Below are 59,755 nucleotides of genomic sequence, written 5' to 3' on the forward strand. Positions count from 1 at the left end.
AGACTTCTTCCATAAGTGTCTGGAAATTACTGACCAAGATGGCAGCCATGTAGAAGGGCTTTGTGTTAGCTAGTTAGCATTACAGCCAATATAGCAGTAGATAATGTACTGGGATCTCTACAATTAGCTAGTTTACACATGTATCATATGCCTGGTTATTAGTACACCAGTGGTTTCTTTCTTTTTCAGGACATTCCAGATTGTTGTATTGGCTATGCCCAGTGCTTATGTGATGGCTTTGATTTATTTTCCCTCTTTTCTCAGCTGTAAAATGGTTTGCTTTTGTCCTGTAGACAGCTCTCTGGTCATGGTGTTGGTTTATCCTTTTTAACAACCAATGGAGTCTTCACAGGTGAAACCCAGGGCTTAAGCCAAGAGGAGACATTCAAAGCTATTAATTATTTAAATAGTCAATCAAATAAGCATCATATCGTCTTATTGGTCTTAACCCGTTTTTTACTAGAAGGTCATCTTTATGGCATAACAAACTACTGAAAGTGGGTAAAAAAAAACTCTTTACTGGAAATCATGGGCTGAAGCAGGGATTACTTTTATTGGAAATGTTTTCGAGGGTGATAATTTTATGGGTTTTGAACAAATGGTAACTAAATATAAAATCCCTAGACGAGACTTTTGGAAATATTTGCAATTAAGAAGCTGTATAATGTCTGCTCAAAGGAAACTCCCCCTATTGCCTCAAACAGACCTACAAAGACTAGTACAGGGAGAGCAGGGGACGAGAGGTGGGGCATATAGATATTATAGTCTTATGAGGCAATCTCACCCACCTAAACTAGAGGGTCTCAAGAGAGCATGGGAGGCAGATTTACAGGGCGAGATAATTCTGGAGAAATGGAAGGAAATAATCGGATCCTGGTATAAGACATCTAGAGAGGTGCAGACCCACTTGATTACGTATAAAATCATACATAGGATGTATTGGACTCCTTGTAAAATGGCAAGATTAAAGCTCTGTGAATCCGAGATATGCTGGAGATGTGAGAGGAGTAGAGGAACACTTTTACACATGCTGTACGGTATGAATGTGAAATGACACAAAACCTATGGGAAAGAATAATATTATTCATCAACAAAGTACTCAGGACAGATTTATCTCAGAGCCCCGCTTTATGTATTCTGGGCATAATAACAGAGGGAGTAGAGTTATTATCCCAGCAAACTCAGTGGTGTAGGGTGGCCCTTACTACAGGATGTAGGATTGTTCTCAGACACTGGAAGTCAAAAAGTGTTATCCCATGTAATGAACGGATGGGAGAAATGACCAAAATAGCCAGCTATGAACAATTGATTTTTAGGCTGAACAGGAATTTCATTTAGGAATGAGGTATTTATGAAAATATGGGGTCCATACATGAATTTCATACTAGGTAGTTGATTGGAGTAGCTATACTGATGGATTTTCATGTAAACAATAAGCCATGTCTGGATTGTGACATAAGTCTGATATATGGTGGGGTGGAGTCTGTGAGAATAAAGGAGGTGAGAGAGATGTTGGTAATGTGAATGTGATGTGAATCTTGTGCATGTAGATATATGTAATTATTTCTATTTATTTTTATATCCATATTAGTTTAATTTGTGCAAGTGTCTCTGTATGAGTAATATTTTCCTTTTTTTTTTCCTTCTTCCTCCTTTGGGGGGGGTTTCCACATGTCAGGAATTATGTTATTCTGTTCTTGTTGTTGTTCAGGTTCGTGTATGTTGATTCTTATGTTGCGTTGTTGAAAAGCAATAAAAAGTGAGTTACAAATAATCAATCAAACATGTCACACCTGGGCAACTAGAATAATTCTGTCAGTCACAAAGAAAAGGTGTACACGTGTGTGATTTTACATTGCTGTCATTGATTTTATACTTTGTACATTACATGGACAGTGTTTCTACAGGCATAGTGTTGTGTTCATATTTATTTTCATCAATAGATCGATCAATCAATAATTAAAAAAACATGTTATTTATGAATGAAAAGACTATATTTATCGATTTGTTGATGTTGTTCTTTAAGTAGATGTTTATTTAACATTCAGGGAAGGGAAGGAGTCTCCAGTGTCAGCGCTAGTAAAACAATCCACTTTGTTCTTTATTATTTTAAATAATAGTGTTTTATTCCTTATTTATCATATCTGCTCATGGTTTATCTACACAGTGCTTGCTTTACCAATTAATGTATGTCACGGTGAATCAAATGTTACCGCGTTATGATAAAAAGTGCTTTGAAAATGTTTAAAGTACATCATGTTTTGTTGAAGTAGTCATTCGCAAGGTTCATTACCATTGGGAAATAGATACAGCTACGTCATGGTTAAAGACGTCCAGCCTTCTTGCCTACTTGGTTATTATTATTATGATTACAGCAAAAGAAAGAAAACAATCCAAACAAAAATTGGTTAATATTTAAATTTTGTTTCTTTTCATTTTTACATTTTCAGAACACAATGAAGAAAATATCAATAAAATTAAATATGTTTATTGAAACTTATTCCATATGTATATAGAGAATAAAGAATAAAGGCATTTAATGTTATAAAGCACAACAGTATCAATAAATATGTTGTATCTGCCTGAAGTATCTACTGGACTGTGCCTTAAATGACTGTCTCTCTCTTGTCAAACATCAAGAATTGCTAGTTCCTTCCTCTTTCATGCAGATAAACCTGTTTGAGCACATAGCATCCTTTAGGCATGATATAAATTCTCTTGTTTAACGAGTCAAGTTTTCATTTGAGACACAGTGAGAGAAAAAGAAGGAGACCTCACGTTCAGAGACTTGTCTGTCCAACGTATCAGCCACCATGTCCTATACGGCCGGGTCGTACGCGACCAAGTCGTACGCAGGCAAATTGTACGCTGACCAATCCTATGCCGACCGCTCGTATGGCGACAAGTCGTACGGGGAGAGTGCTTACACGGGCTTGGATGAAGCAGCCAAAGCAGCATATGAAAAACAGCTTCTGAAGGAAAAGAAGAAACGTAAAGAGGCGATGCACTGTGAAGTCGTTGCTCTTGTTATCGGATTCATCGGGCTGATTGGTGTCTCAGCTGTCACCGGTCTCCCCATGTGGAAGGTGACGGCATTCATCCAAGAGAACATCATCGTCATGGAGACACGCTGGGAGGGCCTGTGGATGAACTGCTACCGCCAGGCCAACATCCGCATGCAGTGCAAAGTGTACGACTCACTGCTGTACCTGCCTCCCGAGCTCCAGGCTGCCCGAGGCCTCATGTGCAGCTCTGTGGCTTTGACAACACTTGCCTGTCTCATCTCAGTCATCGGGATGAGGTGCACTCGGCTTGTGGACTCACGGCCACGTGTCAAGCACGTCGTCCTTGTGTGTGGTGGATGTCTGTTCTTGGGAGGATGTTTAACCACCATCATTCCCGTTTCCTGGACAGCTCACGTCATCATCCGGGATTTTTACAACCCCCTGCTGATTGACGCACAACGTCGGGAGCTTGGCGAGGCACTCTATATCGGCTGGGTAAGCGCCGCCGTATGTTTTGTAGCTGGGATTATACTGCTGTGCCGCCACGCGCCGAGAGTAGACGATAAAGATGACGTTGACTCTGTGTTGTACCGAGCCCAGTACACGCCGTATAATAACACCTATAATCCTGCATATTCCTATCAGCCAGCCTACACCTACCAACCTGCCTACGGATACCAACCTGCATCTGCTACCTACGTACCATCTGCATATTAAAGAACTCCTGAAGTAGGCCTGAAATTTCTACAGCTGTTATGAGCTCTTGTATTCAATATAGCAGTGTCCAGATGTTGTCCTGGACTCATCAGTGTATATAATGAACATGGATTATAGATTAAATGTTTCAACATTAAAAAAATTCTATAAACAGTAATCAGTCAGCCATAATTAATGAAACAAGGTCAATATTTGGTGTGAGATGACCCTTTGCTTAAAAATAAAAATACTAGTCTCAGGTCCAGTGAATGCAGTTTTATGTGGGAATGAGCTGTAGGTTTTACTGAGCATCTTACAGAACCAGCCGCAGTTCTTCTGGACACTTTGACTGTCACACTCGCTTCTTCATTTTGCACCAAAACCCAGCAGCCTTCATTATGTTTTCTTTTTTAATACGAAAAGTGCTCTCTTATGTAATATGCTGCTCAGATACAAACTTTTTTTTTTCTGTAACATTTAATTTTGTGCTGGAAAATGAACGTTTGGACTCTAAAACGTTTTGTACTGACTTAATAATGTAGAAGTCATAAAATAAAAATCTATAACAAAGTTGGTTTGAAAAAAATATAGGGTGCCTAAGGGTACTTTTGCACATACAGTAATGTGCAAAAGTACCCTTAGGTACTGACAAAAACTTTTTACTTGAAAAAATTTATATATATATATATATATATATATATATATATATATATATATATATATAAATAATTTTCAATCAAAACATTTTTGTCAGTGGACTTGACTTTGTCTTATGGACCCAACTGTAGCAGTAAGCACTCAGTGATTGTTTTACTCAAGAATATTTCGCATGTAGAATTGATGTTCTGTAAAAATTCAACAATTGCTGTTTAGGCATACTAGTCATGTGACATACTATGGACATTGAACACACACACACACACACAGCTCTTTTAAGCTCTTGTCAATGTGCTATAATACATTTTGGTCTTTATGTTTTATGTTAGAGATAATGAGATGAGATGAGATGAGATGAGATGTTTTATGTTAATGTTTATACTATGTGTTGAAAATAAAATTAGATGTATTTACATCAAGAACAATGTATGTAGAGTATGCAGGGGGTTTGTTTGTTTGTTTGTTTGTTTTTACATCACAAACACTAAATCCAGAGACAAAATTAATCATAAGGCTTTCTGAGTCATACAGAATAACTTCAGGTGTTTGAGCTGACTTGATACTGATACGATGCCGGAAGAATAATTTCAGCAAGAACTCATCACTTCTGGCTGAACCTGTTGGTATGGTTTTGCTGAAAAGGCATGTGATTATTTGCAGCCATCTCAGACCTGTAGGCACACCCGTCACATAAATTTACCTGTGGAAATCTAACCATGGTATCAGATGACATCTGAAACCCATAAACAATAAGCACAATGGCAACTGGGACAAACTGGCATCAGCGGATTCTCTTTATTAGTGGTTGGAGTGCAAACAAGGGAGGGATTGTATTAAATGTGATGAGGGACGTTTGGGTTAAACAAGAGGAACTAAAATTATAGCAATATAACTACACTTGGAAAAAAACCCAGACCTAATTAGCTAGCTAGCCAAGCTATTAGGGATGTAGCTGGATATGAATACAGATGTGAATAGTTAGATACTGTCAGAACATACAGAATCACATCACAGCTCAACGCCATTCAATGGGGAAACACAGCGGGTCTTCCAGTGAAGCTGGGATTAACGAGTAACCAGAATTTCAGTGTTTAAGGGTGTAGTTGGCTACACATCAACTACCACTGGTCGTATGTTTTTTTTTTTTTTATTAAACGTCATCAAAGACAATTAATTTCTCATTGGTCACTAGTACAAGTCCTGCGTACAGTATAATGCTGTTATGTAATAGTTGGAATGACAGTGCATTGACAAATATTCAGCCAATAGTGTAAAAATGGGATGTTCGAGTGCATTTTAATGTTGTATGATGATTCCTCAATGTTTTGTTTTAATAAAACAGATCTACAGACTTCTCGAGTCCAACCTTTGGACAAACATTGTAGATATCTGCCTTTTGGTTAATTTGTGTAAAATATTACTGAAGCGAGTAATCCTTGTGTTAATATTTAACTCCAGCTTTAGATTGCAAGGAGTAACAGAAACAAGGAACTGCATGTGGCTCTCTGAGCCTTTATGTGTTTGTTTTCAGGATCCCCAGGCACCAGTGCTGGTTTTGGTTTGCTACTTCCTGCCCCTCCTTCTCCAGCAGGTGCAAATGAGCTCAGTACAGAAGGATAGAATTTCATAGCAACCACCTGGACATCACGCCCATCCTTTACTTCCTTATGGAGGTGGGTGGGGGTAAGGATGGGGGGGCAGGGAGTAAGTGCACACATCTCATCTACTGGGACTGCTTCACTACCTGAATACGGATCCCAGTAAGTGAGAAAGAGAGAGCAAGAGGGAGAAGAATCGACTGTTTTGTTTCTTTTCCGTTTCCAAGAATGATCTATTGTTTGTTCCATTCGGACTGAAAGTTGTGTCAAGAATCCATCCACTGGAGCACAAGCAGATCAAGCTGAGATGGCAGGCCAGCCGATAGAACTGGCAGGACTAGTCCTGAGTCTGGTGGGCCTAATAGGTGTCGCAGCCAGCACAGGGATGCCCATGTGGCGCGTGACGGCATTCATTGGCGAAAACATCATCGTGATGGAGACGCGCTACGAGGGACTGTGGATGAACTGTTATCGACAGGCCAACATTCGCATGCAGTGCAAGGTTTATGATTCTCTGCTGGCACTCACACCTGACCTCCAGGCTGCCCGAGGCCTCATGTGCTGCTCGGTGGCACTGGCTGCCATTGGCCTGTTCATTGCCATCACAGGGATGAAATGTACTGCATGCATACAAGGGAATGAGCGTGCCAAACGTATGATACTCATTATAGCTGGCTCCCTCATTATCCTGGCCTGCATCGCCTGCCTTATTCCTGTCTCCTGGACCGGCCATGTGATTATACGAGATTTCTACAACCCCCTCCTGATCGATGCCCAGCGAAGGGAGCTTGGCGAGGCGCTCTACATCGGATGGGTTTCCTCGGCACTGCTTTTCGCTGGCGGATGCATTTTTGTGTGTTGTAGTGGGTCTAAAGATGACCAAGACTACCAGTCTCATTACGCTTACAAAAAGAATGTGCCATATGTCGCATACCAACCTCAACCACAACCAGTGGCATATCAGCCCAGACCTGCAGCTGCCTACAGTTTCGCCTCCAGAGAGCCATCCTTTATCCAGACGTCCAGTCAACCATCTATCGCTCAGACATCTAGGCAGCAGAGCTTCATCCAGCCGTCCAGGCAGCAGAGCTTCATCCAGCCGTCCAGGCAGCAGAGCTTCATCCAGCCATACCCACAGCAGAGCTTTATGCAGCCGTCCAGACACCCATCAGCTCGTAGTGCTGTTGCCTATCTGTGAAAAGGACAGCATAAGCACAAACTAACAGTTAAATCAGGACCGAACAGGGGATATGGTAACCGGATCCAGTCAGTGGCTATGTATATACTGTATGTATGTATATCCTTGTTTACTGAAGCTTAATTGTACTAGCCTCACTGATGAACTCAGCTTTCTGTGACTTTACTGTGTAAATCTTTTATATACAGTCCTGTGCAAAAGTCTTAGGCATATGTAAAGAAATGCTGTCGACCAAAAATGGCTTAAAAATAGTGAAATGAAATGTTTCAACATTAAATGATACTATAAACAGTAAGTGCTAAGCCATAATAAATAAAACAAAGTCAATATTTGGTGTGAGACAAAATTCCCTTTGCTTTAAAAAAAAATAGTAGTCTGAGGTCCAGTGAGTGCAGTTTTATACAGAAATGAGCTGTAGGTTTTACTGAGCATCTTACAGAACCAGCCACAGTTCTTCTGGACACTTTGACTGTCACACTTGCGTCTTAATTTTGCCCCAAAACCCAGCAGCCTTCATTATGTTTTCTTTTTTAATCTGAAACGTGGGTTCTTACGTAATATGCTGCTCAGATACAAACTTTTTTTTTCCTGTAACATTTAATTTTGTGCTGGAAAATTACAAACGTTTGGACTCTAAAATGTTTTTGTACTGACTTGATAATGTAGAAGTTATAAAATAGAAATCTATAACAAAGTTTGTATGGAAAAAAGAAAATAGGGTGCCTAAGGGTACTTTTTCACATTACTGTATATATATATAATCTCACAAAAAGCATGTGACCACATGAGATGAGATTCCTTTTATTATTACTTTTTTATTTTTTATTTTTTTAACATTGTATTAGCACTTGGATTGTTGCTTTGAACTCAAGAATACTAAAAAAAAAAAGTGCTTTGGACCAAAAAGCAAGCTCTTTTTTTTTTTTTTATTTATGAGAGCTGTGTTGCATGCAATGATGTTTACCAACCCCTTTGTCCCTTTGTGCACTCCAGTGTCTTGGTGATCAGTGTGCCTCAGGGCTCCTGTATGAAATGTAAGCCAATGAGAATGAGCGTACATTGTCCCAAATTCTTTAACCAGATCCGCCCTTTACTTCCGTAGAAACCTAACAACTGAACAAGGAGAACAAGGAGAACAAATATCCAATCAACTTGCATTAGTGCTGTACAAAGACACACTTTTTTGTTTCATGTTATAAGAGAACAGATTTGTTTTTTCAAAGTTCAAATTTAGTAATAAATTAAGAAATATCACATGCATTTTTTTTGTTTTGTTTTTAGATTTAAGGCAAGTAAATGTTAAATGTACACATGTATTCATGAACATGTCGGATGGCCAAGTCTATTAAGTCTTTGGTATGTGTATTTATACGCTTGTGTTTCAACACTTTATTATTTCTGTATTTCTGTGATGTTCACCGTCTATGCAAGGAAACACAATTTTGGAACGAGTCCCAGCTCAAGTGATCACACTTAACCTTCATATTCCTTCTGGGGTCCTGGAGACCATGTTTTTTTTTTTTTTTAATAATTCCAAAAATGTTGCTTTATTAGATGAAAACTGTGTATAAATATATTTCAGATCAGTTCTGTATGCACATATCGCTTCATAAATACACTATAACTGATAGGAACCATGTTATTATTTGGGGAAGTAACATTTTCCAGTCAGCGGATTATGGATTTCGTCACCCTCGCTGTATTTTGTAGCTCAAGGGTATGTTAGTGCTAAGGTTGTTTGCTAACTATGGAGTTATTCATTAAAGCAAAGGGAAAGAATTTCAGAGAAATGGTTCACTTATTATACTTGTTCATCCCAATAAGGACGTAAAGGCAAGTTTCACAGAACCCAAGGATTAAGACAAGACAAGCGAGCAGATAAGACTGGGAAAGTTCCAAAAAGGAAAATGTGAGGTTTGCATGGGTTTGCATATTTCTGAGGCGAGGCAAATGAGGAACTATCCGTCACGAAACAATGGCTGTTTATGCTCAGCGAATGCCATTTTATTAGGTACATCTACCGTATCGGTCACATTGTAGGCATACAATTACTAACTGTAGGCCTGTAGGACAAGGTATTGGCACCCTTTCATCCTGCCACCTCAATGGAAAACTACAACACTGAGTTACACTGCACCTGAGGCACTGATGTGCATGGATAAGTGACATTGACAGGTTTTGAAGGTGGTCTTACTAAAAGAATTACATATTCATTTACGTTTAGAGTTTACACAGAATGGTGCAAAAAAAAAGCACTGAGTGAGTGAGCGACAGTTCTGTGGGTGGAAACAAACGCCTTGTTGATAAGAGAGCTCAGAGGACAATGTCCAGATTGGTTTGAGCTGCCAGGAAGGATATAGTAACTCATATAATTCCTCTTTACAACCGTGGTGAGCAGAAAAGCATCTCAGCATGCAACAGCAGAACAACACATTGGGTTCCAGTCCTGCAACCAAGAACAGGGATCTTAGAATCAACAAGTTCCTATTAAAGTGGCTGGTGAGTGTATGTTCATCCCATTTGAGCATATCAAGTCAAGTCAAGTCAAGTCAAGTCAACTTTATTGTCAAATACTGTATGCTATACATGCTCGACATACAGCACAGATGAAATATCAGTCCTCTCTGACCCACGGTGCAAACAGGCAGTGCAATAAATAAAAATAGAATAATTGAAAAAAAACAAACAATATAAAAAGTATAAACACTCTAGATAGGAACTAGACATAAACTAAACACTCAAACAATATAAACACTAGATAAGACACAGACTAAACACTCAAACAGACAATATAAACAGTATAAACACTCTAGATATGAACTAGACGTAGACTAAACACTCATATATATATATATATATATATACATACATACACACACACACACACACATACATAAATTGGTTCAAATAACCAAACAGTCAAGAGCACTTGAGGTATAGCAGGTAAACTTGAAACATGAAATAAGCAGTGTATGAAATAAGCAGTGTCTTTTCATATCTTTTATGAAAACAGAGAACCTGCCTGTAGAATAATATACTTATACTTCTAGATAATAATAATAATAATAATAATAATAATAATAATAATAATAAATGTTTTAAAAGAACAATAAGAGGAAAAAAGGTATTTTAATTTCTTATTTTAGTGTGTGCTTTTAAAACTGAAAAGGAATGAATGCAATAACCCAGGACCATCGAGTTTGACTCAGTGTTTATATTAAAACAGCTCCCAGCATAATTCTGTTTGACACTACTGTATCAAGCCCCAGAACACTATCACTATACACAAAAGTGTGTATATACCATATACACACACACAAATATATCAGTACATATTTGTTTAAGGAGCACTTGTAACGTAAATATCCTAATATTAGGCACATCGGGGTGGCACGGTGATGCAGTGGTTAGCACTGTCGCCTCACAGCAAGAAGGTTCCGGGTTCGAGCCCTGTGGCCGACGGAGGCCTTTCTATGTGGAGTTTGCATGTTCTCCCCGTGTCTGCATAAGTTTCCCCCACAGTCCAAAGACATGCAGGTTAGGCTAATTGGTAGCTCCTAAATTGACCGTGAGTGTGAATGGTTGTTTGTCTCGATGTGTCAGCGCTGTGATGATTTAGAGACTTGTCCAGGGTGTACCCCGCCTCTCACCCATAGTCAGCTGGGATAGGATCCAGCTTGCCCGTGACCCTGCACAGGGTAAGCGGTTACAGATAATGGATGGATAGGCATATCAGATACTCGCTGGCTGTTTATTGAATGTGGATCACACAGGTTTTTTTCGAGGTTCGCCTTGAAAGCTGTGAATATTAATCGAAATAATAATTTATATCCTTTCATATAAACACTAGTCGGCCCTACTTAGAAATACAAAGGCCTACAGAGCACAAAGAGGAGATTAGAAATAATCTTTTATTACTTTTTTATTCTGATAGAGAATGGTAGATCTGAATGACATTTAATGCTTACTGATGCATATTTAATAATTAACAGTGATTTCTCCTTCTCTGTGATGTATAAATGAGAGTTAAGATCAGCTTTATATTGCACAAATAAAGCCATTTGGTGAAACTTTGAAGAAGAGAGTGTACCGATTTAATGGTTTCACCTCATCTCATCTCATTTTCTCTAGCCGCTTTATCCTGTTCTACAGGGTCGCGGGCAAGCTGAAGCCTATCCCAGCTGACTACGGGCGAAAGGCGGGGTACACCCTGGACAAGTCGCCAGGTCATCACAGGGCTGACTCATAGACACAGACAACCATTCACACTCACATTCACACCTACGGTCAATTTAGAGTCACCAGTTAACCTAACCTGCATGTCTTTGGACTGTGGGGGAAACCGGAGCACCCGGAGGAAACCCACGCGGACACGGGGAGAACATGCAAACTCCACGGTTTCACCTAATTAGCAAAATTAATACAAATTAAAAACTAATTTGCAGAATTAGTTTTTACTAATTTTCCAAATTGTGTATTCAGTATCCAACCTTCTATGTTCCTGCCAATTTCCATGTAAATATCTTGAAAAATAAAAAAGTTATTAAGAAAAAACATTTGATCTCATTGGTTAATGAGGCCCATTTTGGACCATGTGATCCTCAGACAGAACATTCAGTTCTGAATTCAGTGAGAGCTTAGTGAGAGCTGAATTCAGTGAGAGCTTAGGTAATTCCAACATAACCATCACCATGGTTATGTTTGAATTACACTAAAATGACGTCTCTAAGCTTACATTTGACTTATGCTAAAGTTATATTGCCAATAAAATGATTTGCTTTAGTTACATTTGACTTATGCTAAAATAATATCACTGTGGTTACCTTTGACTTACAGTAAATTGATATTGCTATGGTTACACTTGACCTACATTAGAATAATGTTGCCATGTGTGACACCCATGTGACAAAAACTTCCTCTGTATGCTTGACTGCACGAAGCGAGCGATTTCATGCACATTATTTGCTTGGGAATACCCTCAAATTAAATAACTGCCCAGCCATAGAATGGCCTGATATTTTTCGAGATATTACAGAAATAAACATACAGTTGTGGTCAGAAGTTTACATACAGTGACAAGAATGTCATCTTGCATATGAATGTCATGGCAATATTTGGGCATTCAGTCATTTCTCTGAACTGTTCTTTTTCTGTGGCAGAATGATTGTACAGAATACAGCTTTAATTAAAAAAAAACACTAGAATTTGGTGCACAAGTTTTAATTTTCTTTGGGTTTTCTGAAGTCAACACAGGGTCAAAATTATACATATAGGGTCAAAAATTTACATATGCTCACTTAGATTATTAATTCAGAGGTGCAGAAACTTCCAAAATGTCTCTTATCTTGCCAAGGCCGAGGTCTCTTAACTTTCTGTTAGTGATCATGATTGACTACAGCTGGTAGCTTCTCTGTGCCTTCATAAAAAGGGTTTGTTTACAGCACTCATTGGATTGACCAACACACAGTAAAATGGGAAAGTCCAAGGAGCTCAGTGCAGATCTGAGAAAGAGGATCGCAGATATACACAACTCCGGAATGTCTCTTGGAGCCATTTCTAAACAACTGCAAATTCCAAGATCAGTTCAAACAATTTGCATGCAAGTTATTGTGAAGTGTAGTCACTTTGCCAAGCCACTTTGCTTCAAGAAAACCCAAACTGTCACCCTCAGCTGAAAGGGAATTGGTTTGGATGGTCAGGAACAACCTGGGAACCACCATGGCACAGCTCTGCTATGAACTGGAAGCTGATGGATCACTGTCTACAGTTCAGATCACCATGGGCTAAGAGGCTGCTATCCAAGAAATAACCCCCTGTTCCAAAATTGACACCTTCAAGCTTAACTACAGTTTGAAGCTGACCACACAGGCAAAGAAAAAGCCTTCTGGAGGAAAGCTGTATGGTCAGATGAGACAAAGATTGAATTGTTTGGCCACAATGACCACCATGTACAGAGGGACACTGTACCAGCTGGTGGTGGTGATAGGATCATCATGCTTTGGGGCTATTTTGCTGCCAGTGGAACTGGTTCATTGCACAAAGTGGATGGAATAATGAAGAAGGAGGACTACCTCAGAATTCTTCAGCATAAACCATCAGAAACTTGAACACGACTTGGGACTTGGGAGTTACAACAGGACAATGAACCCAAACACACATCAGAGCTGGTTGTGGAGGATAAAGCAGGAGAACATTAAGCTTAAAACAAGTCCTGACTTCAACCCTATTGAAAATATGGACCGTGCTTATAAGTCGAGTCCATGCCAAGAAAAAAAAAAAAATTAATTGAACTCTACCAGTTCTACCATGAAAAGTTGTGAAATATCCAACCAGAATTCTGCCAGAAGCTTGTTCATGGTAAACAAAAATGTTTGGTCAAGGTGAATCTTGCAAAGACACATTTTACCCAAATATTAGGTGTGCTGTATGTATATTTTTGACCCCGTGTTGATTTCAGAAAACCCAAATAAAATTAAAACTTGTGCACCAAATTCTAGTGGGTTTTTTTAATTAAAGCTGTATGTTGTACAATCATTCTGCCACAGAAAAAGAACAGTTCAGAGAAATTACTGAAAGCCCAAATATTGCCATGACATTCACATCCAAGATGACATTCATGTCATTGTATGTAAACTTCTGACCACAACTGTATATCACAATGGTCAATTTAAATTGTGAGGCCATCTCCAATAGGCATAGTAGCGTGTCTTAGATGCACTACTTTTGATTCTAATTTTCGGTTATGTGAATGGTATTTTCACTTTCTGTAAGTGTGTTTCCGCCAGTATTTCCAGAAGGTCGTGTTGTAATTAAACTGGTGATATCCTGCTCACTAAAGCTAGCTTAATTTCTTTTTGCACACTCTCCACAGACAGATAGGAGTGCCCAGCTGGACTGTTGCAGTCTCTTCTATCAGGCACTCATTTGTTATTTTTTGTAGAATCTTGGTGGTGGGGAGTGTATCCTGGGGGAAACTAGGTTCTCTATGGGGGGTGTAGCTTTGCAGGTTTGGGTTTCGGTGGCCTACTCCTCTTGGGTCACTGTGGTTTAGCCTGTGAAGTTGCCTCGAACCCAGTAAACTCCGAAGATAGATTAGGTTAGTTTGGGTGGTAGGTCTGTGGGGAGTGTGTTCAGGCTGGGCTTTTTGTGTTTTTGTGGTGCATCAGTTGGCAATCTAGGGCTTACTTGGTTTAATTAAAATCTTTTTGAGTTTGCTTAGATGGAGATGTGCACTCTTAAGCTTATCGATCTGCAGCGTCTATAATTTATGAACATTGAATTAAATTGTTTGGGAGTGCGAATCTTCTCATCTCATCTCATTATCTCTAGCCGCTTTATCCTGTTCTACAGGGTTGCAGGCAAGCTGGAGCCTATCCCAGCTGACTATGGGGGAAAGGCAGGGTACACTCTGGACAAGTCGCCAGGTCATCACAGGGCTGACACATAGACACAGACAACCATTCACACTCACACTCACACCTACGGTCAATTTAGAGTCACCAGTTAACCTAACCTGCATGTCTTTGGACTGTGGGGGAAACCAGAGCACCTGGAGGAAACCCACGCGGACACAGGGAGAACATGCAAACTCCGCACAGAAAGGCCCTTGCCGGCCACGGGGCTCGAACCCAGACCTTCTTGCTGTGAGGCGACACCACTCACCACTACACCACCGTGCCGCCAGTGCGAATCTTAGTTAAGTAAAAATGACAGTAATTGATGATTTTGTGAGTGCTCCCTTGGTGGAGTCGTTTAATTCGTTTCTGAAAGTCTAGCTATTGTTATTTGCAGAGTGTTATGAAATTGCTTTGTCTAGCTCTGATAAACTGTCTAAAGAACATATGTAAGTTCTTATTAAGACGGCCCCATTGATCAAAAGGTGTTGCCAGAAGATCCAAAATCACCACCCGCTTCCCAATTAGGAGGCCTTACATATGAGCAACAAAAGGAGCTATTGCTCTTCCAATTGGATAAAAGCAAAATTGATCAGCAGACTGAAACTGAAAAGCGTAGACTTGAGCTTGAGACTGAACGCACAAGACAGGAATTAGAATATGAAAAACTGGAGATTGAGTGCAAGTGCTTGCAATTAATCAAATAGGGGAAAATACCCCCTTTTGCTCCTGGTGTCTCTGGAAGTTTCGATATAGCTAAGAACATAAGACTAATACCCAAATTTGAGGAGACTAATGTTGAAACGTTCTTTAATTTGTTTGAGTGTGTGGCCAACTCCCACAAGTGGCCTGACACAGAGCCCTCACTGATGCTCCAGTGTGTGCTGACTGGCAGAGCGCAGGAGGCTTACTCTGCCCTCAGTACTGCTGAGAGTAAAATCTACACAAATGTAAAATCGGCTGTACTGAAAGCATATGAGCTTGTGCCAAAGGTGTATTGCCAAAAGTTTCAGGGAATGCATAAATGCCTAGATCAAATGTATACTGAATTTGCCCAAGAGTTGTCTGTACAGTTAACTCGCTGGTGTTCAGCTTCGCAAGTAGAGACACAAGAAGACCTGTTTACTCTCGTTTTAGTCAAGCAATTTAAAAATGGCCTTCCTGAGTAAATTGCATCTTATATCAGTGAACGTAATGCCATAACCGTGTCTGAGGCAGCTTCCTTGGCTGATGATTATGCATTCATTCATAAAACCAAGTTCTTTGGAACATCGCCTTCTAGAAGTGACCATGGGACACGGGGTGGTCAGTCTTTCCGCATTAATAAATCTGAAGCATCAGTGAGCCGAGCCGAAGCTTGCACACAGATTAAGTTGGACCCAAATTGAGTTTGCAATTACTGTTTGGGCCAAGGGCACTGTAAATTCGAGTGCCCAGTGTTAAAAGGAAAAAAAATCCCGTGCTGCTGTTAAGCTTTAGCTGTCTCTGTCCCTAGTCAGCCTATCAGTGAAAACAAGCCCTGCACTGATTCAAGCTTTTCTCCCTTTTTTTTGATGGGTCTGTATTGCTGAGTGCTGATGGGGAAAAGATCCCAATAAAAATCCTCCGAGACACTGGGTCAATTGAATCGTTTATTTTGCAATCAGTTTTGCCCTTTTCTGCTTTGATGTTGGAAGAAGCATTTTTGTTCGTGGTATTAATCTTAACATTTTGGCCATTCCCCTGCACAGAGTGCACTTAACATTGGAATTAGTTAATGGGAGGTTTTGCTTGGAGTTTGCCCTGCACTCCCGATCCACAGTGCAGCTGTAACCTTGGGAAATGGGTTAGCTGGTAGGCGAGTATGGGCTGATGGGTCGTCTCCCACTGATAGCTTTCGAGTGGGTGAGCATAATGCCCAGTCTTGTTCCGAAGATTTAAAATCTCCTCCTTGGACATGCCCAATGTCTGCAGTGATGCAAGTGGCCAGCCATGCCCTATCCAAGTAAGCAAATGATGATAACAATGCATTTACACCATTGACATGGCTACCTCAGTCAATCCCGCGCAAGCAGTGGATTGAAACACAACTATCAGATTCTTCACTTCAGCCTTTGTTTAACAAAGCACATGACTTTGATGATGGTGACCCACTCCAGGGTTACCTGGTTAGAGATGGCATCCTAATGCGTAAATGTCCACCACATAGCAAGGTTTCCACAGGTGAACATATATTGCAGGTAGTGGTGCCATCTTCATTACGTTAGTTAGTTATGAAGACTGCCCATAATGACGCTGGACACATGGGAATTAAGAAAATATATGACAGGGTTATTCATTCCTGTTACTGGCCCCGAGTAAAAAGAGACATTGCCACTTATGTGAGAACCTGTCACATCTGCCAGTTAACAGGTAAACCTAATCGGCCAAAACCTGTCCCCCTTCATCCGATCACTGCTGCGCCTAAACCCTTTGAGCATCTTGTGATCGACTGTGTGGGTCCGCAGCCCCATTCGAAAACTGGGTGTATGTACTGTATTTGCTGACTGTAATTTGTCAGATGACCCATTACCCCACAGCATATCCCCTCCGTTCGATTACACCCAAGCCCATGGTCAAAGCATTATCCCAGTTCATTTCAATATTCGGTTGCCAAAAATCATACAAACTGATCATGGCACGAATTTCACATCTAAAAAGTTCGCACAGGTATTGCGCCTTTTAAAATCCAGCAATAATAAGGCTTCTGCGTATCACCCCCAAAGCCAATATGTCTTGGAGCGCTTCCATCAAACACTTAAGTCAATGTTGAGGGCATACTGTGTGGAACTGGATAGGGATTGGGAAGATGGCCTTCCCTGACTGATGTTAGCAGTCAGAGAAGTGACCCAGGAGAGTACTGGTTTTAGCCTGAATGCATTGGTATTCAGACATGCTGTGCAGGGTCAAATGGCCTCTTTGATAAATGTGTGTGTAGTAGGGGGAACCGCCTCAGACTTTGACTGATTATGTCAGTGGTTTTATATGAAGCTGGCAAACTGACTTGAGAGAAATTGCAAAATATGCAAATAAAAATGAAACGAGTGTATGATCGGAAAACTGTGCACCACACTTTTAAACCGGGGGATCAGGTGATGGTCCTTCTGCTAGTGTTGCTCTCTCCTTTTCAAGTGAAATCCACAGGTCTATACAGAGTGAGTAGCAAAGAGCCCAATGATAACTATGTGGTTGCAACGCCTGATAAGGAAAATGTCAACGCAACTTGGTCATGGCAATCTGATTAAACCGTATTTTGAGCGTGAAGGTGTAGCTGGCAAAAGCGAACCTGCCATTATAACTGTTAACACTGAATCAAGCCCTTTACTTAACCCGTTGGTGGCAGCATCAGGTAGGAAGAGCACTGAATGTCCCTCCAATCATGTTGACATGACCGCTTCTTCTCCTCCAACGGTGGCATTGCTGGATAAGGTGATTTTTGTTTCGAAATGTTCACTCTGCCAGGGGTGGCAACGCTGGAAGAGGTAGACATGTGAACCCGATGACATGGTTTTATTAGGAAGACTTAAAAACTCTGAAGGTTAACCTTCCATTACTTTTGAGTAATTTAAACCCAGACCAAATCTCTGAATTAGGCACTGATTAGAGTTTCCAATGTTGTTTTCCGATACGTCCACCCAGACTTCGGTCATTCGCCATGACATCAATGTTGGGGATGCCTCTCCCATCCACCAATGCTTTTACAGGGTCTCGGGTGAGAGGCAGAAAATTCTGGAGGTAGAGGTACAATATTTATTAGAACATGAGCTTGCCGAACAGTCCTTTTCTAGCTGGGCGTCACCGTGCCTACTAGTGAATAAATCTGACGGAATGTATTGGTTTTGTACTGATTATAGAAAACTCAATAACGTCACTAAAGCTGATTCATTTCCTTTGCCCCAAATTGAAGATTGTGTGGACCAGGTGGGGTCAGCAAAATTTGTGAGTAAGTTCGACCTAAAGAGTTACTGGCAGATTCCATTGAGCAACTGTGCATATGAAGTCTCTGCCTTTATGACACCGAGTGGCTTATATACCTATAAAGTTATGAGCTTTGGGTTGCATAACACACCAGCTACATTTCAATGTCTTATGAACCAGGTAATCGTGCACTTGAAGGGGTGTGCTGTTTACCTGGACGATGTGGTCTTATATAGTGACACTTGGGAACAGCATCTCGACCATATTCGTCATCTGTTCACCCGCTTGGCCCAAGCAAATCTCATCGTCAACAGTGATTTACCTGGGAAAAGTAGTTGGCCAAGGGTTCATGCGACCTGCTCATGCAAAGGTCCTTGCCATCAATAAATATCCACGGTCTATAAACAAAAAAGAATTGCTAAGATTTTTGGGAATGATTGGGTACTACAGAGGTTTCTGCCGAAATTTTTCATCAGTGGTAGTACCGCTTACTGACTTGCTTAAGCAGAGCAAACCTTTTGATTCGATGCCTGAACACCAGAACACACTTGAGCAGGTTAAATATATCCTCACTTCCACTCCTCTCCTTGCAGCTCCGCAAATGAATAAACCGTTTAAACTGCAAGTAGATGCCAGCAAGGTGGGGGTGGGAACCATCCTATTGCAGGATAGTGACGAGGGAAATGAGTGACTTGTTTGTTGCTTTTCAAGAAAATTCAAGGCCTACCAGTTGAATTATTCAACAGTTGAAAAAGAAGCACTTGCTTTGATTCTGCAAAATTCTGAAGTATATGTAGGTGGTCGTCTGGCCCCTATTGTTGTGTATTGTGATCATAAGCCACTACCCTTTCTCCACTCCCTCCAAAATCCCAATTAAAGACAAATGTGCTGGTGCATTTTTCTCTAGCCTTATAATTTAGACATAAAGCATATTAGAAGCAAGTAGAATGTGGTTGCAGATGTGCTGTCGCATGCACTCCTGCTTTAAATGTTTCTCTGCTGTCCCCTTGTCTTTGTGTCTTCTCCTTCCAGGGCCCAGAATGTTGAGGGCACATGAAACCAAGGGGGTGACTGCTATTTATTACTCGTTTTTTTGATAATGGTTGAGCGTTCAACATTACTCTGGTGATGGGTTTAATGTAGGCTATGTAATGATGGGTGATGTTAATAATTTATGGTGGGTGTGTGTTTGCCTCTGTACCTGTATAGTGTACATGTACAGGTAAGTAGTATATGTCTAGAGGTACTGTGCATTATTCCTAGAGATGAACTATTATAAATTTAACTTACTGGTCTGGAAACCCTTTGCGTTCCTTTTATGGGGGGAGGTGTGATGTCTGTTGGGCTTGCTCTGCATTTTTTGTCGTTCTTCTACCCCATATTTAGGTTCAAGTGTGCTTGTGGGTGGGGCGGTCCAATTATGGCTGACGCATGACACAGGTGCGCAGATGTGCCCTGGAGATAAAAAGCTGCTTCCGTGTCCTACAGGGAGTGGCTCCTCACTCATTGCCACACTATGGCATGACTGACTACTGACCTACTCCAGCCAGACCTGTTTTTGCTTGTGATTAGTTAAATAAGAATATCATTTGAATGTATTTGGTACACTTGGCCTCCCTTTTATTGTTGTGGCTCCCATGACACCATGGTTATCTTTGACTTACTTAAATTAAAATGATATTGCCATGGTAACATTTGACTTGCACTAAAATGATATTGCCATGGTTATGTGTGACTTTCAGTAAAATGATATTACCATGACTAACGGGTGTAGTGGTTAGCGCTGTCGCCTCACAGCAAGAAGGTCCTGGGTTCGAGCCCCGTGGCCGGCGAGGGCCTTTCTGTGTGGAGTTTGCGTGTTCTCCCCGTGTCCGCGTGGGTTTCCTCCGGGTGCTCCGGTTTCCCCCACAGTCCAAAGACATGCAGGTTAGGTTAACTGGTGACTCTAAATTGAGCGTAGGTGTGAATGTGAGTGTGAATGGTTGTCTGTGTCTATGTGTCAGCCCTGTGATGACCTGGCGACTTGTCCAGGGTGTACCCCGCCTTTCGCCCGTAGTCAGCTGGGATAGGCTCCAGCTTGCCTGCGACCCTGTAGAAGGATAAAGCGGCTAGAGATAATGAGATGAGATGAGACCATGACTAACGATAAGAGTTTATTATAACCCACGACTGGATTTATTTCTTCCCCTGAGGTCTTATGCAGTTAAAGAATGTACATAGCTCACACGCTTGTCAAACACACATCCCTCTAGAGGTGAATATTGGAACTTCTGGTACACAATGATGTTTACTACAGTATAAAGCGGTAGAAAATGACTTTACGTAAATTAATTTGCATGAGTCTAAGAGCTGGTGTGTGTCCGAGGGCAAGATTGCATGTGTGTATTTGTGTATATTGATTTAGCTTATGTCTACATTTGCGGTATTTGAGTGATCCTTCCAGATCCTTTCAGAATTCATCTGCTGTCAGGTTTTGAGCATCCAGCACTCTTTGTTCCAATGTCTCTGTATGCCGACCTGCCTTTGCATATTTATTACTGTAGAAGTGAGATGATTATGTCCATAACCCACATGAATAAGAACACAACAAACATGCAGTCAGCAGGAACCCTCATCATCCTGAACCAATCACAAGGGGGCAAATGCTTCCCATAACAGACATAGAGAAAGATTAAACTCTGTATTCATCGGTCTGGCTCATCTCGCTCCATTCGCTCGAACTCTCAAGTGTACTGATTGTTTAATGATGGGACAAAAGACCTAAGTACACCAACTTCGTTCTTGTTTGGAACCAACACAAAGGCACCTAAAAAAAAAATTTTCTGGGGGTGACGTCTTCTGGTTTCTCCTCAGGAGGGATAAGTGTTACTCTTGAAGGGGTTTCAAAAGCAAAAACTGGAAATTATTGGATTTGTATCCACTCAGGTAATGAAATACTTGACTGTTTGTATGTTCCAAAACTTACCTTGTGATATTTCCCAAGTTTAGGGAGTGATGCTCTGCCCTTAGCCCATATACTGTATATATGAGATCATATAGGAGCAGTTAGTTGTTAAAGGAACTTGTTACAGGACCTTCTTCACTGATCACTATTTTCTGGATACTGTGATCTTTTGATATTTCTCAGCTGAGAGTACGTATAAACAATGGTTGAGGGTGTGTGCGAGCTCGTTGGCTTTTGCCTGGGTGTCGTGGGTCTGATCGGTGCTTCAGCTGTAACGGGTCTCCCCATGTGGAAGGTGACGGCGTTCATCCAGGAGAACATCATCGTCATGGAGACACGCTGGGAAGGTTTATGGATGAACTGCTACCGCCAGGCTAACATCCGCATGCAGTGCAAAGTGTATGATTCGTTGCTCTATCTGCCTCCTGAGCTTCAGGCTGCCCGAGGTCTGATGTGCTCCTCTGTGGCACTGAGCTTTCTGGGATTGTTGGCATCCTTGCCTGGCTTGCATAGCATTTCCTGTTTTCTGGATCAACCACGAATTAAATCTCTCATTATTGCAGTCGCTGGGTCAATGGAGATCATGGCTGCCATTTGTGTCCTCATTCCTGTGTCCTGGACAGGTCATTCCATCATTCAGGACTTTTATAACCCACTCTTACTGGATGCCCAACGCAGGGAACTTGGTGAGGCTCTTTACATTGGCTGGGTCACTGCTTTCATCCTCTTTTCCTCTGGTGTTGTCTTCCTTGCATGCCGGAGTTACCAATCAAATCAACCCTACCAGCCTGTTTACACCCCCAATAGAATGAATATGTCACATTTCCAATCCATCACACCAACCCCAAGCTCAATTAGCTCAATTTCTCGTCAGCCTCTGTTTCTGAGCCACAGCTTTTCTTCTCAGCAGCCTTCTCCTTTGGCATACAATGTCCCTGCAGCACCTCCTGGTGGCCAGATTCCACTCTACAATGTTCCTGTGGTTTATCCTGCTAACATGATGCCTGCTAAGCACCATCCATCTCTGCACAGCTCGCACAACTCAGGGATAACCTCCATACCAATAAAACCCCTCCATTCAGGCACATACTCTGTCCACCCCACTCTCCAATCCATACCTTCTGATGCAGGGTATGATGGGAACTTTGGCACTGCTGTTCAGCCCACCGTACCTCTACCACCGATGGTTGGGAACAAACAGTGGAACACCAGATCACACCAGCTCTCCAATACACACTCAAGTTCAGGAATGCTTATATGAACACGGACAAGCTTTAAAGCATTGTAAATATACATATTCTGTCGAAATAATGATGCAATACCTGTACTTACCACAAAGAACTTCATTAGCTATTAAACACTAGCCAAAAGAATCATGAAATCAAACTATAGTCTGTGGGTGATATTCAGATTCTGGGACTTAAATCCAAAAATTACATATTTATGCAGCAAAAAGTTTCTCATATTCAGAGTCGGCTTATGCAGCTGCCCAAGTCGATTTTCTGTTGGTTTTTTTTTTTTTTGGTTGGTTTTTTTTGTTTGTTTTTTGAGAAACAATCTGCATCTCAGACATTACCAGTGTCCAAGATGAGGTTTTTCAATAGCATCTAGACCACTGCCTTTAAACACAAGACCTTGCTTTTTTACCTTGCTGTCCTCGTCATAATTATGACATAAATTACTGCAGATTTAACAATATGGCTTCCACTCTGGTTATTCAGCAGGTATGAAGGCAAGGCAAGGCAAGTTTATTTATATAGCACATTTCATACACAGTGGCAGTTCAATGTGCTTTACAGAAGTAAAAGCAAAACAGTAAACAATAGAAAATAAAATTACATAAAATAAATGGGGAAGAAGAGAGAAAAAATAATAAGAATTAAACAATAGTAGAAATAAAATAATAAAATGAAGTAAAAGTTCAGTAAAAAAAACCAGCAGAATAAAATAGAATAAAAGTTAAGTAAAGTTTAAAACATGTAAAGATGATGATATTTATCAGTTAGCAGAAAGCATCTGAAAACAGCTTGGTCTTTAGTCTAGATTTGAAGCTGCCAACAGCAGGAGCATTTTTGATGTCCTCTGGCAGTTGGTTCCATAGCTGTACTGCATAGTAGCTAAAAGCTGCTTCACCACACTTTGTTTTAACAACAGGTTTTACCAGTAAATTTTGCTGCTGCGATCTGGTAGATCTGATTGGGTTAGGCCACTGCAACATATCAGAGAGGTACAGTAATTAGGCCCTGTACCATTTAGAGATTTGTACACCAGCAGCAATGCTTTAAAGTCAATTCTGTAGCTTACTGGAAGCCAGTGAAGGGACCTTAGAATTGGAGTAATGTGCTCTGTTCTTTTTGTTCGTGTGAGAACCCTAGCCGCTGCATTTTGAACCAGCTGAAGTCGTTTGATGGTCTTTTTTGGCAGGCCTGTGAAAAGGCCATTGCAGTAATCAACCCTACTAGAGATGAAGGCATGTATAAGTTTTTCCAGATCATGTTTTGACATAAGTCCTCTTAGTTTGGAAATGTTTTTTAGGTGATAAAATGCCGATTTAGTGATTGCTTTCATGTGACTGTCAAAGTTTAGCTCGCTGTCAATGAAAACACCAAGGTTTTTAACCATATCTTTTGTTTTAATCCACTTTGTGTCAAGAATAGTGGTAATCCTGAGTGGTAATCCTGAGTTGTTGATTTCATCTTTTTTTCCCAAATAGAATTACTTCTGTTTTATCTGTGTTCAGCTGAAGAAAATTTTGTGATATCCAGTTGTTGATTTGGTCGATACACTGGTAGAGACATTCAAGGGGGGCATAATCATTAGGTGATAGAGCAAAATAAATTTGGGCGTCATCTGCATAGCAGTGATACAAAATTGAGTTGTTCTTGATAATTTGTCCAAGTGGGGGCATATAAAGGTTGAAGTAGCACCTGATCCAGCACATCCAGACAGTGATTTAATAAATGTAATGAACTACTCATAATGCATGTACATGATGCTGACAATTTTATCACACTCACATTCTAGACTCTACTCTGAAGTCTATATGAATAAGAATATTCTTCCGTGTATATGAATATTCTTCTTATATACTGTTCTCCTCATGTTTTTCTTATTGTTGTGATGCCATATGAGTAACACGCAGTAACACACTGTAGTGTGTTATTCGTAATTGTGTCTATTAATTTCACTCAGAAAGAACACAATGTTATAAAACAAAAATATGTTAATGGTATGCATGTTCATTTTTTCTTTATTCTTCAAATTATCTTTTTGGCTGGTTTTGATTTCTGATGGAACATTATTGCAGGACGTTGTCCCCCATTCCAAGGAATTTTACTGTAAAATGTCATTAATTTTTTTTCATAAGAAATCTTTTTGTCTAATTAACTTCAAAAGAGAAGCAAAGAAGTGTCCTACTTATATCCTATTTAAAATACGTACTTAAGAAAAAGCATTTGTGCCTGTTTTAACCTACTTTACCCTGAAATACAGTCATTAAAATACTCAAAAAGCTGTGACTGTGTGAATTCATTCAGTGTCTCCTGCTTCTACAAGTCGCCATTATGAAAAATCTCCATTTTAGTTTCACTCAGCCCTGTCACCTGAACATGTTCATGTCATATGCTTAACAGGAAGTTCTCTCATTCTTTTTCTTTATTTTCAGTGATATTATATTGTGATATTGGCTTATGAGATCACCTTGAATGTACAATGCTTTTTCAAAAAAATATATTGACAGTAAGTTATTGTTTAAAAAAATTAACTAGAAAGGCACTCGTAGAATGCAGACCTCCACCAAGCCACGTATTCAGATTTGTGTCGAAATCTAATCGATTATTCCTTGACCCATGGCCAACCTTTCCTCGAAATTTTATCAAAATCCGTTCATTACTTTTGGAGTTATATTGGGAAAAGACAAACAAACAGAGGTGAAAACATAACCGGAGGTAATCATTACAATGTCCTTAATGACTCATATAATTTGCCACTGAAACCTACAGTATTGTGTGTATTAGCTTGAAGGGTAAATTCTGTTCCCACAACAGGTGGCACCTCAAAAACTCAAGGGTCCTGCTTCGATCCCGAGCTCAGGTTCCTGTCTTAGCATGTTCTTCCTGTGTCTGTGTGGGTTTGCTGCAGGTTCTCTGGTTACCTCCAACTTCAGCCTCCCAAAAAACATCCCAGTATGTGCTCTAAATCATTGTTTCTCAACCAATGGGCAGTGAAGCGCCATCTAGTGGGCCACAAATTTTTTTCAAGTTTGAAGTCAAATAATAAATAGTTCAGGATGTTGTAGTGTCCGAGATCCGGTAGCTGGTTTACCGAACACTTTTCAAGTAGAATAAATACAATTATGGGTAAATTAAAAAGAACAAGCCTTTATTTTGTCACATTCCTCCTCTACATTTAACCCGCATGTGCGTGCACACAGAGAGAGAGAGAGAGAGAGAGAGAGAGTGCACGCAGACAGAGAGTGCATGTGCTGAATAAATAAATACATTTGTGGGTAAATTATATGGATCTGTGATGCCTGCTGTAAGAGAAGAGCAGGGTGGATTGAGAATTGAGCGGCTGTGGTTTGTTTACACCCAATACTAAAACTTCTAGCATCCGAGCAACCATCGCAAAGACACATACGAAAGCCCAGAAATTCCAAAAATGATACAGGATTTATCTTGTAGTGTCCTGATCCCCAGATCTTTAACCCAACCACACATAAAAAGTTGTTCTCCTCCATGCTCTCCCAGGTTTTTGTTTGTGTGTCTGTGTAGAACGATGCCTGTAGCACCAGGTAGTTTGAGATGTCAGGGAACTCAACGGATGGATAATTTTCCAACTCATAATGAATGAATGAATGACTTTATTTAAACATGATAAGTTGATCAGCGGGCCGCACGGTGGTGTAGTGGTTAGTGCTGTCACCTCACAGCAAGAAGGTCCGAGTTCGAGCCCCGTGGCCGGCGAGGGCCTTTCTGTGCGGAGTTTGCATGTTGTCCGCGTGGGTTTCCTCCAGGTGCTCCGGTTTCCCCCACAGTCCAAAGACATGCAGGTTAGGTTAACTGGTGACTCTAAATTGACTGTGAATGGTTGTCTGTGTCTATGTGTCAGCCCTGTGATGACCTGGCGACTTGTCCAGGGTGTACCCCGCCTTTTGCCCATAGTCAGCTGGGATAGGCTCCAGCTTGCCTGCGACCCTGTAGAACAGGATAAAGCGGCTAGAGATAATGAGATGAGATACACAATCTTTAAAAAAAAAACCTTGAAAATCATTAATCCTTTTTGACTGAGAATGCCCTGCATGCAAGGTTTGGCTTCTGGGACATCCATACAGTTTTAAATACAATACCTACAATAAAAAACAGTTTGTTTTTATTGCATTTATTTAATTCCTGGGCTCCCATCTGTAACAGGGTGTGATGTTGCATCCCATTCATACACTTTACAATAGATTATTAGATTCTAATAGAATAGATGAGGGCGGCACGGTAGTCTAGTGGTTAGCGCTGTTGCCTCACAGCAAGAAGGTCCGGGTTCGAGCCCTGTGGCCGGCGAGGGCCTTTCTGTATGGAGTTTGCATGTTGTCCGCGTGGGTTTCCTCCGGGTGCTCCAGTTTCCCCCACAGTCCAAAGACATGCAGGTTAGGTTAACTGGTGACTCTAAATTGACCGTAGGTGTGAATGTGAGTGTGAATGGTTGTCTGTGTCTATGTGTCAGCCCTGTGATGACTTGTCCAGGGTGTACCCCGCCTTTCGCCCGTAGTCAGCTGGGATAGGCTCCAGCTTGCCTGCGACCCTGTAGGACAGGATAAAGCGGCTACAGATAATGAGATGAGAATAGATGAGTCAGAAAAGGTTGAGAACCCCTGCTCTAAATTACCCACTGATATGAACCAGTGTGTCCGTGATGCCCTTCGAAGGCCTGGTGAATAAACCCACAGCTTACACCCAGTCTTTTCTGGACAAGCTCCTGAGCCACTGATCCCAGATTGTTGGTACCCCTATGAGATTCTGTCCCACTTCCAGAACTAAATCCCAGTTTAATATCAATGTCACTTATTTGACAGTATTAACACAGTCACGCCTCTTATTCACTGAAGCCCCGCCTTTACGTTCATCCAATTGGTTAGCACACACACGCGCGCGCACCTACTTACTCCACCGCTTCTCCGGGCTTGAACTTGGATTTTTGTGTCTCGTGCACAGACGCGTGCGCGCTGGATCAGGCGCGTGACAGCAACGCAAGAATGAATTGACCGCAAGAAGAAGAATCTTCATCATCATCATCATCATCATCATCCATGCATGAGGCAAGCTCTGTGCGCGTGCGCCATGGCGAAAAAGAAGCGACTTGGTGCGCCGGTGCTGCTGATGCTGTGCGTCCTCACGAGCGCGCAACAGAACGTTCTGCGCATCGGTACGTAGCACCTTCATGAACTTCACTGTAGCGTTTAATGCCGACAACAACTTTGTTGCTTATATGGAACTAATACAGATTTCTTTTTGATACTGGCTTGGACTTCCTGTGCCTGCTGGAACCCAGTGTTCTTCTGGGTTTCCTCTGGGTTCTCTGGTTTCCTCCTACCTCCCATAAACATCCCAGTAGGTCGAGTTCAAGGTGTGACTGGTACCCCTTTTCCACCAAATCAGTTCCAGGGCTGGTTCGGGGCCAGTGCTGGTGCTGGTTCACAACTCGTTCAACTTGCGAACCAGCTGAGAACCAGTTTGCTTTTCCATAGCTCGCGGTGCTAAGGGGAGCCACGTCATTACGTCGCTGTATACACTACTGTTCAAAAGTTTGGGGTCACTTTGAAATGTCCTTATTTTTGAAAGAAAAGCACTGTTCTTTTCAATGAAGATCACTTTAAACTAATCAGAAATGCACTCTATACATTGCTAATGTGGTAAATGACTATTCTAGCTGCAAATGTCTGGTTTTTGGTGCAATATCTCCATAGGTGTATAGAGGCCCATTTCCAGCAACTCTCACTCCAGTGTTCTAATGGTACAATGTGTTTGCTCATTGCCTCAGAAGGCTAATGGATGATTAGAAAACCCTTGTACAATCATGTTAGCACAGCTGAAAACAGTTGAGCTCTTTAGAGAAGCTATAAAACTGACCTTCCTTTGAGCAGATTGAGTTTCTGGAGCATCACATTTGTGGGATCGATTAAATGCTCAAAATGGCCAGAAAAAGGTCTCGACTATATTTTCTATTCATTTTACAACTTATGGTGGTAAATAAAAGTGTGACTTTTCATGGAAAACACAAAATTGTCTGGGTGACCCCAAACTTTTGAATGGTAGTGTATGTCAGTTACGTCGCTGTGTTTGCATAAACCTTGGCGCGAACATCAAAGCAACAACAACACGGAGAAGAAGAAGAAGCAACAACAATAATAATGGATGACTGCTGCTTTACTGCATCAATGATATCTCGTCGCTTATTTAAAAATGGCGACCTTTCGCGGTCTTGCTATTGTTGTTGGTCTTAACAACTCCGCCCCCCCACTGACATAAGCGGTTCTTTCCTCTGGCCCAGCAGAGAGTTGGTGCTAGCCTGGAACCGGTTTTTCTGGCCCCAGAGCCAGTTCTTTGTCAGTGGAAACAGAAAACCCGGTTCCAAACTAAGCACTGGCACTGATTTGGTGGAAAAGGGGCATGAGTGTGCTTTTTCCTGTGTCAAATCCAGGGTGTATTCCTGCCTCACACTCTGATTTCCCAGGATAGACTCTTGATCTGGGCAGCACGGTGTTGCCTCACAGCAAGAAGGTCCTGGGTTCGAGCCCAGCGGCCGGCGAGGGCCTTTCTGTGTGGAGTTTGCATGTTCTCCCCGTGTTCATGTGGGTTTCCTCCAGGTGCTCCGGTTTTCCCCTACAGTCCAAAGGCATGCAGGTTAGGCTAATTGGTGGCTCTAAATTGACCGTAGGTGTGAATGTGAGCGTGTCTATGTGTTAGCCCTGCAATGACCTGGCAACTTGTCCAGGGTGTACCCCGCCTCTCGCCCATAGTCAGCTGGGATAGGCTCCAGCTTGCCTGTGACCCTGTAGAACAGGATAAGCGGCTACAGATAATGGATGGATGGACTCTTGATCCACCAGCCAGGATCAAGCACTTCCGAAATATGAACGAGTGAATGTTTTGAGTTTGGAATTGGCTATGGAATTCATGTAGAAATGAAATGTAGAGTCTCAGTAGACTGACCTGAAAACATTCCTGGATGTCCATGATTGTTCACTCTGGCCGTGACTTTATTTGGGCAGGACAGTGTATAGAGTCGTGACCTGTGATGGACCTCCTCAGCAAGGTATATTCCTGCTCTGGATTCACTGCTATCGTGATCAGGACTAATCACCTTACTGAAAATGTAACATCTAATATCACTACCAGCTATCAATGCCAAAGCCAATCAGATTTCAGCCTTCAATATTCTCTGGTCAGAGCGACTGTTATCGAGCCTCTTCGAGGTCTTCAGAGATATCACACAGAACTGCGAACGTCGTTTGTTGTTAATCATGATGAAAACTTCACAGTGTAGCTAAATACTGTAATCCTTATAGCACAGCTCTTGGATAACTGATATCACATTTTCTTTAGTGCAGCTTGGTATTGGTTTGGACTTCCATCCATAGGTTTGTTAGTTCCATGAGCCTCGGAGCTCAAGTGCATTACTGAAGAACTTGTGTGAATTTGATCAGCTGTCAAACGTTTACTTTCCCATTTCAGAACTTGGACTGGATTCTGACACACTTGTTAAATCACCGTAGATAAAAGCATGTGGAAAATGAAGCTATGTAAATATGAGGTCTGATCCTGAATCTTCGTCAGATATACGCCAAACTGTGCGACTTATTTAGCGTGGTTTATTCAGACAGAAACCCAGAAGAGTGAGATTGAAGAAACACACTGTAATCTGAACGTGTTTTAATCCCACTGAATCCTCTCTTTATCTCTCAGTGTTTCCGTAATCTTCAGCGCTTTGTTCATCAGTGAAGAAAACATAATCTGGCCCATATGTTGCAGTGTTGTATTATAACATTGGACAAGCTGCTCTAAATGAACGGTTTAAACAGCCTGTCGAACTGCAGCCAGTTAATTATGATAATAATGAGTACGGAATAAAGCAATTGGAGGCATGCTGTTATGGGAAAGTAATCAGTAATGCTTCAAACTGAAACTGGACAACTGAAAATTGGAAACATTGAATCTTCTCCTGCAACCTCAGCTTCCTGTTCTTGGCTGACAGGAATGGAACCCAGTGTAGTATTCTGCTCTTTTAGTCCACCTGCCTCAAGGTTTGATGTGTTGTTTATTCTGAGGTGCTTTTCTGCTCACCACGGTTGCAAAGAGTGGTTATTTGAGTTACTTCAGCCTTTCTGTGAACTCGAACCAGTCTGACAAATTTCCTCTGACTTCTCTCATCAACAACCAGCTTGTATGGCACCAACATACATGCTACGGTCAGGTTTGAGGTGAACAATAAGTAAAGATCTCGACCTGCATCTGCATGAGATGAGTGTATATTTGCACTGGTGCCATATGGTTGGCCAACTGGATAATTGCATGAATCTACAGGTGTCCCTTATACCACGGACAGTCAGTGTATGTGGTAACTTTTGCCATATGTGGCCATGAATGTGGGTCTGTAATGAAAGACAGCATGAACCACTTTCCAACAATTTCCCTGAAAGATCAGCTGGAAGGGAGCCATCATGGAACAGCCCTGTATTCGTGCTAATGCAGCATGTTGCTGCTTTTGATGTGTGTTGTGCATTAAATACTGCGATATAAAAGCATTACAATTAAGAATGTCCAATAAATATCTCAACTAATCTAATCTATTATAGTGTCTTAATGTGCACATTTCATGTATAATAATAATAACAAACAATAATGCAAGCAATCCAAAGACTTATAGACACAAATCTGTCTCATATGTCAAATATAAATGTAAATATGTCATTCTTTCTATGTTTGACTGCAGGACTGTGTATGGAGGTGTGTGTGAGTGCGTGTGTGTCTCTGGGCAGGCTTTTAGAGTCCTGGGTGAATGCAGGGACTAAACAGTGCAGCGATTGTCCTCGAGTCCTTTACATGCACCTCCGCATGGCAATGAATACTGTTTTACAAATAGACCACACACACACACACACACACACACTACATATATCTGCTCTGTTTTACTATTTGACATTATTACACAGCAACAATCAACTTCTTATCATAAAAAAGCTGAAGTGATGAGTAGTTTAGTAGTTTAGTCGAGCAATTTGTTTACCCAGGCGGGATTAGTCCAGAAAACTTGTAAGAGGAAGTGTGTAGCTTTCTAGAAATTTAAATTTCTGCAATCTTTCATATTGGCCACCACGTCTATAAAAAGCGTAAATGATATTTCTGGTGTTATGTGGCGGCACGCAATAAAAGTTCCGCTTCAGCTTCAAAAAACTGGCCATGGCAGCATCAGGCAACAGGATCCATCCATCCATTATCTGTAGCCGCTTATCCTGTACAGGGTCGCAGGCAAGCTGGAGCCTATCCCAGCTGACTATGGGTGAGAGGCGGGGTACACCCTGGACAAGTCGCCAGGTCATCGCAGGGCTGACACATAGAGACAAACAACCATTCACACCTACAGTCAATTTAGAGCCACCAATGAACCTAACCTGCATGTCTTTGGACTGTGGGGGGAAACCGGAGCACCCGGAGGAAACCCACACAGACACGGAGAGAACACGCAAACTCCACACAGAAAGGCCCTCGTCAGCCACTGGGCTCGAACCCAGGACCTTCTTGCTGTGAGGCAACAGTGCTAACTACTACACCATCGTGCCACCCTAGGCTACAGGATATGATTACTAATCACTAAACGTTTGTAATTCTATGAGTCATGCATTACTAATCTGTTTTTGATGTGGTTAAACCCACCCAGTTTTCCGCTCGATCGATGTAATTATAAAGAAGATTGTACTTTGTATATTGTATTCTATATTGTGCCTTAGAATGTTAAGTTCTTAGTTCACCTTCATATATTAATCCTCATCAGTTGTTAGTTGGAGTGTCACTGACAGTCTTGTAAAGGCATTATAGCTGAATTAATATGAGGGTACTCCAAAAAGTTCTCTGCCTCACCCAGAAAACATCATGGGAGAAAGATTGTTCTTGCGTTATTTTTCTACACAGTCTCCTTTAACTTCACTTGGTCCACCGATGTTTATGTTTCGCTGTCCCTTCACGGAAGAAGTTCATATCTTGAGCCTCCAGATCCTCCTCAACAGCATGGATGACTTCATTGTCACTCTGAAAATGGTAATCACGTGAGTAGGATTTCAGTTTGGGAAATAGACAAAGGTCAGACGGTGCCAGGTCAGGTGAGTAAGGTGCATGGGGCAACAGTTCAAAGCCACATTTGGCTGCTTCTGCCCCTGCCACCTATGCTGTGTGGACAGGTATGTTGTCCTGGAGCAACATCACACCAGCTCGAAGCTCTCTTTCCTCTCCATTTTTCTTTGATTGCTTCTTTCATTTGAGTTTTTGTGGACAGAGATGGCTTTATAGTATACAGTTATGCCCCAAAATGGGAGTTACGCCCCTTGTTTCTGGTTGAGGCAGAGAACTTTTTGAAGTACCCTTGTATTCCTTGAGATTTCCTGGGTCCAAGATACTTTATCATCTTTTGCAGTTTTCTATATAGCACTGATAGCTTTGTGATAGCAATGGTTGTTTCCTGAATTGTGATTTTAACAGAAAATCTGTTTGTGTTCTAGAAGGACAGCTCTCACATGTAAACAGTTTCAATAAGAATAGCGCGTCCTTTAGTTTTGATATTACTTCCATTGCTTCTTTTGGAATTGGTGTATCAAGAGTTAGCAAAAGGAAGGAAGATGCCATTTGACAAGCTATAGTAATTCAACTACTAAGAATCTAAGAAGTCGATAAAAAGTGGGAGAGAGAGATATTTGCACATTCAAAGGATCCAAATGTAATGTATCCACGAGGAATATCTGTTGCTCTAACACTGGGTTTGTATGTGCAGGTGGTATTTTTGAGACTTTGGAGAATGAGCCAGTCAGTGTGGAAGAGCTAGCCTTTAAATTCGCAGTGACCAGCATCAATCGAAACAGGACATTAATGCCCAACACGACGCTCACCTATGACATCCAGCGCATCAACATGTTTGACAGCTTTGAAGCCTCAAGGAGAGGTAAATCAGTGTTTTGGAACAACAATATTTATTGTAATGCTCATCCTTTCTAACATTCTTGCCAGAAAGCTGATTCAGGAATCTTTTAAATAACTCTAGATCATAAACTTACAGTGGTGTTTCTCGCCTGAATGTTATAGGACTCACATTGTTTCTGGCTAGTACATTGTATTTACATTAAAACCACTGACAGGTGATGTGAATAACATTGATTATCTCATTACAATGGCACCTGTCAAGGGGTGGGGTATATTAGGCAGCAAGAGAACAGTCAGTTCGTGAAGTTGATGTGTTAGAAGAAGGAAAAATGGGCAAGCGTAAGGGTCTGGGCGACTTTGACAAGGGCCAAATTGTGATGGCTAGATGACGGAGTCTGAGCATCTCCAAAATGGCACATCTTGTGGGGTGTTCCCGGTGTGCAGTGGTTAGTACCTACCAAAAGTGGTCCAAGGAAGGACAACCGGTGAACCGGCGACAGGGTCATGGGCATTGAAGGCTCACTGATTCGCGTGGGGCACAAAGGCTAGCCGATATGGTCCAATCCAGAAGAAAAGAAGATCTACCATAGCACAAACTGCTGAAAAAGTTAATGCTGGTACTTTTCTGTTTCTACAATCTCACCTCTTGACAGGCGCCATTGTAATGAGATAATAAATCAATGTTACTCACTTTACCTCAGTGGTCATAACATTATGGCTGATTGGTTGTGAATTTGTCCTGAAAATGCTCTATTTTTGTTTAGTGTTACTACACACTCTTTTGTTACCTCACAATCCTGACAAAGAGTTTGTCAAGTCCACGCCAGTTCCAACTCCTGTGGTCTCCTACAATCTGTACATTTGTTTTGTGACTCAGTTAGTTTACTGCTTTGCTTAGTGGGTTGTTACTTTCTAGATTTGTTACTCACTTTGGCAAAAAATTCCAAATGTTACATCAAAATTTACACAGGGAAATGTATGTGTAGGTTAAGTAGATTTTGGGGGCTCCCCACTGAGATAATGCGAATTACCTGCATGTAGGTCACACTTCTGAGTCCAAGGTGAGGCTTTTCAAGAGTGTTCAGACCACAACTTCTAAATACAAGCACTTGAAAAAATCAGGGATAGAAAATACGGACTGAAGAAACACCCTAACTCTCGTGTTTTGCCCTTTGCTTTAAAGTAATAGGCAACATAAAAGCCTGTCAGCACATAATAATGAGGTCAATATGTGGTAACTTCAACCTTATTTTGCTCTCTTTTACCTCATAATGTCACCTTCATGACACATACTTAACTCTAACTCCTCTTTCATGTACAGCATGTGATCAGCTGTCACTGGGTGTGGCTGCAGTCTTTGGTCCGTCCCACAGCTCTTCAGTCAGTGCAGTGCAGTCCATCTGTAATGCTCTGGAGGTTCCTCACATACAGACACGCTGGAAACATCCGTCTATGGACAACAGGGATACCTTCTATGTCAACCTGCACCCAGAGTATGCCTCCATTAGCCAGGCCGTGCTCGACATCGTGCACTTCTACAAATGGAAGAGTGTCACCGTAGTGTATGAGGATGCAACTGGTACGAGGGGTATATTAGTGGTAGAAGCTATAAACAAACTTTTTGCAGGACTGGGTGGGATTGGTCAGATTTTCTGGGGGGGATTGGTTAAAAATTCTGAATTAGTGACTAGGATTGGTCAAAGTTTCTGTGGGAGAAGGTGGGATTGGTTAAACCTTATGCGGGAACAGGTGGGATTGGATAAACTTTCTGTGGGAGAAGCTGGGATTGGTCAAACTTTCTGTGGGAGAAGCTGGGATTGGTCAAACTTTCTGTGGGAGAAGCTGGGATTGGTCAAACTTTCTGTGGGAGAAGCTGGGATTGGTCAAACTTTCTGTGGGAGAAGGTGGGATTGGTCAAACTTTCTGTGGGAGAAGGTGGGATTGGTCAAACCTTCTGTGGGAGAAGGTGGGATTGGTCAAACCTTCTATGGGAGCAGGTAGGATTGGTCAAAATTTCTGTCTGAACCAGCAGAATCAGTCAAGTTTTCTATGGAAGCTGGCAGGATTGATCTATATGTTTGTGCTTATGTGGTAAACAGAATTATAGGGTCACCATTAGGGTGCATCAGTTGCCCTCACTTTCATAAAATCTGATGCATTTTTGTTTGGGTGTTCCTTTTCACCAATAAAGACATCCTGTAAAATTTTTTGACCATATTCAAAAGTCTAATGGTGGCACCATGAGGTTCATTTTTTGCCAAAAAATGCCTATTTTATGTTTTCGCGTAAGGTTTGAATCACAATGTTGGACTCCATTTATTGATTTCTTGTGAGCCAGAGATCATGTTAAGAACCTTTGCAAGGGATTGAGAAGCATTAATGTGATTCATAATACATTTGTATTGTTTAAAAGTAGTTGAACAATGATTCAATGAACAGCTAAAACTCAAACTGTGCTTGATAATATATTTAGAATACAGTGGTGCTTGAAAGTTTGTGAACCCTTTAGAATTTTCTGTATTTCTGCATAAATATGATCTAAAACATAATCAGATTTTCACACAAGTCCTAAAAGTAGATAAAGAGAACCCAGTTAAACAAATGAGACAAAAATATTATACTTGGTCATTTATTTATTGAGGAAAAGGATCCAATATTACATATCTGTGAGTGGCAAAAGTATGTGAACCTCTAGGATTAGCAGTTAATTTGAAGGTGAAATTAGAGTCAGGTGTTTTCAATCAGTGGGATGACAATCAGGTGTGAGTGGGCACCCTGTTTTATTTAAAGAACAGGGATCTATCAAAGTCTGATCTTCACAACACATGTTTGTGGAAGTGTATCATGGCATGAACAAAGGAGATTTCTGAGGACCTCAGAAAAAGCGTTGTTGATGCTCATCAGGCTGGAAAAGGTTACAAAACCATCTCTAAAGAGTTTGGACTCCACCAATCCACAGTCAGACAGATTGTGTACAAATGGAGGAAATTCAAGACCATTGTTACCCTCTCCAGGAGTGGTCGACCAACAAAGATCACTTCAAGAGCAAGGCGTGTAATAGTCGGTGAGGTCACAAAGGACCCCAGGGTAACTTCTAAGCAACTGAAGGCCTCTCTCACATTGGCTAATGTTAATGTTCATAAGTCCACCATCAGAAGAACACTGAACAACAATGGTGTGCATGGCAGGGTTGCAAGGAGAAAACCACTGCTCTCCAAAAAGAACATTGCTGCTTGTCTGCAGTTTGTTAAAGATCATGTGGACAAGCCAGAAGGCTATTGGAAAAATATTTTATGGATGGCTGAGACCAAAATAGAACTATTTGGTTTAAATGAGAAGTGTTATGTTTGGAGAAAGGAAAACACTGCATTCCAGCATAAGAACCTTATCCCATCTGTGAAACATGGTGGTGGTAGTATCATGGTTTGGGCCTGTTTTGCTGCATCTGGGCCAGGACGACTTGCCATCATTGATGGAACAATGAATTCTGAATTATACCAGCGAATTCTAAAGGAAAACATCAGGACATCTGTCCATGAACTGAATCTCAAGAGAAGGTGGGTCATGCAGCAAGACAACGACCCTAAGCACACAAGTTGTTCAACCAAAGAATGGTTAAAGAAGAATAAAGTTAATGTTTTGGAATGGCCAAGTTAAAGTCCTTACCTTAATCCAATCAAAATCTTGTGGAAAGACCTGAAGCAAGCAGTTCATATGAGGAAACCCACCAACATCCCAGAGCTGAAGCTGTTCTGTACGGAGGAATGGGCTAAAATTCCTCCAAGCCGGTGTGCAGGACTGATCAACAGTTACCGGAAATATTTAGCTGCAGTCATTGCTGCACAAGGGGGTCACACCAGATACCGAAAGCAAATGTTCACATACTTTTGCCACTCAAAGATATGTAATATTGGATCATTTTCCTCAATAAATAAATGACCAAGTATAATATTTTTGTCTCATTTGTTTAACTGGGTTCTCTTTATCTACTTTTAGGACTTGTGTGAAAATCTGATGATGTTTTAGGTCATATTTATGCAGAAATATAGAAAATTCTGAAGGGTTCACAAACTTTCAAGCACCAGTGTATGTACTAAAAATATGTATCTAAGATATTTGGTATACTCTATAAGGTGCCATAATGTTTCATGAAAAGTGATCAAAATTTTGTCATAAAAGTCATAAAATAGCAGCTTTTTCCATAACTTTGAGCTCCTGGTGCCACCATTAAACTTTTGAATTTTGTCAAAATATTTCACCCAGTGTGTTTTCTTACCAAAAGGAATATAAAAACAAAAATGCATCATGATCGGAGGAACTTTTTGTTTTTAGGGGGCAACTGATGCACCCTAGTCACCATCTCTGAGAAGGGCTTATGTAAAAAAGTCCCACCTATGCCAGGACCTGGTCTTCTCAGGCAGTCTTCCATCCCAGTACTAACCAGGCCTTTAACGTGCATTGGGCGGTGCCAATCTTCATTTCTATAGCCCTCAGCCTCTTACATAGCTAGGCTTACAGTGGGGGGCTGGTCCTCTGGTAACCACAAGAGTTTGACTCCCTACTCACATCTGTATTGTGGCGTGCCTCACCAGATAATAGTAGGTACCAGTAAGCAGTAGGTCAAGAGGTGGACACTAGGCCAACTTGCGGTAGGGCTTATGTGATACACATATATGTCCAAAATAAAAACTTTAGAAGACAGCTGTCCTACAGACAAAAACTTCCCAAAGTTATTACCTACCTTTGAATGAGTAGCTCCTTAATTGGAGCAACTGTGGTGTGGCATATTTTCCCAGAACTCTGAAGTGGTGCAAGAGAAAGGTGCTCATCCTATTGTTGGGTGATCTCAAGCTCAAATCCTGACAACGCCACAGCCTTACATGGCTGGGCATCCTAAAGAGCTGTGAGGGATGGTGTTACACTCTCCCACGTAAACCAAAAGGATGGTAGAAAATTGGGGGCCATCTTTGAGTTTCTGTACGCAGAGGAGGGCAGTTAAGGTTTTCCTCCAAGTGTTTCACACAACCTGTGATGTAGCATAAGCAGAAGTTTGAATAGATATGGTAGTTGGTTCTACATGACTTGGAGAAAGCTTGTGCTAGCCTTCACCCTTCCTGGTTGATAGCTGTTGTGTGATGGAGCTGGTTGGTGGGTGGGATGTATCAGATGACCAAATTGGTGAGAAAATGGAGAAAAAATCTCTGTCCACCTTGTAAAATTATGAGATTACTGTATCTATGCTGAAAAAGACACATGCAATGTGTCTAAATTTGACAAAAAATAAGGATCTGAAAAGTGCAAATTCTGCCTAGTTCTCCAAGTCAAGAACAATAATTAAGTGGTGAGGTAGTATTGCACTGAAGGAAGAGCCAAATAAGAAAGCAAAGGCATATAGCAGAAGGTTGTATAAGATAAATGCTTTACTATGTTTGCTTATTTGTTTTGAAGGTCTGATTCGTCTGCAGGAGCTGATCAAAGCTCCATCCCGTTACAGCATTAAGATTAAGATCCGGCAGCTGCCTGTGGGGAACAGAGACGCTCGGCCGCTTCTCAAAGAGATGAAGAAGGGTAAAGAGTTCTGTGTCATCTTCGACTGCTCATACCAGACCACAGCTGAGGTGTTAAAACAGGTATGGTTATAAATATGGGTATGGTTTAACTAGTACAATACAAAACACACATAGGTACCTGAACAAAAACAAGTGCAGGAACACAAGGACATGACGTGAGCTTGACAGACACGAGGCAAAGGGTACTCCCATGGACAGAAATTAAATACCCATGCTCATTAGACATAAACGTACCTCAGGTGCACGTGATATCATCAGGTGCAAGGGTTGATGGGTAACACAGTCTTGACAGCAGCATATATAACATTACATTACAATACATTACAGGCATTTAGCAGACGCTCTTATCCAGAGCGACATACAATATACCCAGAGCAGCCTGGGGAGCAGTTAGGGGTTAGGTACCTTGCTCAAGGGCACTTCAGCCATTCCTGCTGGTCCAGAGAATCAAACTGGCAACCTTTTGGTTCCAGAACTGCTTCTCTAACCATTAGACCATGGCTTCCCAATGAATAATATATAAATATGAATTGATATAAATAAAATTACTTCCTCTTTTTCCGCAGTTACTCTCTATGGGCATGATGACTGAGTATTACCATTTCTTCTTCACCACGCTGGTAAGTCACATTGCCTAAGGTTTGATCATATAATATCTTCTATCAAAATTGTTAGATCCTGTCTTTAGGCAGAATTTTAAATGTAGCTCAACCTTGGCTTGTGTCATATTTGGGATTTTTTCACTCATAACTGCTTACTAGTTTATTAGATTTAAAACATCTAAAAAGATAAACAAGACAAGTGGGGCAACGAGCATAACCAAATAACTACTTAACTTCTACATAGCCAGATACGTTCCCTCCTTATTTACATAATTTACTTACCGTACATTACGTTCAGCTGAATGTAACCATCAGGAAAGTGTTCAAGATTTGTTGGGAACAGGAGAAGCTGCATTTTTTTCTGTCAATACTTTCAAAAGGAAGTGACTGTTTATCGCTGCTATAATGTAAATGAGAACACAAGCTAACTTGTCACATGTACATTCCACAACATCTCATTATCTGTAGCCGCTTTATCTTGTTCTACAGGGTCGCAGGCAAGCTGGAGCCTATCCCAGCTGACTACAGGCGAAAGGCGGGGTACACCCTGGACAAGTCGCCAGGTCATCACAGGGCTGACACATAGACACAGACAACCATTCACACTCACATTCACACCTACGCTCAATTTAGAGTCACCAGTTAACCTAACCTGCATGACTTTGAACTGTGGGGGAAACCGGAGCACCCGGAGGAAACCCACGCGGACACGGGGAGAACATGCAAACTCCGCACAGAAAGGCCCTCGCCGGCCACAGGGCTCGAACCCGGACCTTCTTGCTGTGAGGCGACAGCACTAACCACTACACCACCGTGCCGCCCTTCCACAACATTAAACAGTAAACAGTAAATATAAAACAAACAAAAGGTCATCAGACAGGTCGTACTTTATTAATAAAAAGTCAGAGTTTCCAAAAAGTCAGTATGAGTTGTGCTTCCATGATTGTTTATTGATCCTCTTTTAATGTAGCCATTAAAAAAAAAAACTGACCCAAATTTCACATCTCATACAAGAACACCTCATCTCATCATCTGTAGCTGCTTTATCCTGTTCTACAGGGTCGCAGGCAAGCTGGAGCCTATCCCAGCTGACTACGGGCGAAAGGCGGGGTACACCCTGGACAAGTCGCCAGGTCATCACAGGGCTGACACATAGACACAGACAACCATTCACACTCACATTCACACCTACGCTCAATTTAGAGTCACCAGTTAACCTAACCTGCATGTCTTTGGACTGTGGGGGAAACCGGAGCACCCGGAGGAAACCCACGCGGACACGGGGAGAACATGCAAACTCCACACAGAAAGGCCCTTGCCGGCCACGGGGCTCAAACCCGGACCTTCTTGCTGTGAGGCGACAGCGCTAACCACTACACCACCGTGCCGCCCTACAAGAACACCTTTTTTTTGTAATTTTATTCTTTCAGTTTTGAGTTTTTCTGTTTGGGTTAGAGAGTGTGACTGATGCAGGTGGTGTGTTGTGGCGTAGGATCTGTATGCTCTGGATCTGGAGCCATACCGCTACAGTGGAGTCAACATGACAGGTTTCCGCCTTCTGAATGTCGACAACCCTCAGGTGGCATCAGTGTTGGGGAAGTGGTCCATGGAGCGAGTTCAGGGTCCACCGAAACTCGACGCCGGCATAATGGAGGGCATAATGACGGTTAGAAATCATCCGAACATTTCCAAACTTTCATATCTATAAATATAAGTGGAGTAAAATACTTTGTGTTAGTTTTGGAAAACAATCAACTTCAAAGTGGTGACAAATATTCCGCTTCATCACCCATCCTGTTGTTGATTAATTTTTTTTTTTATCACAGCACACTCACAAGTATTCAATTCTCTAATTAATACACCCTTCCTAAGGATTCAGTTGGTGTGTGGTACATCATGTGTGTGTTTCCTGATTCCACTGGGCCCCTGAACAAACCTTGCAGCATGATGCGTGATGATAACACTGGTGTGAGGGGTGTGTAAAAGTGTGCATTCTGTCTCTGCCAGACTGAAGCTGCTCTGATGTACGATGCCGTGTTCATGGTGGCAGCAACGGCACAGCGAGCATCACAGATCACCGTCAGCTCGCTGCAGTGCCACCGACACAAACCATGGCGCTTCGGCTCTCGCTTCATCAGCACATTTAAAGAGGTGAGTGGTCACTTCAGCGCAAGTCAGTGGAATTCATTAATTATTTTCCCAAAATTGTTTCCCTGAAGAGGAATAATGAGTATTCCTGGGAAAGGAGAAGTCACACTGGCTAAACACTGTCTCCTCTTGTCCTTTGATATTCATGTCTGAGATTCATTCTGGGACTTTTTGTTGGAACTTTAGCGTAGTTTTTAGACTCTTAGAGTCAAAACCTTTACTCCAGTCCTAAATGACCACAGAACTCTATTATGCTCTGTTATGGTCCAAAAGTGCGTCCTGGTCTCTGGATAAGAGGGACAGATTTCTTGAGGAACTGTAATGGGATGAATTTGTGTCCGTCAGTCTTTTCATTGTGTCCTGTTTACATCGTCAGTCTCAGTGGAGCGGATTAACTGGACAGATCGTCCTGAACAGGACAGACGGGCTGAGGAAAGATTTTGACCTTGATATCATCAGCCTGAAAGAAGACGGCATGGAAAAGGTATACACACACACACACACACACGTGCAAAAGTAAATTAATCATAATTAGAAATCAGTATGATAACATCGTTATTACAGTAATGACCTCAATCACAGAGATGATATTATTAATGATGACCTCATTAAGGACACTGCAATTGTAGGCTTATTATAGTGATTTCATTACTACAGTAATGACCTAATTATTGCAATGACTATAATTACGGGGCAGTTTCTATATTATGGTGATGACTATTGTTCCAGTGATAACTTTGTGATTATGTCATGACCTCATCATTATAGTGATGATGATCTCATTATTATTATTATTATAGTTATGACCTAATCGTTGCTATTTTGACTGTTATCATAATGAGCTGTTCATTATTGTACTGTAGTTATGGCATTATTATTATTATTATTATTATTATTATTATTATTATTGTGATGACTTTATTATTACAGTATTACACCAATTACTGTAATGACTCTTATTACAGTGATGACTTCATTATTACAATGATGACAGTTACTGCAATGCCAACTTCATTATCATAGTAGTGACCCCAACACTGTATTGCAGCGATGATCTGATTATTACATCAATGACCTCATTATTGCAGTGATGACTCTTATAACAGCACTGAGCTCACTATTACAGTAATGACTTTTTTTTTTTACTGTCGTGATGACATTATTATCATGATGATGTAATTATTACAGTGATTATTTCATTATCACAGTGATGATTGCATTATTATACAGAGAATATCAATAGAGATCTTGCAGTCACGTGACCGGAAAGTACATAGCCGCCATTTTGTCGGTAAAAAACACCGCTGAATACTGCTGCACTCGTGTACAAAATGGATAAATTTCAACCGACGGACTACACGGCTCATTTTTCTAATGAACAGATAATTAGATATATGTCTAAAATAAACGACCTACGGATTAGTGACCCTTATGGCTTACCGGACGGAGTTTTCACGACCGTGTCAGTGGATATGAAACTGCCAGAGGTGGAATACCCAGATGTGTACAGTATAATTACCTCATTAACTTTCCCTCGCTGTTCAGTGGTGAAGCACTGCGTGCTTATAAATCTCTGGACAGTTATCTTTACAGAAATGCATGTGACCCCTAAAAGTGTAAAATAATTTTATATCTAGAGACTACATTGATTGTCACACCACTAAAGACCCAATCCACCCCCCCGCCCCAAGCCTTTTCTCAGGTTCCCACTTCCTGGAATTTTTTATTAGAGCAAGTCATAAACTTATGTTGCGAATAACCACATGGATATACTGAAATAAATACATGGCGAACCTGAGATGAAATGGTCACTGCACAGGCGCCAGTAATCGTTCTTTCCAGTCGGTTCCCATGCCTTGTTCTTGTTGTTTGCATCGGCCCGGCCGATAGCAGCAATCCACTTTGCACGCCTGTCAGGGTCCCGTGGCAGCCTATGAAACTTTCTTCCCGATTTCTGACCTCTCCTGTTGTGGCATTTATATGCCATACAACTCTCCGGCATTGTGGCACGGTAATATTTGAAGATTTGGGCGAAAAAAAAAACAAAGTCAGTGTTGGAAAGACGGCGGAAATATGGCGTTTGACCGACAAAATGGCGACTGCTTACAATCTGGAGCGGATGTGACGTCACGTGCAAGATACTACCGGGATGTCCTCATTAGCACATCATTAACTGTATCGGAACACTGGTGTCATTATTAAAGTAGGAACCTTTTTATGATAGAAAAGACTTTCTTATTACAGCGATGACCTGATTATTGCAGTACTGACCTCATTCGTTACTTAATTATATACTTAATAATACAGATATTATTACTTTGACAGCCTTATTGGTACACTGACATCTATATTACAGTAATGACCTTCATATTACAGTAATTACTTTATTATTGTCTCTGTGGCAATATTATTACAGTGATTACCTCATTAGTGCAGTGTTAAACTGATTAGTACTATTATTATGGCAATTCAGTCAGTCAATCAAAGTCCCTTCCATGCCAGGATCTGGTCTTCCCAGGCAGTCTCCTGTCCCAGTACTAACCAGCTCTTTTGGGTGCGGCGCTGATCTCCACTTCCATAGCCCTCAGCCTCTCGCCTGTACAACTAGGGTTACGGTGGGGGGCTAGTCCTCTGGTAACCGCGAGAGTTTGACTTCCCTACTCATATGTATTGCAGCATGCCTTGCCAGATGGTAATAGGTACCATTTTGATGATGGTCTTTGGTATGACCCAACCGTGAGTAGAACTCGCGATCTCCCGGTCGAGAGGCGGACACGCCAACCAGTAGGCCAACTCATGGTATTTTGGCAATTCCATGAATTTAAAACAATAATCATGTGATAATTACAGTGATGACCTCATTATATTTTTATTCTATGAACAAATTACCTTCATTTGACCTTGTGTTAGTAATAATAGTCCTTCATGTAGTATAAATGACTCATAATGTGTTTAAGGGTTTAGTAGGTTAAGGGATTTCTTTAATAATAATAATAATAATAACAATAATAATAATAATAACTTGCATCATTCGCAATGTGGTCACCGTCTCCCTGGTAATGGTAAAGATATTTCCTTTACCATTATTACACTAGTGGACTTTTTAATTAGGTTGTCAGTTGTTTATTAGAACTTTTTCCTCTTTCTCTGACTTTTCACAAGTCGGACGCTGGGCGCTTTCATAAAGTCTGGAAAAAGGTTTGTTTTCACCAAATGGCTTTCCTTCTTCCTCTCCAGCTCTTTACCCTTTCTTCTGCTTTTAATCACCAAATCTGGCCACAGAAATATGACTGTAGAAGTACTGTACAGTAGTATCATAGTTTTGGCGGTTACCTCTTTGTCTTTTGGCACCTAGCTAGCTAGCTAAAGCTACTTGATAAATTGTACCAAAGGCAGTAACTTGTTACAATTTTAACTGGAGCACAGTGTAACAACTAGAAGGCCAAATTTTCATGTGCCAATTTGTTCAAAAAAAGATACAGATGATTAAACTATCTAAAGAATGAGGAAGTAAACAAGTTAGCCAGCTAGCTATGTATGCTAAGTATGTAATTTGTGTAATTGGTGGTATACGTACTGCTTTGGCAAAAATTAGGATGAGGGATAACTTGCAATACCTATGTCGTCTACACAAATAATTTACTTAGGTTAGCTTAGAAAACTAAAGAACCTTCGCCTTATTGAAACGTTTTTTTATTTATATTTCCCTTGTTTCTTTCCAGTGTTACCTCACCATTGTGGTGCCTTTCCTAAAATTTTGCATTACTTGCTTCTTCAGTATAGAATTGTTCTAGAAATTGGCTTGCAGGTTGTAAAATCTACTTATAGATGAATGATGTTTATTTTATTTTTTTAATATACATTGTAGATGTCCATATCCCTGATCACTTAATGAAAATGTAATACCATATGATTAGATTTTTTTTTTTTTATCAGATTGGGGTGTGGAACTCTAACACAGGTCTTAACTTGACGGACAACAAAGATAAGACGGGCAACGTTACAGACTCCATGGCCAACCGGACTCTGATCGTCACAACTATCCTGGTAAGTATTGTCAGAAAATTGACTGAAGAGGTCTCCTAGCTATAACTTAGAACTGCATATTCAATTTGCTAGATCAGGGATATTCAACTAAAATTCATCCAAGTCCAGGCAACTGGGTAGTGCACCTAATGACAACCCTAGGCATGCCTGTTCCAGAGAACAGTACCTGCTCTGGAGTTAGAAATGTACCTAAGGAAGTAAAATTGGCCCTGGTTCCTCTGGTGGAAACTAGCTTGGTTCCTCTGGTGGAAACTAGCCTAATGTTCCTCTGGTTCCTCTGGTGGAAACTAGCCTGGTTCCTCTGGGGGAAACTAGCCTAATGTTCCTCTGGTGGAAACTAGCCTGGTTCCTCTGGGGGAAACTAGCCTAATGTTCCTCTGGTTCCTCTGGTGGAAACTAGCCTGGTTCCTCTGGGGGAAACTAGCCTAATGTTCCTCTGGTTCCTCTGGTGGAAACTAGCCTGGTTCCTCTGGGGGAAACTAGCCTAATGTTCCTCTGGTTCCTCTGGTGGAAACTAGCCTGGTTCCTCTGGTGGAAACTAGCCTGGTTCCTCTGGTGGAAACTAGCCTAATGTTCCTCTGGTTCCTCTGGTGGAAACCAGCCTATTGTTTCTGACCTCCTGAATCTATTCCTGGTTTGTTTTGTTTTTTAAAGCAGTGCACCTCATGAGAACTAGCAAGATAGAACTAGAAACTAAGAGACTAGATGACAGGAAAATAGACAAACTCAAAAATACTTGAAACATAGCTTCAAATTGCAGCAGCAGCAACAGCGTAAACAATCATTGGTGGAGTGTTTCAGGCAGAGCGGAATACCAGGCCAGTAAACAATATTTGAGAATTTAGGGAAATGGAGCCTCAAATCCCTTTTTATAATTGGGGGTCTTTTTGATGACACGTTTTGAGTTTAAATACAAAATGAAAGGGATGGAGCAGTGAATAACATCATTATTCTGGTTCAAATTGTTCACAAAATGCATTGTTTTGGTAGGAAAACCCATACGTGATGTATAAGAAATCGGACAAGCCACTGTACGGGAACGACCGCTTCGAGGGTTACTGCTTAGACCTGCTGAAGGAGCTCTCCAACATCCTGGGATTTTCCTATGAGGTCAAACTTGTCTCAGACGGCAAATACGGTGCCCAGAACGATAAGGGGGAGTGGAATGGCATGGTTCGAGAGCTCATAGATAACGTATGTTGCACATATGGAAAATTTATATCATAACAGAGTGACTATACAAATCTAAAAAAGATACAGTTTATAAAGGAAACAGGAACTGTAGCAATGACAGACAGTGACAGGGACTATTATGGTACAGTAAATGTTCTGAAGTGGAGAAGATGACATCATCAAACAAGCCTTAGCCAAATATGCATTAGCTCTAAACTGCCGTGATGCTGTACTGATTGGTGAAAATAGTTTGCCATCTATGGTAACCTATAGCATGGTAATAGTACATGCTATTTGGTTTGGTATTTACTGGTGGATCTGGATGACTCATGATAAGCATGATGCTAAACACCACATGGGAAATAGTGCCAATCATGGGTTATGTCCATGCTAGCTGAAAGCTAGTTTGCCACATATGATAACCTATAGATAGTTTTCACTGACGTCACGGCATTCCGGGGAACGCCTTCCAGCCGCCATCTTGTGGGGCAAACAAAACGGACCATCGCCATTACCGGCTACGTTATCTCGGACGAATTTATGAAGTTATATAGTCAGTTTTCTAAAATAAAGATCAATGTCGGCAAAATCAAGCAAACAGAAGTATATAGATACATTAGACAACATCTCACGACAACGGTATGCAGCCAAACTGGCCTTGATTGGAGGAATTGACCCCTACGAAGTGGACAAAGATGCATTTTCAAGTGACTATGCAGGGCTGCCAAAGCCTGAAACTGCCAAAGCCTGCTCCAAAGCCTGAAACTGACTTCATCAAACTTTAAAGGCTGTCTGATATATACAACTTTATATATTCACAGCGCGCCTTTTGGCGGATGCCGCCTTTTTCACGGCTGAATCGCGCAGAACCGATTTTTTTTAGGGGGGGCGTTGGAGTGTCTGATTATAATTTCAAAGTAAATTCTGTATTAAAATTACTAAATAAGCAAATCCGTTACAGTCCATGAAACAGGAAGTATAAGGATGAGAAAAAAACAGTTTAAATCGGAAAGCTGCGCACATTTGCGCAGTCCTGCTCGGGCTGCGCAAATGTGCGCAGCTTTCCGATTTAAACTGTTTTTTTCTCATCCTTATACTTCCTGTTTCATGGACTGTAACGGATTTGCTTATTTAGTAATTTTAATACAGAATTTACTTTGAAATTATAATCAGACACTCCAACGCCCCCCTAAAAAAAAAAATCAGATCTGCGTGATTCAGGCGGCATCCGCCAAAAGGCGCACTGTTTGCATCCCAAACACAAATCAAATCATACAGAATAGACCTAAAATGTTTTTCAAAAATGACCCTTGCGTGAGTGAAGTGACAAGTGTCAAATAGAAACGTGACAAACGAGCGATATTAAGTGTACATTACAATGTAAACGTACACTCAGCGGTTCCAGTTAGGCATTCTCCAGAGATTGTTCACATGATGTTTTGGTTTCCAAAAACAAACTTAAACACAATTGATTGTTTATTTAAACAACTTACCACTTATAAAATGATCGGAGCAGACTTTGCTGTGTTTGGAAGGCTGATAATCCTTGTGGTTGATTCTCGCAAGCCATAGATTTCTCCTTTGTATGCTGAGTTTCTGTGTTTGCTCGCCTTCATGCTCCCGTACAGTGGGAATTCCATAAAAGCTCCGCTTGACTTCATCATCTGACCTATTACGACAGCCGTGAATACAACAGGTGTGCACCATTGCTAGCTTTAAATAGCCTGCTTGGGTTCTTTTGAAGACTTTGTACTCGTGCATTACAATGTGTGCTCAGTCACCCGTACGGTAAGCTTGACCCACAAGATGGCCGCCACTAGGGAATCCCCGACTCTGTGACGTCATGTGAAAACTAGTAGTGTCCAGGGAAAAAAAATACATTAAGCAAAATGCAACTGTTGGAATGTAGCTCCAGGCAGTTGCCAAGGTAGTTGAAAAATATTTGTTCTGGATGCTAATTGTTTATCTGGTTAGCTAGCTACGGTAGTAACCGCTTGTATGTATCATAGGTTTGAATACTGTTTGGCTATTCAGTTTGGTAACATTTGACCCTTGTTTGATGATGTCATCTTTTTACTCCTCTTCAGGATATTAACCAAAATGGCAGTTGATGAAGAAAAATCATAATGTTTCCAAAAATCTGCTCACGATTTTCAGCAATCATGTTTTTTTTTTCCTGCAGGTGGCGGATTTAGCTGTGGCTCCATTAACCATTACCTACGTCAGGGAGAAAGTGATCGATTTCTCTAAACCGTTCATGACCCTGGGAATCTCCATCCTGTACCACAAACCCAACGGCACAAACCCAGGTGTCTTTTCCTTCCTGAACCCGCTCTCCCCTGATATCTGGATGTATGTCCTACTTGCCTGTCTAGGAGTCAGCTGTGTCCTTTTCGTCATTGCCAGGTAAGGACAGCTTTCAAAGACGTTCATGAAATCCAGGCCTTTAGCTGAGATCTGAATGCTTATCACACCTTGACACTGCGAAAGTGGACTTGAGACAGAGACAGCTTATAACATTTAAGTCCTGCCCATTCGGTAAAGGTCAAACCAGTTAGATATTCCTATCTTTGTGAGGGTCTTTGATTTTTGTAGACTTTATTTTTTTTTTAAAAAGGGCCAGTTACTATGGTTAAAATTAAGGTTGGATATAGGTGTGGCATAACGTCAATTAGCTAGATTATTAATTATTTCAATGGAAGGTCCTCAGAAGGATAGTAAGACAAAGGGGTGTGTGTGTGTGTAGGTTCACTCCTTATGAATGGTACAATCCTCACCCCTGCAACCCTGACTCTGATGTGGTGGAAAACAACTTTACCCTTATCAACAGCATGTGGTTTGGCATTGGAGCTCTAATGCAGCAAGGTAGGATCTTCTTTTTTAAATTCAACTATTTGGAGCATCTGACATACAAGTCCATCATGGATTCTTTTGATTCCATCAATTCCACTCCATTGATCTTCTCAACATGGAAAAATTTTATATTATGCTACCACTACCATGTTTCACTGTGACAATGATGTTCTTAGGGTAATGAGGGTGAATACTTATGAAAGGCACTGTATAGAATCACCATATATCTAGTATGCATGATCATTTTTTTCCTCCCCAGGTTCAGAGCTGATGCCAAAAGCTTTGTCCACTAGGATTGTTGGGGGCATCTGGTGGTTTTTCACACTCATCATCATCTCATCATACACAGCAAATCTTGCTGCATTTCTCACCGTGGAGCGCATGGACTCACCCATTGACTCGGCCGATGATCTCGCCAAACAAACCAAGATTGAGTATGGAGCCGTGAGGGATGGTTCCACCATGACCTTCTTCAAGGTTAGAACACAGAGCAGGTATCCGTACCTCTTAAAGCTCCATATTGTGTATGACACACTAACCATTTATTTCTCTTTTTCCCCAGAAGTCAAAGATCTCAACATATGAGAAGATGTGGGCCTTCATGAGCAGCCGTAAGAACACAGCTCTGGTAAAAAACAACCGCGAAGGAATCCAGCGTGTGCTGACCACCGATTATGCACTCCTAATGGAGTCCACCAGCATCGAGTACATCAGCCAGCGCAACTGTAACCTCACACAGATCGGAGGCCTCATTGACTCCAAGGGCTATGGAGTGGGAACTCCAATTGGTAAGACGAAGAACTACCAATTACAAATTGCCTTGAGTTTCTCAAGTTAGTGGTAATTGAATTGGAATTGAATATCAAGCCATCTGATTTGTTTTCCTTCACTTATATGCCACCCAAAACCTTTAAGTCATGTGGCCCATAAATTACTTCTTGTGAGAAATGGGTTTTGATAGACATCTTAAAAATGGCACTAATTTCAGTAGGATCACATTGGCTCATTTGGCTGATGTTTTCTTTTATCCAAAAAACTTTCTGTCGCCTCACAGCAAGAAGGTTCTGGGTTCGAGCCCAGTGGCCAACGGGGGCCTTTCTGTATGGAGTTTGCATGTTCTTTTGCCATGCCTGCATGGGTTTCCCTTCGTGTGTGCCAGTTTCCCCCACAGTCCAAAAACATGCAGGTTAGGCTAATTGGTGGCTCTAAATTGACCGTAGGTGTGAATGTGAGTGTGAATGGTTGTTTGTCTCTGTGTGTCAGCCCTGTGATGATGACGACTTGTTCAGGGTGTACCCCACCTCTCGCCCATAGTCAGCTGGGATAGGCTCCAGCTTTACCATCACCCTGCACAGGATAAGTGGTTATGGATAATGGATGGACGGCTGGAACTTAGAATAGAGTTAGGAGATAAGTGCAGTTGAGGGTTCAAGGTCTTGCTCAAGGAACCAACAGTACCATCTTGGTGATGGGATTTGATCTCACAATCTCCCAAACAGTAGCTCAAAGCCCCAACCACTTCCCCATATCTTTTTTTTTTCAGTTTATTAGCTTTCTGTAGCTTATCAAAACAATGCAAATTTCCTTTACAATGTTGTACTATCGATGATGTAAGGGTGGAGCAGCAAGGAATGGAAATCACTATATTTACCCGAGCATAATGCCAGCAGTATAACTATAAAAGAAAGTAGGTAACACCTGTAAAAAAAAAAAAACGTATTTTGAATAATGTTTCTTTTTTCACAGGTTCCCCGTACCGTGATAAAGTGACGATTGCAATTCTTCAACTGCAGGAAGAAGGAAAGCTGCACATGATGAAGGAAAAGTGGTGGCGAGGAAACGGCTGTCCAGAGGAGGACAGTAAGGAGGCGAGCGCTCTCGGGGTCGAGAACATCGGCGGTATCTTCATCGTCCTTGCCGCTGGGCTTGTGCTCTCCGTGTTTGTTGCCATTGCCGAGTTCGTTTACAAATCGCGTAGAAATCTCGATGTGGAGGAGGCGAATGTTGGGCAGTGTGAGTGGCACAACAAGTACTGACCACAACGGATGACTGATATATGTGGACAGATATTTTCAGGCTTCACAGCCCTAGTTGCAACGGTACACTCGGAACTGTGACCAATTTTGGAATGGAAAAAAGACCCTCACTCAAAGGGAAGTGATGGTAACGTACTTCAGTGCAACAATCACAGAAAGTACAGTATTATTTTCATAACAGTCACATTTCTGTACTTTCCTTTTCTTCTTCTGTGCCCTACGTAGCACAACATTTCTAACCATTATATGTGGACTACAAAGGGTCAGAAATGATAACGCCTTCACCTGATGTAGTCTAAAAGGGGGATATTTGGGATTCAGTCCCATGTAGTCTGGAAGGACATTACAAATAATGGATTTTATGTCTAGCGTAGTGCCCTATGGGTCGTATTCATGAGTTGATTTCATGTCTAGTAAGGATTTAAGACAGGAAATCACACACATTGGTATTCTGGTCTCAGACTCAGTTACAGACTTAAGCCCTTTTTCTTGCTGACAGTTTGATATAACCACAACATGCCCTGAAATCCACTGAAATTCACATTTTGGGCTGAAAGTAGAAGAATTCAAGGAGATTATGGGATGTCATTTGATGTCTCTTAAATACATAAATATGACTATTAATTCTGCCATGCAAAGGCAAACTGCAGTATCTACATATTTTGTGAAACTGAGTTTTGTGCAGGGTGGCATGGTGGTGTAGTGGTTAGCACTGTCGCCTCACAGCTAGAAGGTTCTGGGTTTGAGCCCAGTGGGCGACAGGGGCCTTTCTGTGTGGAGTTTGCATGTTCTCCCCGAGTCTGCGTGGGTTTCCTCTGGGTGCTCCAGTTTCAGTCCAAAGACATGCAGGTTAGGTTAACTGGTGGCTCTAAATTGACCGTTGATGTGAGTGTGAATGGTTGTTTGTCTCTATGTGTCAGCCCTGAAATGATCTGGCAACTTGTCCAGGGTGTACCCCACCTCTCGCCCATAGCCAGCTGGGATAGGCTCCAGCTTGCCTGCGACCCTGCACAGGACAAGCAGTTACAGATAATGGATGGATAGATGGATGGAGTTTTGTGCAGGGTTGTAGTTGAGTCACTAAACCTTCAGTCCGAGTCCAGGCTCGAGGCCTCACTGTTCAAGTCCAAGTCATTAAAGAAAATTTCGATTCAAGTCCGAGTTGAATCCGACACAAGCCCCGCTATCAACAGGGCAAATACCGGTAACATGAAAGAGGGTTAACACTAGCTAGTTCACTGGTCAACAAGCAAGCCCTGCTATCAACAGAGCAATGAACATAGTGTGTCCCTTACTTCTCTGAGTGGAGTCTTGCCAAATGACGAGTGAAGTTCGAGGTTGTCCCCGTCGTCTCCTCGATAGTTCTTCTACATATGGAATACACAGCAGTGCATTTTTTCCCACTGCACGAGAAGTCCGTATAAGCAAAGTTGATAATCCAAGGGGCGTTCTCTCCAGGCATTTTAGCGCCATTAATGTTAGTTTGTTCCTGAACATGACGTATGAACAGGTGAATGTGCATTCTCTTGTACGAAATTAGTATAAAAATTAATGTAGATATAAATATCTTATGCCAAATTATTATGGCATGTTACAAAGAATAAAGAAAAAATCTGAGTCCTTGTCTCCAGTTTACGAGTCTGAATGCAGTTAATGCACGAGTCCGAGTCCAAGTCTGAGTCATCAGTGCTCAAGTACAAGTCGAGTCAAGAGTCCTTAAAATTAGGGCACGAGTTGGACTCGAGTCCAAGTTCTGCACTCGAGTACTACAAGCCTGGTTTTCTGTATGAAGTTTATGTACCATCTCATTATCTGTAGCCGCTTTATCCTGTTCTACAGGGTCGCAGGCAAGCTGGAGCCTATCCCAGCTGACTACGGGCGAAGGGCGGGGTACACCCTGGACAAGTCGCCAGGTCATCACAGGGCTGACACATAGACACAGACAACCATTCACATTCACACCTACGGTCAATTTAGAGTCACCAGTTAACCTAACCTGCATGTCTTTGGACTGTGGGGGAAACCGGAGCACCCGGAGGAAACCCACGCGGACACGGGGAGAACATGCAAACTCCACACAGAAAGGCCCTCGCCGGCCACGGGGCTCGAACCCGGACCTTCTTGCTGTGAGGCGACAGCGCTAACCACTACACCACCGTGCCGCCCGTTTATGTACCATATCTGTTCTATTATATGTGAAAGTTCTGTGGCTCTACCTTGCTCTAGCTTTGAGTTATGAGTGTTTGACTGCAAATTTACCATGGCAAACTGCCATTTATCTCAATTCAGTAATTCTGCAGATACTGCAGTTTGCCTTTGCATGGCAGAATTAATAGTCATATTTATGTAAAAGTGTTGGAGTAGATGCTATTGATAAACCCTGGCTTGGACACCTCTACAGGGAGCCCAGGAAATCACCTTAGGGATGTGCATAACCCGATTCTGAATATGAGGAACTTTCTCACTCTGAATATGGTCCCATGTGTCTAAGACGTACTGTAGTTTGGGATCCGATTGAAGTACATTATCTACTATACAGACAAGACAACTGGCATTCAGCTTCCTATGAAATCCAGGCTCCAGTTCAATGCTTAGTGGTTGGAGGATTCAATTACTGGTCACATTTTAAATGCACTACATACTGAGGTATGAAAAAATACTAGCCACGGAGAAACTTCTAAGCAGCGAAGGTGTTTGTGTCACAGTTTTTCCTCTTTTAAATCTGTGGGCTGAACTTTCAAAATACTTTATATATATACAGTCTATAAAAAATACAAACTGTAAATAGCAACCATTACATATTTTAATTGAATTGTTGATTTTTGATCTGTTGTTGAGCTTTATTACATGATTTAAATATGAAAGCATCTTGTACTTGGTCTTTTTCCCCCCATTAGGATCTTTTATTCATATCTGATTTTATTTTATGTTCATGAAAACTACTCTTTTTTTCTTTGGTTATTGTTTCTTCCTGCTAATTGAGAGAGACGAGAAGAAAGAGAAAAGACGTGTCATACACGTTACGGTCCAGAGAGAAAAGAGAGAGAGAGAGGGGACATCTGGCTGTGCAGCGAGACCTTAAACGTTCGGGTTGTAATGAATTCAGGACTGAACCCTTGTTCTTTAATCTCCTGAAGCCTTAATCAAGTCTTTCATCACAAACTGGGATTAGAATCTGAAGCCAGGGGGGATTAAAGAAAGTGACCTGGAATCAGCCTCCTCCTCCTCCGATGAGCTACACAGAGCCGAGTAATCACAATGTACTGAGGTTGGGAGTTTATTAAAAATGAAACACATTGTGTGCAGTGTCTCTTAAACCTTGACCTTGAGCTCATCATTCATTTCTTATTTTTGGAATAACTCCCTATAGACGAGATGTCTGACACTGTAATCACCTTTTACTGATGTTTATTCCACAGCGCTGTCGCATTCTCAATTCCGATTGGTCAGAAAACATCAATTCGTTTTCTAGAACGGCAGCTCGGACAGTTTCCATAGTAACAGTTCACATTACTATGCAAGTACAGTATATGTTGGATGCTGTGCATAGTAACAAGAAGACTGAGTCATCTATATCCCCCGCCCTATATACCAACTATATACCAAGTTTCAAGATATTATTTGTCACATTTTTCAAGTTGTGCTGCAGGAAACCAACCCGACCTCTTTACACCGACCTCAGCAGCCCATGGCGTAAACCCACCGGACCTTTGGTCCAGGTGAGCTAGAAATTAAAATTTCTCACATTTCTTCGTATCAAAAGGCACATATACATTACTTAATCAACACATATACCAACTTTCAAGACCAAACCACTCATAGTTTTCAAGTTCTGCTCCGGAAACAAAACCGACCCCGAAGACTAACCTGAGAGACTAAGTCTGAAATTGTTTCCATGAAAGCATGAAAAATTAAAATTTCTCAAATGTATTAGTATGAAAAGGCACATCTACATCACCTTGTTAACATGTATACCAAGTTTCAAACCCGTATCATGAATAGTTTTGGATATATGCTCCGGAAACGAACATTATTAGAAACTAAGTCAAAATCTATTTTTATGTAAAAAAATATTTGAAAAATAAAAATATTTTTTTTCAACATTCCAAAATAGCAAAAGGCACCAGTTCACATGTTGCTTGATATGTATACAAAGTTTCACGAAGATATCTTCAGTAGTTTTAAAGATATGGCCCGGAAATGAAAACATGACCGGACGGACAGAACTCGTTTCTATATAAAGGAATGTATACCCGTCGATACTTTATGAATATCTCGATTACGGTTTCTGTATGGAGATGTTCATTTAACATTTATCGCAGGAGTCTTCAGTTTCGGAGAGGCAAGTGAGGGAATGACTTTTTTTAATAGCTGCTACAATGAATCACGTGTCTCACGGACATTGTACAACATTAAACGTAACTATAAACAGATTTTAAAAAAAGATTCCTTAAACATTTTTAAAATATATTTGTTGGCAAGTTGTTGTGGCGTAAGAGGAATAAAACGCCACATGGGGCGGATCCAGGAAAATGGGAAGGGGGAGGCAGGGTGTCTGGGGGCAGTTTTTAAATGCCCAGAGATGCATTTTGAGCTGTCAGAGACATGTTGTAAATGAAATGTCTCATCTCATCATCTCTAGCCGCTTTATCCTGTTCTACAGGGTCGCGGGCAAGCTGGAGCCTATCCCAGCTGACTACGGGCGAAAGGCGGGGTACACCCTGGACAAGTCGCCAGGTCATCACAGGGCTGACACATAGACACAGACAACCATTCACACTCACATTCACACCTACGGTCAATTTAGAGTCACCAGTTAACCTAACCTGCATGTCTTTGGACTGTGGGGGAAACCGGAGCACCCGGAGGAAACCCACGCGGACACGGGGAGAACATGCAAACTCCACACAGAAAGGCCCTCGCCGGCCCCAGGGCTCAAACCTGGACCTTCTTGCTGTGAGGCGACAGTGCTAACCACTACACCACCGTGCCGCCCCGTAAATGAAATGTCTTAAAGACAATTACCATATCAAAAGTAGGAACTTTCAAAACCATTTTATTCGTCACTGAAAGTGATATTGTCAGAGTTGCAGGTATATGTCACATCACACACATCACATTATCTCTAGCCGCTTTATCCTTCTACAGGGTCGCAGGCAAGCTGGAGCCTATCCCAGCTGACTACGGGCGAAAGGCGGGGTACACCCTGGACAAGTCGCCAGGTCATCACAGGGCTGACACATAGACACAGACAACCACTCACACTCACATTGCAGGTATATGTGTACAACATAATTACAACTGATAAATGATATTTATGAAAGGTGCATTGTCATATAACGCATTACGACATGACACAGTACAGTGTAGTACACTGACCACAAAACACCTTATACCAAAAAATTATTACTATTTTATCAACTGCAATCTGAGCTCCTGCTCAGGACATTCAATTTCCATATAAGACAGTGAATATACCCAGGTACACTGAGGGAATGGAACAGAGTTTAATACCGAGATAACTATAAACAAAGACTGCAGGAGTCGCATGTCTATAATACAAAGTCAGTAACTGCAGTCTGAGTTCCTGAGTCTAATTGACTGAGAAAACGATACAATGATTGTGTGAGTTGCATGTGAACAAGTCCTATAAGTCTTAGTTCCCAAGACTCGGTGGATTTCAAGCAGATTTTCTTCAGAGCCGTTGAAAAACCAACATCTCTTACAGACCTGTCCAGCCGCTGTTGAGGTTTACCCCCAAAATGGCACGTGTACCATGTACATACACCAGGTATAGTGAGTACAGGGATTCCCTATTAATGAATACGAGCAGGAGCCAGACAGCCGACACGTGTGTGTACACAATAAGCCTGCTGCAGCATCTTATTATTTTGGCTTCTCAGCATGCGTGTTAACGATACCATAAACATAAAAGGATGGCACACACCCTTTACATGTAGTCTACAGTGCAGCCCGGGCATACAGGATGTTATGATGTCGATGCACGAAGTTCCCGCGTCCTGTTAAAATCCAACAGGACTTGCCCGGCTCGCTTTTCACTGCATTCGCGTCATGAGCGAAAAAAAATTTAAAAAGTTAGGACCTACTATTAAATATACATTTATACCATAAACTCTTCACCTCAACCCCATATAACGATTTATTTTGTTTATTTTTTTAAACCTTATTAATTAAAAACAGCGGGCGTATCTCGGTATGTGCAATGCAATCAAGTCACAATTCCAAATAACCATGTACTAAAACTATTATTAAATCCGCGCCAGCCACATCGGAATCAGAAAATAATATCTGTTCAGGGTCGTCGCTTCATCACAACACCCAGTTTTTTTTTCTCCCCCTATAACAGCACAGCCACAATGTTTTATATTCTTTTGGAAGTTCATCCTATACAGTTAGGTCCATATATATTTGGACACTGACACAAATTTTCTTTTTTTACCTGTTTACTGAAACATATTCAAGTTATAGTTATATAATGGACATGGGCATAAAGTCCAGACTTTCAGCTTTCATTTGAGGGTATCCACATTAAAATTGGATGAAGGGTTTAGGAGTTTCAGCTCCTTAACATGTGCCACCCTGTTTTTAAAGGGACCAAAAGTAATTGGACAATTGACTCAAAGGCTATTTCATGGGCAGGTGTGGGCAATTCCTTCGTTATGTCATTCTCAATTAAGCAGATAAAAGCCCTGGAGTTGATTTGAGGTGTGGTGCTTGCATTTGGAAGATTTTGCTGTGAAGAAAACATGCGGTCAAAGGAGCTCTCCATGCAGGTGAAACAAGCCATCCTTAAGCTGCGAAAACAGAAAAAAACATCCGAGAAATTGCTACAGTATTAGGAGTGGCAAAATCTACAGTTTGGTACATCCTGAGAAAGAAAGCAAGCACGGGTGAACTCATCAATGCAAAAAGACCTGGACACTCACAGAAGACAACAGTGGTGGATGATTGCAGAATAATTTCCATGGTGAAGAGAAACCCCTTCACAACAGTCAACCAAGTGAACAACACTCTCCAGGAGGTAGGCGTATCAATATCCAAATCTACCATAAAGAGAAGACTGCATGAAAGTAAATACAGAGGGTTCACTGGACGGTGCGAGCCACTCATAAGCCTCAAGAATAAAAAGGCTAGATTGGACTTTGCTAAAAAACATCTAAAAAAGCCAGCACAGTTCTGGAAGAACATTCTTTGGACAGATGAAACCAAGATCAACCTCTACCAGAATGATGGAAAAAAAAAAAGTATGGCGAAGGCGTGGTACAGCTCATGATCCAAAGCATACCACATCATCTGTAAAACACTGCGGAGGCAGTGTGATGGCTTGGGCATGCATGGCTGCCAATGGCACTGGGTCACTAGTGTTTATTGATGATGTGACACAGGACAGAAGCAGCCGGATGAATTCTGAGGTATTCAGAGACGTACTGTGTGCTCAAATCCAGCCAAACTGATTGGTCGGCGTTTCATAATACAGATGGACAATGACCCAAAACATAAAGCCAAAGCAACCCAGGAGTTTATTAAAGCAAAGAAGTGGAATATTCTTGAATGGCCAAGTCAGTCACCTGATCTCAACCCAATTGAGCATGCATTTCACTTGTTAAAGACTAAACTTCAGACAGAAAGGCCCACAAACAAACAGCAACTGAAAACCGCTGCAGTAAAGGCCTGGCACAGCATTAAACAGGAGGAAACACA

General features: G+C 41.5%; 4 protein-coding genes across 4 annotated transcripts; all 4 read left to right on the top strand.

The window, feature by feature from the left end:
* The first annotated feature begins 2,722 nt into the window (after nucleotides 1–2,722).
* cldn8.2 (claudin 8.2) lies at nucleotides 2,723–4,785 on the top strand. The gene has a single exon (XM_060943339.1). The coding sequence runs from the start codon at nucleotides 2,814–2,816 to the stop codon at nucleotides 3,720–3,722; it is 909 nt and encodes a 302-aa protein (XP_060799322.1). The 5' UTR covers nucleotides 2,723–2,813; the 3' UTR covers nucleotides 3,723–4,785.
* A 93-nt stretch (nucleotides 4,786–4,878) lies between these two features.
* cldn8.1 (claudin 8.1) lies at nucleotides 4,879–8,933 on the top strand. The gene has a single exon (XM_060943340.1). The coding sequence runs from the start codon at nucleotides 6,264–6,266 to the stop codon at nucleotides 7,152–7,154; it is 891 nt and encodes a 296-aa protein (XP_060799323.1). The 5' UTR covers nucleotides 4,879–6,263; the 3' UTR covers nucleotides 7,155–8,933.
* Nucleotides 8,934–21,192: 12,259 nt separating this feature from the next.
* On the top strand, nucleotides 21,193–24,914 carry LOC132900165 (claudin-8-like). The gene is made up of 2 exons (XM_060942206.1): nucleotides 21,193–21,409; nucleotides 21,612–24,914. The coding sequence occupies exon 2, from the start codon at nucleotides 21,631–21,633 to the stop codon at nucleotides 22,687–22,689; it is 1,059 nt and encodes a 352-aa protein (XP_060798189.1). The 5' UTR covers nucleotides 21,193–21,409; nucleotides 21,612–21,630; the 3' UTR covers nucleotides 22,690–24,914.
* Nucleotides 24,915–27,757: 2,843 nt separating this feature from the next.
* On the top strand, nucleotides 27,758–52,728 carry grik1b (glutamate receptor, ionotropic, kainate 1b). The gene is made up of 15 exons (XM_060942207.1): nucleotides 27,758–27,842; nucleotides 33,459–33,626; nucleotides 34,926–35,183; nucleotides 39,053–39,234; nucleotides 39,741–39,794; nucleotides 41,269–41,442; nucleotides 41,784–41,927; nucleotides 42,301–42,408; nucleotides 45,861–45,971; nucleotides 46,962–47,165; nucleotides 49,327–49,550; nucleotides 49,891–50,009; nucleotides 50,257–50,474; nucleotides 50,560–50,785; nucleotides 51,744–52,728. The coding sequence occupies exons 1-15, from the start codon at nucleotides 27,758–27,760 to the stop codon at nucleotides 52,031–52,033; spliced, it is 2,565 nt and encodes an 854-aa protein (XP_060798190.1). The 3' UTR covers nucleotides 52,034–52,728.
* The last annotated feature ends 7,027 nt before the right edge of the window (nucleotides 52,729–59,755 follow it).

Source organism: Neoarius graeffei, chromosome 16 (genome assembly GCF_027579695.1).
Source record: "Neoarius graeffei isolate fNeoGra1 chromosome 16, fNeoGra1.pri, whole genome shotgun sequence".
Taxonomy (NCBI): domain Eukaryota; kingdom Metazoa; phylum Chordata; class Actinopteri; order Siluriformes; family Ariidae; genus Neoarius; species Neoarius graeffei.

Bases quoted from the DNA above. Each gene is read 5' to 3' on its own strand.
- cldn8.2 (XM_060943339.1), top strand. From the start codon at position 2,814: ATGTCCTATACGGCCGGGTCGTACGCGACCAAGTCGTACGCAGGCAAA.
- cldn8.1 (XM_060943340.1), top strand. From the start codon at position 6,264: ATGGCAGGCCAGCCGATAGAACTGGCAGGACTAGTCCTGAGTCTGGTG.
- LOC132900165 (XM_060942206.1), top strand. From the start codon at position 21,631: ATGGTTGAGGGTGTGTGCGAGCTCGTTGGCTTTTGCCTGGGTGTCGTG.
- grik1b (XM_060942207.1), top strand. From the start codon at position 27,758: ATGGCGAAAAAGAAGCGACTTGGTGCGCCGGTGCTGCTGATGCTGTGC. The intron at 33,627-34,925 runs GTAAATCAGTGT...TTTCATGTACAG, and splicing joins CTTTGAAGCCTCAAGGAGAG to CATGTGATCAGCTGTCACTG. The intron at 35,184-39,052 runs GTACGAGGGGTA...TTTGTTTTGAAG, and splicing joins AGTGTATGAGGATGCAACTG to GTCTGATTCGTCTGCAGGAG.